Source organism: Vicia villosa, unplaced genomic scaffold (genome assembly GCF_029867415.1).
Source record: "Vicia villosa cultivar HV-30 ecotype Madison, WI unplaced genomic scaffold, Vvil1.0 ctg.000775F_1_1, whole genome shotgun sequence".
Taxonomy (NCBI): Eukaryota; Viridiplantae; Streptophyta; class Magnoliopsida; order Fabales; family Fabaceae; genus Vicia; species Vicia villosa.
In genome coordinates this window covers 491,769-563,857 of record NW_026705347.1, presented here as the reverse complement: position 1 = coordinate 563,857, position 72,089 = coordinate 491,769, and the positions used below count along the sequence as shown (strand labels likewise).

General features: G+C 35.1%; 4 protein-coding genes and 1 pseudogene across 5 annotated transcripts; 3 read left to right on the top strand and 2 right to left on the bottom strand.

Annotated features, from left to right (window-relative positions):
* The first annotated feature begins 24,500 nt into the window (after window positions 1-24,500).
* On the top strand, window positions 24,501-28,360 carry LOC131631131 (uncharacterized). 2 transcript variants are annotated; one of them, XM_058901910.1, is made up of 9 exons: window positions 24,501-24,643; window positions 25,078-25,196; window positions 25,430-25,605; window positions 25,845-25,912; window positions 25,998-26,099; window positions 26,238-26,393; window positions 26,864-26,983; window positions 27,697-27,826; window positions 28,047-28,360. In XM_058901910.1, the coding sequence occupies exons 2-9, from the start codon at window positions 25,084-25,086 to the stop codon at window positions 28,166-28,168; spliced, it is 987 nt and encodes a 328-aa protein (XP_058757893.1). In that variant the 5' UTR covers window positions 24,501-24,643; window positions 25,078-25,083; the 3' UTR covers window positions 28,169-28,360. The 2 variants fall into 2 exon arrangements, with proteins under 2 accessions (XP_058757893.1, XP_058757894.1); XM_058901911.1 differs by lacking the exon at window positions 24,501-24,643 and having other exon boundaries at window positions 25,180-25,196; window positions 25,371-25,605.
* A 405-nt stretch (window positions 28,361-28,765) lies between these two features.
* LOC131631130 (putative pentatricopeptide repeat-containing protein At3g11460, mitochondrial) lies at window positions 28,766-31,891 on the bottom strand. Its single transcript, XM_058901909.1, has one exon. The coding sequence runs from the start codon at window positions 31,801-31,803 to the stop codon at window positions 29,899-29,901; it is 1,905 nt and encodes a 634-aa protein (XP_058757892.1). The 5' UTR covers window positions 31,804-31,891; the 3' UTR covers window positions 28,766-29,898.
* Window positions 31,892-34,859: 2,968 nt separating this feature from the next.
* On the top strand, window positions 34,860-35,981 carry LOC131631116 (zinc finger BED domain-containing protein RICESLEEPER 2-like). Its single transcript, XM_058901892.1, has one exon. It carries the CDS (start codon window positions 34,860-34,862, stop codon window positions 35,979-35,981), a length of 1,122 nt encoding a protein of 373 aa, XP_058757875.1.
* A 2,728-nt stretch (window positions 35,982-38,709) lies between these two features.
* On the top strand, window positions 38,710-56,367 carry LOC131631115 (probable fructokinase-6, chloroplastic; annotated as a pseudogene).
* A 1,505-nt stretch (window positions 56,368-57,872) lies between these two features.
* On the bottom strand, window positions 57,873-63,883 carry LOC131631129 (ABC transporter B family member 29, chloroplastic-like). The gene is made up of 10 exons (XM_058901908.1): window positions 63,189-63,883; window positions 61,809-61,895; window positions 61,606-61,713; window positions 61,215-61,481; window positions 61,063-61,146; window positions 60,601-60,817; window positions 60,383-60,468; window positions 58,690-58,877; window positions 58,383-58,512; window positions 57,873-58,278 (listed from the first exon to the last, which is right to left on the bottom strand). Exons 1-10 carry the CDS (start codon window positions 63,837-63,839, stop codon window positions 58,132-58,134), a joined length of 1,965 nt encoding a protein of 654 aa, XP_058757891.1. The 5' UTR covers window positions 63,840-63,883; the 3' UTR covers window positions 57,873-58,131.
* Window positions 63,884-72,089: the final 8,206 nt, after the last annotated feature.

The window sequence follows — 72,089 nt, the reverse complement described above, 5'->3', positions numbered from 1 at the left end:
ATATTCATGTAATCGATAACATGATGATAATTTTTTTTTAACAATAAAGACATGTAATCAATTATCATGTGCTTGTAATTGACCACATCCCGCTGGAATAGACTTTTTCATGCATTGTTCAAGTTGTGAAATGGTTCTTGATACATTTTGAAAGTGTTGTAATGATTTATGGTGTCTTCTTAGATTCTATAAATACTTGTTTCATTTTAAAAAAAACATTGAAGAACTTTTACACAACAAATTTTTAGAGTTAAAATTGGTTTTTTTTAATAGTTTCAAGTTTTGAAATGTTATTTGAATTTTGAAAATAAAAAAGTTCTGAGAAATAAGTGATATAATGTGAAAAGTGAAATTGATAAGGATTCTATTCTCCTATTTTAGGTTTGGGATTCTCCAACTTACAAAATTTGTCTTCATCTTATTAGAATTAGTGTGATTCTTAATTCATCATAGTGTTTGGTGAAAGTTGATGGAAAATAGAAAGTGGTGTTCATTTTTAGTTGGGTATTAAGTGTTCATTGAGAAGAGTCTTGGTGTGAGGCTTGTAATTTAAAATCTTGATGCATTGTGGAAGATCCTCTAATCAGAAAGAGGGACTTGACGTACCGTTCAGTCAGAGTAGGCAAATCAGGATAAATATCATTTTTGTTTCTCTTCTTCTTTACCTTTTACATTCTGCATTTTAATTTTTTAGCATTTTACTTATTATTATTTTTGAATTAAATTTCTAAACTTGCTTCTGGTAAAATAAAATTTCAAAATAAATTCTTAAATTCAAAAAAGTCCAACAATCTTAATTCACCCCCTCTTAGATTGCTATCTGGTGTTTACGATTGACATCATAGCAAGAGTTGGATAAATGATTCCTAGATCTAGTATAGATGATTTACTCTAAGCTCTTTTTAGTTGAAGGTTCCAATATAAATAGACCACCCAATTTCATTGGTGAATGTTATAATTTCTGAAAAATAAGAATGAATTCATTATGTCTCATGACGTAAAAGTTTGGAATGCGATTGAAGAAAGTCCATTCATACCTAGTGTTCCTGTTGGACACATTTGGAAAACCTTCCTGAAGTGAATCAAGCAAGGTTGAAGCTGTTCTTGTACTCTTAAAGCTATTAGATGTGTTTGTATGTTCTGCGTCACCTACATTAAGTGAATCCTACATTAATTCCGAGGTTCTGAGCTATAACTATAACACAGTGGGCAATAACGATATCTCCAAACTCCGATCCAACATAAGCCTCTCGTCCACTAGGAACGAAGAGAACGTCGGTAAACAAGTTTGTACCTACCGGTGTTATACCTCAATTTTTTACTCTAAGATCCCACCTCATTTTGGGAATAGTGTGATCATCATCATCATCATTACCATTATTCATACACCATTTGCTAACCAAAATATACAAAAAGATTGTGCTTGCTTGTTGCTTGTTTCTCAAGGTAGGTGATTGAGCAAGAGACTCGGACAAATTAGGGTTTTGTGGCTCACAAGGAGCCTCAAGCTTTCTAATATGCTCAAGTGATTCCCCTCATCAAAATTCAAGTCCAAGTGTAGCTCAATTCAAAGTCAACAACTTTCATTTTCATCTGGTGCACATATTAGGGTTTTGACCTAATTCATCTGGGAAGTTGACTTTTAATTAAGACATGACTCCATATCTCAAATCATGATTCAAGGATCTTCAATGCCTCATTATAATCCACTAGGTTCATCCTTATCTGGTTATATCCCATATATGCATCCATAAAACTAAGCATTCGGAATCCTGACGACCCATCTATGAGTTGTCGATGTGAGGCAATGGGTAAGTATCTTTTAAGCAGGCCTTGTTGAGATCAGTGAAGTCCATACACATGTGCCATTTTTTATCTTCTTTTAACCATGAACATATTAGTTAACCAAGTGGGGTACTTTATCTCTCAAATAAATCCAACATTCAACAATTTCTTAACTTCCTCTAAGATGACTTGCCTTTTTTTCCTTCCCATCCTTGCGCTTTCAGTGTGCCACCGATTTGAGTGTTGGATCAATGGATAGTTGGTGGCACACTATATCTGGGTTGATCCCCAACATGTCATAAGGCTTTCATGCGAAGAGGTCGACGTTATCTCTCAACATTTAAATGATGTCTACCTCTTCTTGCTGAGTCAGGTCAAAACTAATCTGTGTAGTCTGAGATTTATCGGCTCCTATCTGCAATTTTTTAAGGTCCCCCATGGGTGTTAAACTGTCAGGTGCGAGATCCTTATATGGAGCAAGGTTGACCAAATTGACTTTTAACGGGTCTGCTTCTCTTGGCCATTCTATAGGCAACTTATTTTTCAACTTCAAGCTATTCTTGTAGCATTTGCGCGCCAGTCCTTGATTGCCTTTGATTACTCCAACCCATTTGTCATCTAGAAGATACTTCATGGTGAGATATATAATGGGCAAGGCAGCTTCCAACGCATTGAAAGTTGGTCTACCGATTATGATATTATACGGTGATGTGGCATTCACAATAAGGTACCTGACCGTAATAGACTTGGTGTTGTACCCCAATTTTTTACCATTAGATCCCACCCCACTTTTGAAAATAGTGGGATCATCATTATCATCATCATTATCATCATCATCATTATCATCACCATCATTGTTCATATATCATTTGCTAACCAAAAAAAGATTTGTGTTTGCTTGTTGCTTGTTGCTTGTTCCTCAATGTAGGTGATTGATCAAGAGACTAAGGAAAATTAAGGTTTTGAGGCCCACAAAGGAGCTCAAACATTATCATATGCTCAAGTGATTCCCCTCATCAAAATCCAAGTCCAAGTGTGGCTCAATTCAAAGACAACAACTTTCAATTTCATCTGGTGCACAAATTAGGGTTTTTTTGACCTAATTCATCTGGAAGGTTGACTTTTAATCAGGACATGACCCTATGGCTCAAATAATGATTCAAGGATCTCTAATGCTTAATTATAATCCACTCATATCATCCATTTGATTGGAAGATCTTGATTCAATTGACATGTGCAAGAATGCAATTCATTTGGAAAAAGTCAACTGTCCAAGACTACCTTTGACTTTTGAGAAATTTGGCCAACCATGGACTTTTAAGGGTAAAAATCATGAATAAATGTTTATTGAAGTCATTTGATCAAGAAAAATCAAGAAAATCAATCAAAAATTCAACAAAAGTCAAAGTTGGAAGATTTAAACACTTGGAAAAATTTTAAAGTGTTTTAGGCTTAAAAGTGCCAAACTTCATGCACAAGTTACACCAAGATCCAAGTTGAATTTGAAAAAACTTCCACCATGAAAGTTGTAGATCTCAATCCAAACTACAAGTTTGGTAATGACAGTTTTTTTCCAAAAGATCAACCATTTGAAAGTTACGGGCTCATGAAGTTTCATCCAAACACTTAGAAAATTTTCAAAGTGTTTAAACCTAATTGTCTTCCAACTTCATGGGCATTTTTCACCAAGATTCAAGATCAATCTGAAGAAATACCAAACAAGGAAGTTGAAGAGCATTGTTATAGATTTCCAAAGAGTACTAGAACTCTTCCATAGGATATGTGAATTGAAAGTTTCGAAGGATAAAAGTTAGGGCCCAAACTTGAAATTATGAGCCATGAACATGAAGAACTAAGTTGCAAAACCAATTCCAACTCACCAAATCTGCAAGATTATTGTTCTACAGATCCTATAACTTGTTTAAACCACCATTATTAGAGGATTACACTTGCTTTTGAGTTATAATCCAAGTGTTTCAAGCATTGTCCAAGTGATCATTCCATTTTAAGGCTAAAGTTAACACTTCCATTTTGAAAAAGAAGCTTTAATCACCAAGATAACTTGTCTTGAGCCTCTAATTCGTTCCCTCTGTATCAAAAGTGAATCAAAGCCAACAAGCAACCCCCTAAGATGCAGAGAAGCCTCCCTAAGTTCTGATTAAAGCATGGCAAAGGCATTGAAACCACAGAAATCAAAATTTCTTAACAAAGAAGCAAAAGTACACAATTTGAAATTCACACAGCCAAATGATCTGAAATTTCCCCCCACAAGTCACATTTTTGCCAATAAATAGAGGCTTTTGCCTCAGAGATCAAACACACCTCAATTCTCAAAGTCACCCTCTCACCCAAAATCTCCAAAATTCTCACTTGCATAAATTTGTGGAATTTTAGTTCTAAACTTGTTCAGTGTCAAACAAGTGTTCAAACACTCTCCATATACCTCATATAAGCTATCCACGCCCTTACATTGAGCCTGTAACCACAAAATCACTATCCTATATTTTCACTTCAAAGCTTTGCACTTAGATTCAAGTAGAGCAATACATGCTAATTTGAATCAAGCTAAGAATCCAAACACATCATATATCACCTACAGAAGCTATCCAAACCATAAAATAGCCTCTGTAACACCTCCATCAACATCCACCATTGTTACTTGAAGCATTTGCAGTTGGACTCGAGTAGGGAGATTCAAAACATTTCAAAAGCTTGTGAGCATTCAATTAGCATCCTTGAGGTCTAAGGAAGCTATCCAGATCATCCAAACACTTCTGGAAGCCCCCCATTACAAGTTTTGATTTCCAGCTTCAAGAGGTAAATTTCAAACTTTGACTTTTTGATTCTTGTACTTATTTTGATATATCTCGATACCAGTTTGTTCAACGTCATGTGAGGAATAAAAACCCTCAATCCATTGCCATTTATTCATTGTATATATCATTTAATTTGATTTTGAATAATTAGGGTTCATGTAGTCTTCTGAGAAATTCGTGAGCTACAGTTTGAATAAATTTATGAATGATACATGGTTGAGTTCGTATTTAAATTCTGAACATATTTGGTCTTTACTTCATTAAGAATAGATGCCTAAATCATGAATACGATTTTCTGAAATCCCTTTGGACCAAGAATGAAGATGAAGTCAGTCTGATTTTATAACACATTTTATATTATATATTTATGCGTGTACATGGTTTACACTTGAAGCGGTTTGGCTCAGTGGCTAAGTTTTGAGCTGGTAACATTAGGGCGTGGGTGCAAGCCTCTCTAGGGCCAAACTAATTTTTTATCACTTATTTCTTTTATTTTTTCTTAACAACTTTAATATTTTATTAAAAATAGTAAAATTAGTTACTTCGACTTGGCTTTTTGTACACCCTTTATTTATCTTGTCTATTTTAAGAATATGTTTTAAAATCACAAAAATATTTATTATTTAATCATTTAGAAATTAAATAAAAATAAGTCTTTTTATGCTTTTAATAGCTTTTAAAAATTATTTTCTTTTAATATTTTCACCAAGTAATTTATACATATTTTGTGTGAACCAATTAGGGCTATGTTAAAATCAATCTTGATGATAACATATTCCCTTATATCAATCCTTTTTAGGGTTTGGCTTTTTAGTCAACTTTGTTCACTCAATTATGTTTAGGTGCATCAAAACCCTAAAACCCTAATTTATGATCCTTTGAGCTTCACCATGTTAATATAACTTGTTCTTACGATCCATCATTGTTGATATACTTATACATATACTTGTTGGCTTACATCCTTGTACATTTATACTTTGTTCATATTATTATCTTTGTGTATATATACATTTTTTACTAACCCACATGCATGAGATATTTATCCATCCATCATCACATCATATTCATTCATACATGAAATGATATTTAGGTATGTCATCCTTTTATCCATTCAACTTTTATCTTTGAGTTTATACCTTGATGTATTGTTGAAACTCACCCTCTATTATATCCATGATACACATGATATCACACACATCACTTGAGATATTCACCATGAATGATTTCTTAAGATGTTGCCTAAACTCCAAAGGAATGGGAATGATATTGACTAAAATTGTCAAGGTACTCACTCTCTTTTCCAAACTCTTTTACTTTATGCTTAGTATTGTTAAAGCTTTGCACCTCACTTGTTTTAAAAATGGTTTTGTATTGTTAAAGCTCAACCTTTTTAAATCAACCCTTGGTTTTGTATTGTTAAAGCTCAACGAACCTCTTTTATTAAACATTTGCCTTGTATTGTTAAAACTTGGCGCCTTTTAAAAATTGTTAAGTACTGTTAAAGCTTAAAATTTTAAAAACCCGTTGAGTATTGTTAAAGCTCAACACCCAAAAAGATTTTTCCACTAGGCTCTTTTATTTTCCTTTTAAGTACAAAAGCTCTGACTTCCCTATTGCACTTAAGGGGTATATAGGCTTAAGATGCGATGTCTTATCGAGCTCACTTTTAAAATCTTCTTTTCTCATCCGCTCACTCTATATAAACAAAAAACACAAAGGCATTTTATGACAATAACAACAATAAAAAGGTTGCTACGGAGTACTGTAGATGTGAGGGGTTCTAATACCTCCCCTTGCATAACAAACCCCCCGTACCTAAATCTCTGATAAGTTTATTAGTTTTGATTTTAAAAACTTCTGTGGGTTTTATTTCTCTCTTTCTCTCATTTCCTTTGGAAACAATAAAGCGCGATGGTGACTCTGTTAAAATATATGAGCTAAGTCAATCAATGGCTCTAGTCTCAAAAATTTCACCGCTACACTTGACATTGTCTCCACTCCCAAAAATGGTTAGTACGGGTAAGTGGCCCAGAACCTGGACCTGCTCTCCAGAACCGACCAAGGTGCCTTTGAAAGGAAGCATCTCTGACATATCCATACCCATACCCTTGAAGGCATCCCAATACAGGACGTGAGTTGCGTTTCCCGAGTCTATTATCACATGCTTGACGCTCAAATCACGTATCTACACCTTTATGGCCATCGAGTCATTTTCATGGGCCAGTATGTCCCTCGAATCTCATTTTGAGAAACTAAATGTCACTTACTTATCTTCTCCTGATCTTGATCTAGGTGATGTTTTTTGTGAAACAGTCATTATTTCTCGGGTATACCTCTTCCTTGCCGAGTTGATTTTGTTACTTAAAGATTGACCCACTTACTTCTAAACTTAAAGTGGAAGAAGTTAAGAATAATTTGTATAATCTCTTTGAGAATTATTCTTCCATTCTTAGTCCATCTACAAGAACTTCCACAAGTACTTCATCTTCTTCTACTTCGTCTACCCCCAAATTGACTTCCAGCTTGTTTAATGCAAGTAACTTAATTATATTATGTTTATTTTCCTTATTTGGATTACATGATAAATGAATATGTGAAGCAATTAATTATATTCTTTTGAATCTCATGTTACTATTTTGTGTAGGTATATTTGTTATTTGTTGTGGGCTTGGTTTTTAACTTTGAATAATTTAATATGCATTAAAAGAACACAATCAACAACTTGCAACTTTAAATAAAGTATCAACTTGATGTTTATTTGGAGGAGCCTGGCTTGGATTCTACTTATCAAAACTATGATGCCTTGAATGTTCTTCAATGGTGGAAGGAGAATAGGTATCGGTTTAAAGATTTATCTTAAATGGTTCAGGATTTGTTAGGGATTCCGATCACTATTGTTGCGTTTGAATCGACTTTTAGCATTGGTTCTATCATTCTTAACAAGTATAGAAGCCGTTCAGAAAATGTGGAGGCTTTGATTTATACTTGCATTTGGCTTCACGATTTTAATAGTTTAGATATATAATCATATTTAATCGTGTTTTTTGATTGATTTATTTCATTAATATGAATTTTGTTTGACTTCATAAAATACATGGTTGTGACTTTCTTCCATTTTATTTTATGTAGCTGTAGTGGGTGATGATGAAGAGAGGGATGGTGAGAGGTTCCAGTCAATTGCTATAACATCAACCGAAACTTCATACATTTACGATATAGATGATGATTGGTGAAGTATTTGTCATGGAGCTTTTGGGATTGGTATTTTACTACTAGTTCTTGGTCGTCTTTGTTTAGCTTGTACTGGTTTGTTGTGCTGTTTTGTATTCTTGGATGTCCTTAACTAGGACGTGCTTGTTGATTTTTTTATTGTGATGTTACTTTATAGCATGGTTGAACCAAGTATATTATTTTGTTGTTTTAGTATGTTGGTTTTCAATTTTAGGTGTTATAGTTATGGTGCTTTGTTTATGATCAAGAATAAGACATTGACATTAAGACTTGTTGAAGTTCTATTAAGCGTTGTTAACAAATATCTTTCAAAATCATACTTGAATTAAACTGAATCTGTTTCTTAAATTTACTATGAACTAAAATCCTCTATAGTTAAGGACCTATTAGCAGTGGCGGATCTAGAAATTTTTGTTGGTGGGGGCAAAAAATAGTGCAAGTATTTTGGCTAAAAAAAAAAATACAAATTTTAAAATAATTATAATAACATATAAATTCAAATTATATAAAAATTTATATAAATTATATTTATTTCTTATGAATTTCTTTGTTCTAAAAAATTTTAATGATTTTTTTACTATTAATACTATAAAATATGACACTATAAATATATTCTTGAGTTTTGAAGCCTACTATATCTCCCATGAATTCTCGAAAATGACACTTTATTATACATAAAATTATATAACCGTTCAATCGCTTATCCTTCATATATGAGTGCATATTTTATTCTCTTTAAAATTTATGGTCGAAAAAAATTTATTTTCTAACAAAACTAACTACACATCTAACACTTTTTAAATAAAATATCAAATTAAAGACAAACTATTTTTATAAAGAGTGGAAGAATTTATAATAAGAATTTAAAAAACAACAATTGAAATAGTTAAAGTTAAAAGATAAAATTATAATGTGTAACTAAATATAAATTAATGTGATGTGACTACTTAAATTTTATGGAGGCTCTAAATAATATATATGTTAATAGTATTGAAAAAAAATTGTTCTTGGGGGGGCTTAAGCCCCCAATGCCATTAACATGCATCCGCCCCTGCCTATTAGGTTTTAAATGTCACTTCTCATAATCAAATTATTTTAACTTTAATTAAAACTTAACTCGACCATTTTAAATCTAAATTTTAATTTTTAAACTTGAAAAAATATAAAGATATAATTTATGAAATATCAATACATCTTTAAATATGTAAATAAATATTACACAAAGTTAAAAATACTTGATTTTTTTGGACAAATCATTTTTTTAATCAAAGTTCCTTACATATTAATTCAAAAACACAAGGTAATACACGGCGGTCGCTCTCGATCCAACCACCAAAACAAAAACAAGAGGATCAAGAAAAAATTAAACCATATAACATGTTATATGGGGCCTAAGTTTCTTAGACATCCTGTCATACCCTAATTTTGACACCCCTGAGATGTCACATCTCCAAATATTTCATCAACTCAATACAAGTACCCAGAGCAGTCACTTATTCACCAAGTGCTCAAACTAGGGTTTTCAAAAGGACAAAGAAAATTAGACAGAGGATCTGTAACACCCCAAATCTACCCGGTAATTATACCAAAAAATCAGAGTATACATTCCAAAGAAGTTCATTTGAGGTATCACATATTCGTCATCTCAAAAACATTTACGGATTACTTGCCTTCATATGGATACATAGCACATGAATTTAAAACGATAATCAAATCATCACTAAAAATCACTTTGTAAAAATTCAATAATTAACTCGCAGCGGAATCATCAAAATTCATAAATATTCAAATCAAGTCGTAGCATCTTTGCACGGTAACTTTAAGTTACAATTTAAACCAAAACAATATAAAATTCAGCAAAAGAAATAATTATTAAAACAATTGTTTTATTCCCCCCGAGTGCTACGTATCAGAGCAAGACACCAACTCGAATAACAACAACTAAAGACTTCATAAAATCACTTCAAACTTCCACCGCTATCTTGAGTAGCTGTCCATTTCCCATGCTAGGGAAACATCATTCAGAAGGGGTGAGATATCGAAAGATATATGTAACACCCCAATTCTACCCGCGGAATTTAAATAAAATCAGACTATAAAAATTCATAAACAAACAATTGAGGTATCACATAATCATCCTCAAAAACAATTCACCTCGTCGCATAAAGCGGATACATAGCATTCACAAATACAGAAGGACTGAAAACATCAAATAATAGTCTTTAACATGAATTAACTTCCATAGAAGTGCAACGGAAACTCAACAATTAGTTCAAGATTTCATAGCATCTTAATTCAACAATTAAAGTACTTTAAAGCGACAATCTCAAACAAATAACTCAAGTGTATGCCAAAACATAAAAATCCAAAAGCAAGTAAATCAACTCGTTCGTCCCCCCCGAGTGCTACGTATCAGAGCGACAACGACTCAAAACCAACTCGGCTAACCTCCTCTCAATGCGAATCACCTGCACGTTACCAATATAAAGGCAACGGCGAAACAAAGAAAGGGTGAGATATCAATTCATATAATTGAGCGCATGATAAATTATATATTAGAAATTAGACATATTCGGTTAATCGCATTCACAAGTATTGATATTCTCATATTATTCACCAAGTCATTAATTCACAATTCAAATACTTCTGTCATATAACAAGTCACAAAATTACAATCACAATATAGTCACAAAACGTCACAATGTATAAATCACATAAGACACATGGGACACGACTCATGTATATGCATGTGGTACCAATCGGAGCTTCAGCCCCCGTCACCAATTGCCCAATTCAGAGGCGCAAGGCATAAGCCTTCGTCACTAATTTGCCAATCCAGGCCGTCACAATAAATATGCATATGTATGAGACTCGATGAACCAAACATCACACAACATCATCATCATCATTTACTTCACAAAATATTCGTCACAAGGCACACGCCCATATCACAATTATCACCGATTATTAAAGGTAATACACTTCACACATAGTACAACAACTTCGTACAACAACGGAACAATTCCGACAACTCATCAAATCAACGGAAGATATCATTAGCAAAAGAATCACAAAGATATTCACAACAATCACATTCACGGTCAAATTCACAAGATACCGTAATTTACCGCTAAACCGAATAGTTAATCTAAGTTCAATTTATTCTAATTAGATAGGCTTAATAAAAATTTATTCAACTATTAATTTAATCGACTGATTACTATCACAATTTCGACAAAAGAACACCACCACGTTAATGTACGAATTAAATTTAACTACCACGTAAATTTTCATCAAATTCCGAGCAACTAATTATACCGCTTAATTCGACTATTTCAATCAAACGGGACTGTTTGGAATACATTGTTCTAAATTTCTAATGGTTCACCATTTTCAATTATATAATATCTTACTGATTTTCAATAATATCAATCCTATATGCTACTGTTCACAATCCATATCTTACTATTTTCTAATGTTTATCTCATTACAAAATCATGTATTATGTCACAGTAGCTATCATGGTAAACAAGGCATGTGAGATAACATGAAACAAAACAAGGTGGAAACGAAACGTGTGATATGCCGTCATCCATTTCATAGTGACGTTTGTCACTTGTTACAAGGAAGGCAAGGTAATTCAGTTCAGCAACATAAACAGCAACGGCAGCAACACACGGTAACAATCAACAACGAAATGCGACAACCAGAATTTAAGTTTTGGTACAAATCAACATAGCAAAACACTAACCTAAATCCCTAATCCCAACATACAATATTTCATAAGCCTTATTATAGGAGAAGAACCCCACCCTTACCTCTTGTTTGGATTGAAGAAAACTCTACAATCTTGGCACTTGAATTGGGACCTCTCTAAGCTTGCTTCTCCTCTTTAAGACCTAGCCCCCTTTCCTCCAAATGATTCTATTTTTTTTTTCTGGTTTTCTCTACTCTTTCTTAAACCCTTACTAACACAAAAATCTATTCTTTCTACAATATTGGGCCTAGAAGTTAACACCCCTTTCTCCAATCTTTACTAAATCAAAAATAGGCCCAAAAAAAAAACTCATTAATTCAAAATAAATTAAAATACTATTTTTAATAATATTCCACTATCATTCCTTAAAAAAATAATATCTGATTATTTAATATATCAGTTTAATACTCAATAACTCATATTTACGGTTTAATCTCAATTACTCAGAAAATTCCCAAAACGCTACATATTAGCTTATTAATATTTCTAATACTAAAAATATTAAAATTTTAGATTAAATGTCGATCCGCTATCCCGAACTAATACCGACTAAATCGCTTCAAAACGCAAAAATTCAATAAACATCACAAACGTCTAAATTAAGCGAATAAATAAATTTCCGGGCGTTACAATATAAACAAAAGTATGATAATTAATATATTAGATCAGATCATACAATTATCATCACTTTCAAACAGCAATTATATTAACAAATAGCAACAACAGTTATAACAACAACTTTAGCAACAATTTATAACAACAATTATAACAACAACTTTAGCAACAATTTATAACAATAATTATGACAACCATCAGCAACAACAATCATCACAATAATTACAAAGATTATTTCGCAGCTCAAACCAACACAACTTATATCAACAGCAACTCATAACAACATTAACTTCACAATGACTCAAAATGCGACACAACTATGCATATGTATGTGGTACCCAGGGCTTCAGCCCCCATCGCCAATTGCCAGTTAAATCGAGGCATCAAGGCATAAGCCTCCGTCACTAATTTGCCAATCCAGACCATCTCCAAAAATGCATATGTATATGAATGCAACAAACACATCATCGCCACAAAGGAATAAGCCTATACCGTCGCTATACCAATAAATATACATCGTCACTGAAACATCTGCAACTTCGCATAAAACAACAATAATATACACATCGCTGAGAAATCACAAAGGAAATAAAAACACAACGTACTCATCATAATTCACAAAACAAGTAAATCACGATCACCTACTAACATATACGAACCACCTCTACAATTTTCAATTAATTCCGGATAACTAAATTTACCGCTAAATCTACTAATTCAGTACTATTTTTATCAACTGTTATTAATACTAGTCAATTATTCTGCTACCAAACACTTCAATTTATTCCCTGTTATTCACTCCTAAAATACACTAATTGGCAATATATCTTCTTCTGCTTATTATTAAGTCGGCCCTGCTATTTCCATTAAACCTGCTAAGTAAATACTGGGTCCGTAATTTACTTGTACAAATCCTTAAACTATACTTTAAATTAAATAAAATAAATTATTATTATTATTATTATTATTATTATTATTATTATTATTAATGTAATGGCTATTATTATTGTACTAACGGAATATACATATATTTATATACAGTATGGATGAAGCATACCGTATTTCTAATGACCATCCTTTTATCAATGTTACTAATAACGACACACATATATAATAATAATTGTAATGTATATGTAATAATAATTGTAATGTATGACGCATAATATATATACACATGGAAGGATCATGCCCCTTGGCATATTGGTGTTGTGCCACTCGGCACAAGAGGTGCTTACAAAGGGTGCCGATCGGCACCCCCTTGTCGGCCGTCACAGCTTGTTCCTTCTGTCAACAATTTTCTGCTACTTCCAGATTCTTCCGATCACAATTTTAGATCAACACAATTTAATTGCAGCAACAACACAATAAAATTTACAGAGACAACAATCCCACGGTTTCATAAACCCAAACTAATACCACACAACAACATAACAACTAAATCAACATCAACAATTTTCACTAACAAATTTTTTGACAGAACCAATTTTCTCCGACTCAAATATCACAGGGACAACAAACAATTCCATGGCACAATTTATACAATCCCAATCTTACATACTAATCATCATGTTCCCGCTTATATAATTTGAACCCCACCCTTACCTTATATTTTAATGGCCGCTCTAACTCCGATCGAACTCCAATCCGGTTCCGGTTTGCACTTCTCGTATCCTCTCCTTCCAAACCCTTGTGCTCTAACTTTTGTTCTTCTTTTCTTTTCTACGTAAAAACCTAATTAGTTTCACTATTACTACTTATATAGCACCTAATATTCTGTTAATAGATCAAATAATTCCACTTTGGGCCAACTAATTCACACGGGCAACACAACATTCAGCCCAATTAAATTTTATTTTATTAAAACTCCCTATTTACTTATCACCTCATATTTTACGGTCTAATTTAATTACTCGGAAAATTCCCAAAATAATACACGACACTCTAATAATATTTCTAATACTTAGAATATTAAAAATCTTAATTAATTGTTGATCCGCTATCCCGAACTAATACCGACTAAATTTTCCAATTCCTCGTCTTATAATATCACTAATAAATCCAACTTCGATCGAATTTCCATAATAAATCCGTGAATAATTTATTTAAATAATTAAATAAATTTCCGGGTGTTACAACTCTCCCCCACTTAGAATATTTTCGTCCTCGAAAATCTATACGACATCGCCATACTTAACACATCCTTCACATCTAATCCTTCGATCAAACGACAACCCGCGATTTATATCCAATACTTATACCTCAATCTTCCAATACGATTGCAACATAATCCCTACTAACTTGCCAACCATTTTAGCAATATCTTGAATCAACATCTTACAACGTAGCAACAGCTACTACTCGCTTACATCAGGTTATACAATCTAACCTCATCATCAACCAACAACTTACAACCAAAGCATAACTGAGGAGCACTCCTTCTCCACCACTTAGTTTCAAACCAACTCCTGCAACAAGAAATCATAAAATAACAAGTATCGACAGTGTTGTACACACTTGTCGCGTACTAAGGGGTAAACAACAATTAGACGACTCTGGCCGGACGAACCGACCTGCTCTGATACCACTAATGTAACACCCCAAATCTACCCGGTAATTATACAGAAAAATCAGAGTATAAATTCCAAACAAGTTCATTTAAGGTATCACATATTCGTCATCTCAAAAACATTTACGACTTACTTGCCTTCATATAGATACATAGCACATGAATTTAAAACGATAATCAAATCATTACTAAAAATCACTTTGTAAAAATTCAATAATTAACTCGCAGCAGAATCATCAAACTTCATAAATATTCAAATCAAGTCGTAGCATCTTTGCACGGTAACTTTAAGTTACAATTTAAACCAAAACAATATAAAATTCAGCAAAAGAAATAATAATTAAAACAATTGTTTTATTCCCCCCGAGTGCTACGTATCAGAGCAAGACACCAACTCGAATAACAGCAACTAAAGACTTCATAAAATCACTTCAAACTTCCACCGCTATCTTGAGTATGATAATTAATATATTAGATCAGATCATACAATTATCCCCACTTTCAAACAACAATTACATTAACAAATAGCAACAGCAGTTATAACAACAACTTTAGCAACAATTTATAACAACGATTATAACAACAACTTTAGCAACAATTTATGACAACAATTATGACAACCATCAGCAACAACAATCATCACAATAATTACAATAATTATTTCGCAACTCAAACCAACACAAATTATATCAACAACAACGCATAACAACATTAACTTCACAACGACTCAAAATGCGACACAACTATGCACATGTATGTGGTACCCAGGGCTTCAGCCCCCATCGCCAATTGCCACTTAAATCGAGGCATCAAGGGATAAGCCTTTGTCACTAATTTTCCAATCCATGCCATCGCCAAAAATGCATATGTATATGAATGCAACAAACACATACAACAACAACATCATCGCCACAAAGGCATAAGCCTATAACGTCGCTATACCAATAAATATACATCGTCACTGAAACATCCTGCAACTTCGCATAAAGTAACAATAATATACACATCGCTGAGAAATCACAAAGGAAATAAAAACACAACGTACTCATCATAATTCACAAAACAAGCCAATCACGATCACCTACTAACATATACGAACCACCTCTACAATTTTCAATTAATTCCGGATAACTAAATTTACCGCTAGATCTACTAATTCGGTACTATTTTTATCAACTGTTATAAATACTAGTCAATTATTCTGCTACCAAACACTTCAATTTTTCCCTGCTATTCACTCCTAAAATACACAAATTGGCAATATATCTTCTTCTGCTTTTTATTAAGTCGGCCCTGCTATTTCGAATAAACCTGCTAAGTAAATACTGAGTCTGTAATTTACTTGTACAAATCCTTAAACTATACTTTAAATTAAATAAACTAAATTATTATTATTATTATTAATGTAATGGCTATTATTATTGTACTAACGGAATATACATATATTTATATACAGTATGGATGAAGCATACCATATTTCTAATGACCATCCTTTTATCAATGTTACTAATAACGACACATATATATATATATATATATATATATATATATATATATATATATATATATATATAATAATAATAATTGTAATGTATATATAATAGTAATTGTACTGTGTGAAGCATAATATATATATACACATGGAAGGATCATGCCCCTCGGCATATTGGTGTGGTGCCACTCGGCACAAGAGGTGCTTACAAAGGGTGCCGATCGGCACCCCCTTGCCGGCCGTCACAATTTATTTCTTCTGTTAACAATTTTCTGCTACTTCCAGATTCTTCCGATCACAATTTTAGATCAACACAACTTAATTGCAGCAACGACACAATAAAATTTACAGAGACAACAATCCCACGGTTTCATAAATCCAAACTAATACCACACAACAACATAACAACTAAATCAACATCAACAATTTTCACTAACAAATTTATTGACAGAACCAATTTTCTCCGACTTAAATATCACAAGGCCAACAAACAATTCCATGGCACAATTTATACAATCCCAATCCTACATAATAATCATCATATTCCCGGTTATATAATTCGAACCCCACCCTTACCTTAGATTTTAATGGTAGCTCTAACTCCGATCGAACTCCAATCCGGTTCCAGTTTGCACTTCTCGTATCCTCTCCTTTCAAACCCTTGTGCTCTAACTTTTGTTCTTCTTTTCTTTTCTACGTAAAAACCTAATTTGTTTCACTACTACTACTTATATAGCACCTAATATTCTGTTAATAGATCAAATAATTCCATTTTGGGCCAACTAATTCACACGGGCAACACAACATTCAGCCCAATTAAATTTTATTTTATTAAAACTCCCTATTTACTTATCACCTCATATTTTACGGTCTAATTTAATTACTCGGAAAATTCTTAAAATAATACACAACACTCTAATAATATTTCTAATACTTAAAATATTAAAAATCTCAATAAATTAATGATCTGCTATCCCGAACTAATACCGACTAAATTTTCCAATTCCTCGTCTTATAATATCACTAATAAATCCAACTTCGATCAAATTTCCATAATAAATCCGTGAATAATTTATTTAAATAATTAAATAAATTTCCGGGTGTTACAGGATCAATCAGTGAGAAAATGATTTTCAAAACAATCATAGGACTCAGGGTGATTCATCCACCCACCTATAATGTTCAAACATCAGACATCAGGACTCAGAATTTCTCATGATAACAATCTAGGGTTTTATGCCTACCAGGGACTGGAATCTCACATTTGGGAAACCCTGAAAAGCTCCAGGACATTATTCAAAGGGCCTAATCATCTTCAAATGATCCCTATGTCAATATCCAATGGAAATTGCACTTCAATCTAGGAGCCACAGTCATCAATTTCATCTGGCCCACAATTAGGGTTTTTAGACCTAATTCACCATGACAGTTGACTTTTAATCAAGACATGGTTCCACAATTCAAACCATGGCTCAAGGTCCTCTATTACCTCAATATGTTCCACTCATATCATTCATTTGATGAGGATAGCTTGATTCACCTGAAATCTCCAGAAATTGCAATTCATTTGAAAAAGTCAACTATATAACACCACCTTTGACTTTTTGGATTTTTAGTCAACCATGGACCTTTGAAGATTGAAATCATCAATATATGGTTATTGAAGTAATTTGACCAAGAGAAATCAAGAAAATCAATCAAAATAAAAATTCAAAGTTTGACTTTTCAAAACTTTGGAAGGGAATATCTCAAAATTTCAAGTACAAACTGAAAAAAACTTCCAACATCAAAGTTGTAGATTTTGGTCCAATGCACAACCTTGTCTCATATAATTTTTTTGCAAAAAATAACCATTGAAGAGATATGGAGCTTCAAAGTTGCTGCATAGCCAAGAATGTTGAAAAAACCCTAGTTTTCTCCAAATTTTATGGGTCATTTTCACTAACTTCCTTAAGGATTTTGAGAAAACACAAAAAATATGGATTGAAGTACATGTCAAGGGCTTTCCAAATTATTCTCAACCTCCTCCAAATTCATTTTGAGCTAAGAGTTATGCTTGAGCAAAGTAAGGCACATGAAACGAATTTTCAAGGCATGACCAACTTTGGTTTTGGTCATTTTTGTGCAAAGGCCTACACTAATTGGTGCATCTACACTTCAAATATATCATAAGAGATTGGAGAGAATCGTTTGAATCATTTGCATCAAGATTCCAAAACATCCAAAAATCAAAGCCATGTGATTATGTAATCATTACATTTAGGAATTTATGGCATATGATGATTCATCAATTGGGAATCTTTTCTAAGCCAATTAGAGAGATCTACACATCAGAATTGTCCCCTAAGATCAAAAAGATCAATGGTTAGGGAGCTTGCTCGAAAATACCATCATTACATGTTGATACTCTTTGAAATTTCTTCATGGCCAAGAAACCAAAATTACTTCACTAAGCAAGCTCACTCTCTCCAATTACTCTGAGCTCTTTGCCTATAAATAGAAGTGCCTTCATCAGTATTCAACACACCAAAGCAACATAAAATTCTTGCTTTCTCCTTCTCTCCCTCATGCTTATGTTTTTCAAAGGTTCTTTGGCAAGAAGATTCAAATTCTTTAAACCAGAGCTCTTCCTTTGAAAGTAAGCTTTCAAACACATCAAAGGGGTTATTTAGAAGTGATCCAAGCACCTGGAACACTTATGTATGTGGAGGATCATCATCATCGCCTCTCACTCAGAGCCATATTAGTTGAGGTCGAGCAAGAAGTTCTAGGGAGTTCCAACTCAAGCTAAGCATCTCAACACCTTCCTAGAGGATCATTGAAGCTATTTGGATCGTTGGAGTAGCTCTGTAACACACTTTGATAAAGGCTCGATCTCCATTTCAGAGGTAAGTTTCATAAGCTTCAAACTCTATGAGTCATGCTTCATAAATAAAAACTTGTTATACCAACAAGTTTTTGCACCTGAGGGGATCATTAACCCTCAGTCATTTGCATCATATCATGCATATAGAGTATTTCATGTTGATTTTCAGTTTTAGGGTTCTTAGTGTTCATGCGTGTGAATTTTGAATTACACTGAAAATAAATGAAATCAAAGGATACCATCATGATCCTTGTTCAAAAACAAGCAAAATCCATGTTTACATCTTTGAGTTTGGTTGAGAAACGAGTGAGATAGAAAATTCAAAAGTTATGGAAGCTCGAGGTTGAAGATGAAGATGGTGGCGCCATTTTTCAAATTTCTCAGAATTAGTTTATTTTATTTTGAATGGTAGGCGTGTTATCTACGAATTCATCGTAGTGTCCAAATGGTTACAGCGCGCGTCCAAAAGCCTTGCCTTGCCTTAGGTCTGGGGTTCGATCCCCCCTCAGACCTTTTGTCCATTTTATTTTTCAAACCATTTTCAGAATAACATTTTAATATATTATCACATGATTGCCATATGCTATCCGCCCACGCGCGTGGCTCAGTTGGTATTGTTTTGTGATGAGAATCATAAGGGCGTGAGTTCAACCCTTGGTGAAGACAAACCTTATTTTTATCACTATTTTACTTCATTTTTTTTACAACTTCACACACTTAGAGACAAAACCTTATTCCCGGTGAAACCTCTTACCCATTTGTTTAGAGCCAAACTAAGTTCAAAGCCAACATAGCTTTCTCTTGTGCTATAACAAGGACCCTCGATTAGCCTCCTCTTGGGCTTACAATACAAGGACCCATGGGCTTCTTAAAAGAATATTCACAGCTTTCTCTTGAGCTTGTATACAAGGAACCATCAGGTTTCTTATAAACATAGGAACATGTCTTTAGTCACCTTTTAGCCTACCCTGGTGAGATTCTTCTATTCTTCAAACTAGACTTCAAATAAGCTAAGAATGTCTCAATCTCAGTATTGAGTTCACCTTTAGGAATGAGAGACATGGATAGTCTCTATCACCCATATCTTCAATCTCCAGTAAGTCTTCTCCTTAGTAGAGTCAAGATTCCACATCTGGAATTTCCTCAGCCAAGTCAGCCTTAATCTTGGGCTTTAAACAAGAAGTACAAATCATTCATTTCAATGGAGTGCTACCCAATCATTCATTTCATAAAATCCCCTAGAAAGAGTTAGCTTCCAAATCAATCTTTCATAAGTCAAATTCCCCTGGAAAGGGTTAGCCTCTATCATCCATCAAAACTCCCCGGTAGAGTCAATCCTGGGTCAGTCTCAATCACTCAAACAAATTCCCCAGTAAGGTCAACCTTCAACTCTGAGCTTTCATTCATCAATCCCTGCTTAATAAAAGCAAATTCCCCAGTAGGGTCAACATTCAATCTCTGCACAACAGAGTAACCCTCAGTAAAGTTAGCCACAACCTTGGGCTTTGTACAAGGCAAATATTTTCCTTTGAGCCAAAAGATCCCAAACTATTGGATCTTTCCCCATTTAGAGTCAGCCACAACCTTAGGCTTTGTACAAGGCAGATAATAGAGTCTCCACAGTGAGTATTTCCTCATCAAGAGTAGCCACAACCTTGGGCTTTGTACAAGGCATATAAACATCATTCCCTGTGTCAAAAGATTCATAACCCTTGGGATCTTTTCCCCACTGAGTCAACCGCAACCTTGGGCTTTGTACAACACAGAAAACAATGTCTCCCTAGATAAAGTTAGCCACAATTCTGGGCTTTGTATAGAACACCAAATAAATCTTTCAAAGTAAAACAAACACTCTCCAACTAGAGTCAGCCACAATTTCGGGCTTCATATAGAACACAAAATTTCTTCAGTCAAAGTCAATCCCTAGTGGAGTCATCTCCCAGGTTCAATCAAAACTCTTTTAAGCCTCAAGCTTAGGCCTCATACAAGCCAGTCAAATTCAGATCTTTCTTACAGTAGATAGACGTGATTTATCTCTACAAAGAGATATTTCTCCTATTTCACCATATTCAAAAAATTCTCCCATTTAGGATTTTGAAAGGCATGCTCTGAGGAACACACACCCAGACTTGTTTCCTTTCCCTAAACTGGTTGAGAATCGTTCTTTCATTCAAGAGACTGTGACTGGCATACTTGCACACACACACAAGTAAGGTCCTTTTCTTATAAAATGAACCCTGCTTTTCTGTCACTTCAAATGTTTGTGGTGGAATAGTAGAAATACCTCTTTGTAAAGATGACTTCATGTCTCTTTCCTGTAAACAGAGATTTAATTCAAGCTTCAACCTTGAGCTTCAAACAAGGTACCCAAAATCAATTCATTTCCCTAATTAGTTCCTCGAACTACAAAAAGCTCTGCTTCCATTAGGGATATGTAGGCATGAGATTCACAAGGAATCTCAGCGAGCTAATCAAAAACCAAAAACAATCAGTTCATTTGTCTTTCAATTTAATTCTTTCTCTTAACACAAAGGAGAAACTTTCCCAATTAAGCAGCAACACAAACACATAGACACAGAGAAGGTTCCCGTAGAGTACTACAGATATGTAGGGTGCTTAAAACCTTCCCTATGTATAAGCGACCTCCCGGACTCCAGAACATCTGATTAGGTGAAATCCCAACACCTAGAAAACTCCTAGGGTTTATTTGAGATCTTTTTCCCCTTCCTCCTCGTAGGATAATTAAAAAGTTCGTGGGATATCGTAGGAAGAACTGAAATAAAATTCATCTCACAAGTGCACCTCTCTCCTTCCAAATTTCGCGTGAAGGGTCCGGCGTGCCGTCCTCCCAAGTGAAACGGGGAGGTAAAAAAAAGACACCACACATCCAACCTCTATACATAGTCTTCTCAAGTATACCCTCAGTAATATTATTTGTATTTGCCTTTTGAAAAACGATACTGTTTCTATACAACCATATCCCATGCATAGTTTCAGCTAAAGCTAGTTTCAAAATGCTGGCTTTCCAATCCTTCTTCTTAGTACAGTCAATTGCCCACAGTTGCTCAAGGGACCATTCCTCAAGAGTATGATCCACTTCCAACCAACAGAGAATAGCACTCCAAATGTTCCTGGTGATACGACAGCCAAAGAAAAGGTGATTAATCGTTTCATCCACTTCATTACACAAGTTGCAAACACTATCGTGGATTATGCCAAACCGTTTAAGTCGCTCCTTAGTAGCTAGTTTACCATGGCAAATCAACCACAAGGTGACCAGAGCGTGAGGCCTAGCTATGTTCTTCGTGAGCATAAACCTCCAAGGCACCCTGATATTGTCATCAATCAAGACTCTGTACATCTCCTTCATGCTAAATTTCTTGCTCTACAACATCTTGTTCCATATATTATGTATACTAGGAATAAGGGCAACCTGCTGCATAATACTAGTCATCATCCAAGACCAACTTTGTCTGCACACAATAGTCATAATGTCAGCAGTTTTCAAATAGTAATTATGGATCCACTTGACCCAAAGATTGTCTGGTTTCTTGCAGATATTCCATAAGCACTTCATCATGTAAACTTTATTCCAAACAGCCAGGTTGATAATATCAAAACCCCCTGATGGGCAGGCTTACAAACAGAGTTCCAAGCCACAGGGCTCTTCTTCTTGATGTCCTGACTGCCAGCCCACACATAGGATCTACAAATAACCTCAATTTTGTGGATGACAAATTTAGGTAAAGGAAAGCACTGCATCCAATACTGAACAATTGCAAAAGTGGACAAAAGTTGCAACTCCTGTTTGGCTCTCTCATCCATGCCACCATAATAAGTCTAACATTTTTTAGGGTTGATGATTAGTCCTGTGGATTCTGAAAAAGTTTGGACAATTTGAAGAAGCATTTCAACAGACATGTAATCACCTCTGTAAATTAAAAGGACATCATCTGCAAAAATTAAGTCATGAATGGCCAGCCTCTCACATTTTGAGTGATGATTAAAATTGGGATTCAATTGCATTTTGACAAGTAGTCGATGAAGGTACTCCATCAGAAGAACAAAAAGCAATGGGGAGATAGGGTCCCCTTGCCTAATTCCTCTGCAAGCTTGAAGGGGTTTGGACATCTCACCATTAATGTTGAACACATCGGACACATTAGTGACCACAGTCATAACCCATTGAGTAAATAAATGAGGAATACCAATCTCAAGCATAATGTTCTCAAGAGCACTCCAGCTAACCATATCATATGCCTTCTGTAAGTCAAGTTGAAGCATAACTCTAGGGGTCCCTCCTTTTCTAGTATATCCTTTAATAATCTCATAGGCTAGCATGATGTGATTGTGAATAATTTGGCCTGACACAAATGCAGCTTGGCTCAAATTGATAATGCCGGGTAAAACACTACCCAATCTAGCAGTCGTGATCCTAGATATGATTTTATAAAAAGTGGTACACCCTGCAATGGGTTTGTAGTCCTTAATAGATAAGGCTTGGTCTATTTTAGGGATAAGAGTAACCACGACTTTGTTGAAGTCATTAAGTATTCTACCATGTGTGAAGAATTCTCTCACTACTGCTGTAGCATCATCTTTAATAATAGGCCAACAACTCTTGTAAAATTAGCCCCATACCCATCTATTCATGGTGCTTTTAGATCCCCCACGCCTTTAAGGGCTTCTTCAATTTCCTTAGTAGTGACATGACTAACAAGGAAATCCCTCTGCTCCATATTTAATTGGGTTCCCCTCCTCTTAGCTTCAAGGTTAATGTGATGGAGGTTATGGTTGGCTTTTCCCATGAGGTTGCTATAAAACTCCATAACTTCAATCTCAATATCATGCTGCTCAGTGATGCACATCCCGTCAGTTCTCTTTAGGATTTTCATACTCTTAGTATCCTATTTAGATTTGAGGTAGGCATGGAAAAAAAAACACTATTACCATCTTCTTTTCTCACCTAATCAATTTTAGTCCTTTGAAGCATAATTTTTTCCTCCATATCATTCCAATGTATAACCTCTTCGGTCAATCTTTTAGCCTCCTCAATCAGACCAGCATCAAATCTTATATGAAAAATGATTTCAGTTTGGACTTTCTTGAGGTCCTGCCTAGCCTTAGCCAATTTCAACTTTACATTGGATATAGGATTGGACAAATCATTTTATTATTACAAGATTTAACATTTATATGATTTTAAAATTTTATTAATTGTTTTTTATTTTCTTATAAAAAATTTATTGAATCATACTATAAAATATTAAAAATCCGTATCGGATTTAAAAATCTTAAATATTTTTATTATAGAAAATCTAAAAAATTATTATAATTTTACAAAAATGTTAAAGTTAAAGTGTTTAAAAACTTAATTTATTAAAATAATCTTGGTTTGTGTTACCCCTATCTCCGCCAGACGAACCTCCTCGCCGGCTCTTTCCGTTCACGCCACTTTTGTAACGTCGAATACAGCAAAATTCGCAGCCGCCACTGTAATTCAAGCACGCCACTGGTTCGTATTGTGATTCTTCAGGCTTCTCTGTCTATATTTTTATTTTTTTCTTCAAAAAAAAAAAAATCACTGTAGCGACAGTTATGCGCGCCTCCTAGGCACCGCCGCGATCTGCCGAATTTGGCCGCGACTAACTATCTAGTCTAGTGATACGACCGAGACATCCGGTTTAATCCGATTCAATCAGGCAGTTTCGCCGGTGACCTTACCGAGGCGACGACTGAATTTGTTTTTAGAAGAATGATTAACAGCTAACTTCCTCTAGAAATCTAAAAGTGATGCATATTGAGAAACACATTCATCTATCGTAGTTCAATTGAACCTTGTTTTTGAATTAATCGCTAGTTTTGTTTGTTTTTGTTCTGTGTAATAACTGTGCCATTATTGAAAATTGTTGTTATGAGGTTGAACTGATTTTGAAGATAATATGCTAGGTATGCATGAGTTCAATGCTTTACAACAAACTAAGATTAACAATGAACATACATTGCTTTGGAAGGAATCTTGCCACTGCATCATGCTCTTTGTCTCCCGTGCAACTTCCAGCACAAAAGTATGTGATCGTTATTCAATTTTTAACTCTTTGTTATGCAGCACTCTACAATCTATTCAACAATATCGTGTTCATATTTGAATCTGTAATTGTATAATTCAGTTTTTGATTAAAATAAAGATACTATTAGCCTTGTTGGTGCCATTTCTGGTTTCGATTTGAATCTTATGCCAGGTTGTCACTTTGATATATTGGTTGCTGACTGAGTGACTATCTTGAATGTTGCAATATAGAGAAGCACATTTTTGGTATGTTTTACCGGATGAGGTAAAGTGCACAAACCTATTGAACCGATATTTTGAACTATTATCCCCTTGTGAGAAAGAAAATGTACTCCGTATGCGTGGGGAGGAGCTGAAGAAAAGTGCACTTCTAGCTCGTGCATTGGTCCGCACTACATTAGCAAGATGTAAGTTTTGATGGTCTGCTACTCAGTTTCTTAATTAAGTTTTTATGTAACTTTTTAACCTTTACAACTGCTGACATAATTTAATTAAGTTTCATCTGAATAGATATATATCCTACTTGTTTGGTGGAAAATCTGCTACCTTTATATTGTTCATCTTCCTGTATCATTTAGTTTTGATTTTTTTCTTTAAATTTCACGACAGAGGTGTCATGTATCTAAACAATTTATTTTACTGCTAGACCAGACAAATTGTCATATTGATCCAAAATCCTTGAAGTTTAGAAAGAACAATTATGGCAAGCCTGAGGTGTGTGTTTTTATTGTTAATCTATTACCTGTTAATTGGATTTTTCTTGCAAACACTCAAAGTCTTAAGTAGCATATTTGATTAGGTAGACTGGCAATATGCTGATGATTGGAACCTACCGCCACTACATTTTAATATCTCGCACACTTCTTCTTTGATAGCATGTGGAGTAACTGTGGGCTCACCGGTATGCATTTAGTATGGTTATAGAAATGTTATTTTTATTTATTATTGTCATTATATTCTGTTCTAGTTTTAAGACTCACCATTTGTCCTGCTCTAGACTGTTAGCTTTGAACATATTTAATTTGTGTTCTCGTTGTAGATTGGTATTGATGTGGAAGAGAAGCAAAGGAGGTTAAAGAATGACATTTTAGCCTTTGCACGTCGATACTTTTCTCCCCATGAAGTAGAAATGCTGGCTCACATTGTAGATCCTGAGCTACGACGTCACGAGTTTATAAAATTATGGACTCTGAAGGTTAGTCACATTATTGAATTTCACTACTCAGATAGAAGTCGATTGAGAAACAAACGTGACTCTTTGAACTATTATCTGTAGAATATTTGAGTATTTCTTTTGTTTAGCTTCGTATCAATAATTTTCCTTTTTGAGTATTACTTATTTTGAAAGCAATGAAACACCTTATTTTATTTTTATGAAGGTTTTACCATTTGTAGGCTTTGAATATATTGATAATAGATTTTCTAATTGTTTTTCTTGTCGTTGTGAGCTCTAGTCTTAGTAGTTCTGTGTTTATGTTTGAGTTTTTTTATTTTTGTGCAACCAATCAAACGTATTGTGCTTAGCATATGCCTTTCCTTTGACACATGATAATAACTAAATAAGCGTAATATAATGAGGGAACACAAGTAGGTTGAGAATTCAACTTTTTTTTGTTGTTGTTGCTATTATGCAGCTTCACTTACAAAGACATGTCCCATTTACAGGAGGCATATGTTAAAGCACTCGGAAGAGGCTTCTCAGCATCACCTTTTAATACTTTCACTATTCAATTAAGAGACCATATGAAAGAAGGCATCCAAGTTCTACGTCATGTAATTTCTAAGGTATGTTTCTTAAGAAGCTATGATGTTAATCTCAGACAGCGTTACGTAACACAATCCCCCTAAAATGCTACGGCGGATAGCAGGATACACACTATTGCATACTCAAAAATAGATTAATACACAAAATTAAAGAGATCATCTTCCTTAATAGTTAAAAAGCCTAAAATATAGAGTAATTAAACTTTAGATAAGAAGAATAAAACAGAACTGAACTAAAAGTAGGATGAAGAGTAGATTGATTATTTGCGAGCAAATAGCGATAGCAGTTTGCGGACGCTACAACTGCTAGCTAGTGTTGATAGCAGCTCACGAACCAATAGCGTTGTGTTGAACCCTACCACCGCTGCTATATTCCGCCATAGCTGAGAAGTTTGTTAGATATTATCGTTGTTATAAAAACTGAACTGGAAATCGACCGGCGAGACCTCTGGGTCATACGTCAATCATCTTAAACTGGGAAGAAGCGTGATAAAAGCTGTCTTAAAGTTCAACCAGTTTTCAACTGTCTAGTTCGGTTTTTAAAACACTGAATGTTATATTACAATAATTACATGTTGGTTAACTGCTGTAGTCAACTAGTCTACCGTCATACGGGCATGCCCTGCTGATATTTGGCCAGAAATTACATTAGTATTTAGTATTGACATATTTGCATGTGAATTAGTAATTTTTTCTGCTTCAACTATTTATGAAGCAATTTATTTTGCTGACAGGAAGATGAAATTTTTGCTGAGCCTTCTGGTGACCTTGAGAATCTCTCAAGCAATTGGCATTTTGTGCTTCTAGAGTTACTTGGTTCTCATTATGCTGCCATTTGCATAGAAAAGGACAGCACAAATGAAGGTAGCTAATAAATCTTTTTGTCATGATGAGCATATTGCAGTAATTGCACCTGGTGCCACCTACTGAACTATTTTCCGTTGTACCTAAATGCAAATGCTGCAACCGTTGTTGTGTTGTGGTCATTTGTAGATCCATGAATTGTATGACTAGCATTATAGTAACTAGTATTTTGAGCTGTTTTGAGTTGCTGGTAGTAATTGCTAATGTTTGTGATTTGCAGAGGACGGGAGCATTCCAGTAAATTTGACAATACGAAAGACAATTCCATTTGTTGAAGATGAATGTATTTCTGGAACCGATACTGTGGCAGTGATGGGGGGCTTGAGTAAACTGCTAGTGTAATAGTGATTCTATAATAAAATGGAACTTTGCCAACAATATTAACTTTAAGTATCAAGGTTCTAATTTATTTTAGTGCTCAAGAGATGCTATCTACTGAAATTTTTGAGTATGATGCTTTTCCCGGCCGTGCATGTTGCACTTGTAGGAAATAACTAATTTTTAATGTAATAGATCATGTAAAATTTTATACATTGTTTGAATAATTTAGGCATCTTGGTTAGAGTAAGATCAAGTATTTTGTTTATAACAAGTTGAAAAATTAAGCTTTTCTGCAATTCACACCCCCTTCTATAATTTGAAAGAAATTCATAAACATCCATGATCCTTCTATTTCCTTTTCTGTGACTTTAAAAATGTCGCAAAACACACCGTTTGATTTATCTTAACTTGTGGTTAATATCATTCTCTATTGACGTGATAGAGAAACACAAAAAGTGGACTAGGTAGAATGGCACAAAGGGACAAATTAGTTCATCTGGTGGATGATGTATACTTCCAATCCGTATATTCATTCCTTGTCAAAAGTTATTAGAACAAGTTTAGTCCTTGACAAACTAAAAAAAGACTTTAGAGTTTAAGTCAATACAAGGATTAAATGCACAATTTCCACCAGTTAAATGAAGGTAAATGCCATAAACCGATTAAGCCGAGTACACCGCTACAAGAACCAGCCGTATCAAAATCTGTTTGATCAAATGAAGGTAAGTCTTTTGCTCGACATAAAATGTTCAGCTAGTGTAGAAATGGCATTTAACACAATATCCATGATCCTGTTAGGAACTTAGGATGTATTACAAGAGGAATTAGAACGAGATGCCCTAGTGGATAAAAAATCTATAGGCCAAACATTAACTCTCAAGGCCTATAAGAAGAATACTTGCAATAAATTGCTACATGCTCTACTGCAAAATGCTCGTCTGCATTGAAAAATTGTCCCATCTCAATCTTCATTTCTCAACCCTTGATGTACAACCATAAGAAACGGGTAATACTTTTGGCTCCTAACTTCCTATATCTATCACTTGCATTAGATATGTATAAGAAAGTCCTAAAATGGCTAAAGAAAAATTACTCACTGCTGACTGAAAAATTAGCATGCATACAATACAACTATTGCTGGCAAGCTTACCAAAGCCGATAACTAGTACTAGTAAGCAGTCTTAAGTCAAAATCAATTGGTTTGATTAAATTATTTGTGTGGTAAAGAAAATCAGAAGAAATATTGCAGGTACCAACACAATAAATAAGGTTGGGCAAGGGACTGGGGCAACTTGTGAAATGTAAGGGAAGGGAAGAAAGGTTGCTCACCCTCTCCTTTGGAAGATACTTACAAAGGAATGATTTGGATGGGAATGAACACTAATGAGAATGAATTTTCTCCCTAAGAGTTTCCACAAACTGAATCCTGTTTTTCTAAAGTATCATAACCAACTCTACAGACACAGCATTGTTGCACTATATCTACGTCAGCAAATGATGAATGACATCCATACACCTTTCAGCAAAAATTGCAAATCCTGTGTTATAATTCAACTTTTCCTTTCCCATGTTGAGAGTATTCAAACATTTTTCTCTAAGGGGCTGAGTTATTTATATTCTCGAGACTTTCTCAACATATCCCCTCTGAGTCCTCCTCTTTTATCAACAGCTACAATCAACTTTGTGGGTGGGGTGTCACATCATTGTTGTCCATCAAAATATAAATCACAGTTTGTCCTGCCGTAATGATTTTACCAGTAGTCCTTGCAAGAACAGACTCCATTTTTGAACCGGTGAAAGCGAGTGGCATCTCTAACAATAAATTGGCGATTGACAATCTTACTAACCAACTTAAAAAACACATGACAATCCACACACACTCTCAGGTTCTTCATGACAGTAATATCTGTTCCAGGCTTAGTGTTCAAGAGACCAAAAGCAAGTGCTAATTTTTCACTGTGCACCCCGGCACCCATTAACGGTTCTTCACTCTTTCCCTGACACTTGTGATCCAGTTGATGAATCTCCTTCACAAGATTTTCCAATTCATCCAGCATTCTATATATTTCCTTAATCTGAGGATGACTCTTATCTCCAGAGTAAAAAAGATGCATTTTTCCTTTATATTCCACGTAGCTACACCCAGGATCCTTTCTAAGCTTTCGATCCCTCATCATGACTCTAACTTTCAAAACCCCATCTAAGTTCTTAGCATCAGAGTACACATTTGACAGTAAAACATAGTAACCTATATTTGTAGGTTCAAGCTCAATGACCCGTTGAAAAGCCTCTTCAGCTAGTTCTACATTTCTATGAATCTTGCAAGCACCAAGAAGTGCTCCCCAAACAGCACCATCCGGTTTCACCTTCATCGAATCTATGAGATCCACTGCTTCCTTCAATCTACCAGCCCTACCCAAAAGATCAACCAAGCAAGAATAATGCTCAGGACCTGGCTGCAAACCATACTCCCTCACCATCTCATCAAAATACTTCAATCCTTTCTCAGTCAATCCAGCATGACTACAAGCCGAAAGAACACTTACAAAAACCGTTCTATCAGGCCTCACACCTGATCTAACCATTGCATCAAAAAGCTCCACCGCAATCTCACCTTCTCCGTGAATCCCATACCCACCTATAATAGCAGTCCAAGACACAACACTCTTGTTCCTCTCATCCATACAATCAAAAACCTCTCTCGCACGAACCAAATTCCCACACCTAGCATACATATTAATCAATGCATTCGTCAAAAAAGAATTCGACCGAAATCCAAGTTGCTCAATTTTCCTTTCCACCTCACGCCCAATTCCTTGTGCACCAAGGTTCGCACAAGAACACAAAACACCAAGAAGCGTAACCGGATCAGGATTCACCCCATTCACTTTCTTCATCTCAAAATAAAGCTCCAAAACACTTCTCGCGTGACCGTTCTGCGCGTAACCAGAAATCATTGCATTCCATGTAATCAAATCCTTCACAGGAATTTCATCAAACAGTTGGCGCGCTTGTTCCACTTCGCCACATTTAACATACATTGTCAGAAAACTGTTACCAACGGACAAATCAGAATCAAAACCGAACTTAAAACTACACGCGTGTAAGCACGCACCAAGTTTTAAGTGACTAGGGAGAGTGAAACCCGAAACTAAACCTAGCATTGTAACTGAATTAACAGAAAAGCTAACTTCGCGCCGCATTTTACGGAAGACGTTAACGGCTTCTGAGATAATTGAATTAGAAGAGTAACCGGAGATCATGGCGTTGTAAGAGATGGTGAGGTTTATGGCTTCTTCGTCGAAGACTTTACGAGCGAGGTGAGGGAGGGAAGATTTGGAGTACATGTTGATGAGTGAGGAGCGGGTGTACGGGTCGGGTTGTGACCCGGTTTTGATGACGTGGGAGTGGAGCTGGGATCCGGTGAGGGGGAGAGAGAGGAGGGCGCATGATTTAAGGAGGACGGGGAAGGTGAAGGTGTTGGGGAAGAAGGATGAACGGAGCATGTGACGGTATACCGTTAGTGCTTCTTGGTATTTTTTTTGCTTTGATAATTCTCTTAGGTAGCAGTTCCATGGTGTTGTTGGGTTGTGTTTTGACTCGCCGGTGACTGGTGGCGGCGTCACTGTGAAGTGACGGCGGGATTCGATGTTCATCTGATGGGGTTAACTGTTAGACAAACCATTCGGTTCGTGTTCATCTGCGGTCTTCATAACCCATGTAGTATCTATCATTTTAGTTTGATTTTTAAAAGTTACACCTCCTCGTTAGTTTTTATCACAGGCTCTTTGTCAGTTTTTTAAATTGTTAAAATGGCTAAAATAACCCTGAACTTGTTAAACCGTACTCTTTATTTTATCATTAGAAAATCTATTGAAGGCTATAAAGGTCAAAGCTAGAGTTACGAATAGTGATGGTCGAAGCATACCAACCATCCAGAGAATAGTGCAATGTCATTAAATAGGCGCATCTCACGGTGAGCAGCGTAAACGTCGTACCGGGTGTCCTCAGCAACCATGCGATTTAGATAAACTCTGTAAGGGTCCACCGCCTGGTTCCATCTCATGGGGATGAAGACACCAGCACATGGCCATGCCTTGATGTACTCCTGCACAGATCCCCAGCCAATTATCATCGGAAAATGTTGTAATATCTGCCCCTGAAATGAAAATAAAAAACATTGGGATCAAACATTATCATGAATATAGAATGAAAAGTAGTGAAAAAAATTAGAAGGATATAAGATTGTTACCACTAATAGTGAACACCTGTCTGCGACAATCTTGGTCTTCCACAAGCATCCCTTTTCATGTCTCGAATAGGTGTACGCCAGCGTTGTCTCCCCCCAATTGTACTCATTAATCCGTGCTGGATCCAAAAAGTACCTGAGGTAAGCGACATCCGTATACGTGGAGCTCGTGTCCACAAACAGCTGAGTGTCGAACAAAAATAGAAAGAAACACCTCAACATCCGCTGTCTGTGTATCTCCACCTCAACTAGATCACCATCAGCCTGTCGTGCCTCAGCTAGCGCCTCAGTAAATCTCCGAATCAACAAGGAAAACCTCACGTGAGTGTCGTGGGTCTTATCCACCTCCTCAAGCGCATCTAGTGGATCAACCATAAGATCCTCAACCAGAAGCTCTCTTGCTTCCTCCTTCGTCATCCTACCGTGACGGAGGAGGGCACCCCTGATAGTTATATGCAATAGACATGAGACATCCTCCAATGTAACAGTGATCTCACAATGAGGGAAATGGAAGGAGGACGTCTCAAAGTGTCATCTCTCCGCAAAAGCCATGAGCATTCCGTTGTGGATCACGGTGTACCCGATCTCACAAAGGTCTTTCCGACCAGAGGCTGTGAGGATATAATGGAACCACGCCTCTTGTGGTTTCTACAGAGATAATATCTTCCGTCCATGGTTATAGAACCTCTGGGCCGACCTCTCTTGAAAATTTTCAATGAAAACAATGTTAATAATAACAATCAATGTTACAAATAATAAATTTCCAATGAAAAAATAAAGAATTAATCTAAGCAGTGTTACCTCTGGAGGTGACACAAAAGATCCATCATCGGCTAGAGGTGGCACAGGAGAAGCAACACCCTTTGGAGGTGGAAGAGACATACCTCGACGAGGTGGCACAAGGATGGCGCCTGTGATGTACCCTCACCATCATCCCGACGCCTCCGTGATGAAGAAGTAGAAGTGGACTGGGCATGTGCACTAGGTTGTGGCATAGCCTCAATTGTGGCCTCTGCTGGAACAGGGGCGTCGGCTCCCTCTGGCATTATCTGGCTCCGTACACGTCGCACGGGATGCATGCTTTGCAACCCTCCCATGTATGAGTCGGTCCGTCCCATTAGCTATAATGTCTGCAAGCTATAAAAAATAAATTTGAATTAGATACAATTAAGTTATAAAAACAAAAGAAAAAAATTTAACTCCGGATATGTACATGTGAAAAGCTTCCGTAGATGTATCTACGGAAGCCCCTACCATTCATAACAACTAGAATAATATACGAAAAAAACAAAAATACGAAGAAGAAAAAAACAAAAATAATAGAAACATAAACAATTTACAATTTTAATAGAAATTCAACTTAAAAACTAAATTGAATTAAAATTAAAATTATAAATCAAAAGTGTTAGTAAAAATGATCAAAAATATTATGAATTAAAAAGGTGCACAAGATGAACGTATGCATTTTTTAAAAATGAATGCATAGTTATGTAAATGGAAGTATGCAAATGATATGCAAAGCCTAAACCGGTTAAAAGTAAAATCAGGAGGGTAAATTTTGGGTTACAACAGGATGCTGACTGCGTAGGTTGTCATGATTTAAGAAGATCCACTACAGGTACGGCTGTATTTGGGAATGCGGATCCGAGAACCGGACCGGGATCCGAACCGCTGGAACTGGTCCAATGGACCGACCGAAACAGTGAACGGGACAGTAATGGATAAAAAAAATATCCGAATCCAAAATGAAGAACCGGACCAAATATCCAATGAGTAACCGAAAGTAAAAATATAAATATCTTTGGTACATCATTTCCTCACTTTTTCCCACTCCCTCTCTCTCATTCACTCTCAGACTCCTCTGGTCCTCTCCTCCCTCTCTCACTCACGTGTCTCTCTTCCTCTCCTCCTCCCATGTCTCTACCTCAGCCACCTCCGACGGCCTCCTCTTCCCCTCCTTGTCTCCGATGATAACTCCTCATCCTCACACACTAGTTATTGTTTTTACTTCTTCTTGAATCGTGATTTCGTGTATCTGTTTCAGAGAGATATCTTGGAGTATCTTCTTCGTATAACTGTAATGTATTCAATCTTTTTGTATTGTTATATTTCACATAAATTTCATGCTATTTACCATGTTTGCATGTTAAGTTTGATGCTTCGTTCCATAGTATGTTGGTGTTTTGCCCTATTTTGTTTTGCCCTAATTTGTTTTGACCTAAATTTTTTATAAATGAAATGCATGTTACAATTTTGACCTAAGTTTTGCCTATTTCAATTTTCATGTTTGATTAAGATTAATAAATCGTTAGGGTTTTCTTATACTGAGTTTTTTTGATTTGTAAATGATAATAAAGCTCGATTAGGTTTTCTTATACTGTTCTAAATAAAGTTGGGCTTCTGTTGTTGGGTTTTGTTACAGTTTACTATTATATTATTGTTTAATTCTTTGTATTTTCTTCCATGTCGTTTCAAGATTCATCATTGACTCCTCCAACAATGGTGGATGATCTTATTGATATTGAGTTGTTGCTTGGTGACATCGGGGAAGAGGAGACAACGGATGGAGGTAATTTAGAGATTGGTGAGTTGATGGATATGGAGGTTCCAGTTCCGAGTGATACAACTACTCAAACCAACCCCACTGATAATACTACTACTCAGATCCCTACTCAAAATACTACAAACACAAACACTGATGCTTCAACCCCTCAAGTTGCCCAAGCTCAGAGTTCCCAGAGTCAGAGAAATGCTGATGGTAGAGCTCCTCGTCCCAAAAAATCTGCTGTTCATTCTGAAATGGTGCTGATTGTAGGTCCAGATGGCATTAAGAAGTGGAAGTGCAGATGGTGTGGAAAGCTTTACACATATGATTCAAAGTGGAAGAATACCTCTAATGGTAAGAAACATTTAGATGCTTGTATTCAGAGAAGGTTAAGGTTGAAAGGAAATAATGAGAAAGAGTTTGCTCAGTCTAGATTAAACATAGGTGATAATACTCCTACTTTAGCTACTTGGACATATAATCATGCTAGGGTTAGAGAAATTGCAGCACACATGATTCTAGGTCATGAATTTCCTTTTTCTGTTATGGAAGGTGTTATTTTTAATGAGTTTCTAAAAGAGATTTATCCATGGTACAAAAAGATTACTAGGCAACAGGTTAAGTTTGATTGTGAGACATTTTATGAGGCTGAGAGAATTAAAATGAAAAGGTCTATGGCTTTGATTAATAGGGTCAGTCTCACCACTGACTTGTGGTGGTCTGGTGAACAGAGGATAGGCTATATGACTGTGACTGGTCATTTCATTGATTCAAAATGGCAGCTTCATAAAAGAGTTTTATCTTTTAAGAATGTGCCACCACCACATTCTGGAGAGGTTTTGTGCAGGGAATTGATAAAGGTAATGGATGATTGGGGAATAAGGGATAAGGTAGCATCTATTTCTGTTGATAATGCCAGTGCCAATGATAATTGCATTGCTAGGTTGAAGAGGGATTATTCTGGTAGGAGAAATTTACCCTTAGGTGGTAAGTTATTTCATGTAAGGTGTTGTGCACACATCTTAAATCTGTTGGTGTAGGATGGGCTTGATATGATTAAGGTGTCTGTTGATAAGATAAGAAATGGTGTCAAATACTTGCTCAATTCTGAAACAAGATGCAAATCATTCAAAAAGATTGTTGATGAGTTGCAACTTGAAGGCAGAATGCAAGTGTTGGATACAAAGACTAGGTGGAACTCAACTTGGTTGATGTTGTCTACTGCATACCATTACAGAGAAGTGTGGCCTAGATATGCTGAGGAAAATGGTGCATTTCTCAGTTTTTTGCATGATGCAAATGATTGGGAAGATGTTCATGATATTTGCAAGTTTTTGGAGGTTTTTGCTGATGTGACATCAATTATTAGTGGCACATCTTACCCTACTGCTAATCTGTTTTTGTCTGAGCTTTACAGAGTGAAGGTTTTACTTGATAATCCTTCAAGAATCTCACATAATCCTCAGTTGCAGGCCCTTGCTAGTGAAATGAAGTTGAAATATGACAAGTATTGGTCAGAGTCCAATACATTGATTTCTATTGGTGCAGTTCTTGATCCAAGGTATGAACATCTTAGCATATGATGTATGATTATTATCTGAGGCATGATTAAAATTCTCTGATCTTTATATGAATGATTGGTATCCTGTTATTGATATGTATAGTAGTGAGTTGTGACTTAATTGTGTCTTATTAAGTTGTATTGCTGCTGGTTGTGGTTTAATAGTGCCTACTGCCTGCCTATGATGTAATCTTTTCTGGAATTGTATGAATTATTTATGATTAGCTGAGGCATATGATGGATCCTGTAATCCTGTTCTTGATAGGCTCATTTAAGTTGCCTTGCTAGTTGTGGACTTGTGGTTTAATAGTGCCTATGATGAAATCTTTTCTTGAATTGTATGAATTATGAATTATGATTACCTGAGGCCTATGATGGATTGTTTTGTTGATATGCATATTAGTGAGTTGTGACTTAATAGTGCCTATTTTCTCATTTAAGTTGCCTTGCTAGTTGTGGTTTAATAGTGCCTATGATGACATGTTTTCTTGATCTGTATTATTAGAATTCAAGATTCCGAGGCCTATTCTGTTACCTCTTGGTGACTTTAGTTGGGTTTGTGGCCTATTCTGTTACCTCATTAGTTGTTAATGCTGCCAATGATGAACAATAATTCTGAGATCATTAATTGTTAATGTTGCCTTTCCTAATGAATTATTCTGAGGCCATTGTTGTTACCTTATACTTTATTTTATGCAATAGGTATAAGATGATCTTCATCAAATGGGTATACCCCTTTTTGTATCCAAATCCCACTCAATCAGATACATATCGACAACAGTTGTCTGAAAATTTAAGTACCCTCTTCCAATTGTATCAAGATTCCTATGGAACCAATGATGCAACTACCCCTACTGCTGCATCTGAATCTCCAGAAGTAGGATCTACTTCTGGATTGGGAAGGAGGAACTTTGAAATGTTTTTAGAAACTGTTGTGGGTAATAATTCCAAATCTGACCTTGAATTATATTTTGAGGAGCCTCCTTTGAAAGTTCCCCCTAATGCTAAATTTGATGTTTTAACTTGGTGGATGGGAAATGAGGCCAAATATCCTGTTCTTAGTAAATTGGCAAAGGATATCCTAACTGTTCCAGTTACTACTGTTGCTTCAGAAGCAACTTTTAGTGCTGGGAAAAGGATTATTGATCCGAAAAGATCTTCTATGAAAACTAAGACAGTTGAAATGGTGGTTTGTGGAGGTGATTGGGTGAAGGAGAAATATGGAATAAAGAAGGGGTGCACTGCTTCTATTGTAAGTTTATTTTTCATGTCTTCTTTCAATTCTAACTAATAGATGTTTATTATTATTCTATCTTAACTAATACTTTTCAAATTTGTGTTGTAGCTTGAGGAGCCACAAGATGAACCTTTGACATATCATTTTGGTGAAGATTTGTGTGTTTCATTTACTGCTGCTGCAACTTGAAGTTGAATACAATGCCAATGATGAGATTGTTCTGAGGCATTATGAAATGTAATGATCTTTTGAGTTTCTTTTGACTTATCATTTTGAAATGCTGCTGCTGGTTGTCATTTTGAAACCTCATGTATTTTTGATACAATTATCTTTGGTAGCCTGTTACCAAAACATCAATATTTGTCTTGGTATATTATATAAGTTGGAATATTATATGAGTGATTATGAAATGCTGCTGCTTGTTAATTTCACATGTAAAATTATTAGTTTCATTTCATGTACAGTTTGGAAACCCATAAATAAACATGAAATTTCATTAATTTTTTTTTTGTGTATCGGGTGGTCCGGTTACCCGATCAACAACAACGGTCCGATTTCGGTTATTTTATTAAAAAAGATCTAATTCGGTTCGGTCTTCGGTTACCCGAAATTGTTGGATCGGTTTCGGTCCAAAAATTTAACCATCACTGTGCTGGACCGGTCCCGGTTTACCCGGATAAGTTTTCGGTCCATGAAGCGGGATATCATTTATTTGGACCGAACCGGACCGATAACAGCCCCAACTACAGGCTTCATATTCTTTTTAGGAGATTCTCTTGTATCATAGTGTGCGAAGAAGCAAGCTACCATTTCAAGATCTTCTTCAGAAGTAAAATATCGAGCCTTATCTACAGCTGCTTGTGAACTACAATGGCTCCTTTATCTCTTGAAGGATTTAGACATCACATGTGACAAACAACCAGCATTGTATTGTGACTCTCGAAGTGCTATTCACATAGCATCCAATCCGATGTTTCATGAGAGGACAAAACATCTAGAAATAGACTGCCATTTTGTTCGAGAGAAGGTACAAAAGAATGTCTTCAAACTTTTGCCAATATCCATTCAAGAACAGCTTGCTGATTTTCTAACAAAGGCTCCTGCTCTATCAAAATTCAGAGATTCCATTGGCAAACTTGGTATGATTGATATATATCATAGTCATGCTTGTGGGAGGGTGTTAAGAGAAGATATATTGAAGAATGGAGAACAAGTTTCAGATATAGCTTGCCACACAAGTTACTATAGTTAGTTAGTTAGTTTGGGAGATTCAATTATGCACATTGCATGCATGCTAGCATTGGTTAACTATGGTACACCTCCTTTGTATATAAGTTGCATTGTATAGCTGTTATTCCTTAAGTGATTTAATAACAGTTTTTCACTTCTTCTCTTTCCTTTCCTTCTTCTCCATGATGAATATATGGAGATTCAATTTTCTCAACACATTAAGCTAGTTAGGTTCCACGATGTTAACTATGTTGAGTACAGAATAGAAAGAAAAAACATTACTGGAAGTTGTCAATTCCTTGTTGAAAATATCATCTTTTGGAAAAGTAAAAGGCAAATGAAAATTGTATTATCCATATTATAAGTTGAATACATATCAGTTGCAAGTGGCACCACTCAACTTCTCTAGATGAAACACCAACTTAGAGATTATCATATAAAGGAAAATAAGATTCATATCTATTGTGATAATGCTTCTTCCATTTTCTTATCCAAGAATCCAATTTTTCACTCTTGATTAAAATATATTGAGATTAAGAATCACTTCATTAATGACTATGTTTAGAAAGGAGTTTTAAATATAAAAATGTGGTGGTACAGACTATTAAATAGCTGATATCTTTAAAAATAATGAGTTAAAAATAATTTTAGATTTATAAAGAAGAATTTTATTTAAAATCATATAGGTAATTTGCTAGATAAAAAGTCCTTTTAATTTGAAAAAGAAAATTTCTTATTTCACCTATGGTGAAAAGAAAAATTCTACGCAATTTCTAAATTGTTCTTCTAAAATCAAAAATATATTTTTGGTATAAATCAGAAATGGATTTCCAGTTCCTAAACAATACGATGCACTCATTTTTGGAAGTAATTGAGTGATAATACAATACGAATTTTTAATTTGAGTTCAGGCAACAGCAATAGATCAAAAGAATAGATAAGTCACCGTATTAAAAACCCAAAATTTATTTTCAATTTATATCGGAAGTGCCTTTCGATATCAAGTTTACCGTAAAATGGAGTCAATTTAAAAAACAAATGAATTAGGTGTGGGGATGCGCACCGAAAATATATTTATAGTTTTTAAGGCTATTTTTAGAATTTTGCGTGATGAGTTAGAAAAACACAGGTGAAATAAGAAATTCTTTTGAAAAATAACCCTTTGGTAAAAATAACTCTTTGAAATATTTTCAACCTCTAATTTTAACCCTCTAGGTCATTTTTTTGTAAGCTAGGATATATTAAAAGGAGTATTAGGGGTACTCCAACCCAGGTACAAAAGGAGGGAAAAAAACGGCTAAAAAGAAAATTACAAACCAATAAGAACTTAGACTAAAAAATGAAAAGGGTCTTTCCAAAAATTATAAAAGTTGATATTGGTATGTGTAATATCCCCCACCATAGACCATTTCCAAGCCGTAATCTTGATTTTCCAAACCAAATCTGACAAATTACAGACTTCATTCTTGAAAATCACTGCATTACGGGTACTCCAAATGCTCCAACAAACAACCCGCCAGATAAACATTTCCTTACCATTTTCTTGCGTTTTCTCAAAAACACTTTAATGCTTCGATTCTTGGCAAAAAAATTGAAACTCTTTTCACCTACTTTCACATGCTTTTTTCACAATCCCCTGCACCTTCTCTTCTAAAAAAGTTAAAATATTTTCTTCATCATTACTTGCATTTTATCAATTTTGTATCTTTTCATTGTTTTATTTTCATTATAAATTCATGTTACTTTAGTCGGGAAACTCATCTTTTATCTCAATCTCAAACACCTAAACAACTCATCACAATCATTGTCTACTAGACTAACTATGAAGTTTTTCCAATACCTCCTCCACCACCACCTAGCCCAAACACTCCATTAGAGTGAAATAAAGATTCTCCAACAAGTGCACAACCATCAAATATGAAGACACTTCTTCATCTTCTCCATCCTCTATTGACTTTAACTATACTGATTGGGGTTCAATTTTTTTGTATGGAGAAATCACTCCTGCTAATGACACTAAATACAAATGGAAGATGAGTTTATGATAGGAAGCAATTCCTACCAAAGATATGAATTAGGGTTTGTAATAGAAAAGGGGAAGAATAATAAAAAAAAACTATCTAGGAGAATTAAAATAAGAAAATTTCTTTACCCACCTCCCTATGGGGGTCACCCCCAGCGAAATCCCAAAACTACCCCTGCTTCGGAGATGCATCTCCGAAGTTTTTTTTTTTTTGAATTTTTTTTTACTTCGGAAATGCATCTCCGAAAACACCAAAAAAGTGGTGTTTTCAGAGATGCATTTCCGAAGTAAAAAAAATTCAAAACCGTGAATATTTCGGAAGTTCATTTCCGAAAATATTGCTGCATATACAATTTTCCCTCCTTCACTATTTCATCATTTTTCTCCAAAACTTCTCCAAACCCTCTCCAAAAACCAATCAATCTCCTGAAGGATAGAAAAACACTTAGAAAGGGGGGGTTTGAATAAGTGTAGCTTTAAAAACTTGACAGATAAAAATAAATTGCACAGTTATTTTTATCCTGGTTCGTTGTTAACTAAACTACTCCAGTCCACCCCCGCAGAGATGATTTACCTCAACTGAGGATTTAATCCACTAATCGCACGGATTACAATGGTTTTCCACTTAGTCAGCAACTAAGTCTTCCAGAGTCTTCTGATCACACACTGATCACTCCAGGAACAACTGCTTAGATACCCTCTAAGACTTTTCTAGAGTATTCTGATCCACACGATCACTCTAGTTACAACCTGCTTAGATAACCTCTAAGACTTCCTAGAGTATACTGATCCACACGATCACTCTAGTTCCTTACAACTTAATGTAATCAATTCTAAGAGTATTACAAATGCTTCTTGAAAGCTATAATCACAAACTGTGATATTTCTCTTAACGTTTAAGCTTAATCTCACTAATATATTACAACAACAATGTAGTGAGCTTTGATGAAGATGAAGATTCTGAGCTTTGAGTTTAACAGCGTTTCAGCAAGTCTTTTTGAATAATCTTGTTCAGGATCGTTAACCTTGCTTCTCATCAGAACTTCATATTTATAGGCGTTGGAGAAGATGACCGTTGGGAGCATTTAATGCTTTGCGTGTTCCGTACAGCATCGCATTTAATGTTATACGCTTTTGTCAACTACCTCGAGCCTTGTTCACGCTGTGTCTACTGACGTAGCCTTTAATAGCTTTTAACGTTCCTTTTGTCAGTCAGCGTAGCCTGCCACTTGTACTTCCTTCTGATCTGATGTTTGTGAATACAACGTTTGAATATCATCAGAGTCAAACAGCTTGGTGCATAGCATCTTCTGATCTTCTGACCTTGAAGTGCTTCTGAGCGTGATACCATCAGAACTTCAGTGCTTCTGATCTCATGTTCTTCTGATGCTTCCATAGACCCATGTTCTGATTCTGCTTCGACCATCTTCTGATGTCTTGCCAGACCATGTTCTGATGTTGCATGCTGAACCCTTTGAGACAAAGCTTCTGAGCGCTGAATTATGCATACTCTTTATATATATATTTCCTGAAAAGGAAATTGCATTGGATTAGAGTACCATATTATCTTAAGCAAAATTCATATTATTGTTATCATCAAAACTAAGATAATTGATCAGAACAAATCTTGTTCTAACAATCTCCCCCTTTTTGATGATGACAAAAACATATATAAATGATATGAATTTGCGATCAGAAAGAGCAGACGGCAAAAGACAAATTACACAGCTATAGCATAAGCATATGAATATGTCTCCCCCTGAGATTAACAATCTCCCCCTGAGATAAATAATCTCCCCCTGAAATAAATACTCGAAGAACTTTAATAAAAGACTTCCCTGATTATTTCGGTAGAGACGATCACATAAGCTTCTGTCTTTAGAGAATTCATAGCTTCTGACTTCTGCTTCCATTGGACAGCTTCAGAACTAGAATTTCTTTAGATCCTTAGAACACTCACAGCTTCTGATTCCTGCTTCCATCTAGGACAGCTTCAGAACTTGAATTTCTTTGATCTTTAGAACATTCACAGCTTCTGATTTCTGCTTCCATCTAGGACAGCTTCAGAACTTGAATTTTCTGGATCTTTAGAACAATCACAGCTTCTGATTTCTGCTTCCCTCGGATAGCTTCAGAGCTTGAATTTCTACCAACATCACTTCATGCTAGATTTGTATCAGAACATTGTTGAATGTACCAGAGCATCATCAGAGCATCTCTACATCCTGAAATGTTACAGAACAAAAACTAAACGACAAAAGTCAGCATGAACGAGTCAGAACATAAAATGTATATTAAAACACATGATATGTATCAGAGCCATATATATCAGAGCCATATAGGCTAAAATAATGTATCAGAGCAAATAGAATTTTGTCAGAGCACATAGACAAATATGGATCAAATTCTATTATCAGTGCTTCTGATTCATTCTTCTTTCTTGCTTCTGATTTCTGAAGCTTGACTGCACTCAGCTTGCTTCAGTTTCCATGAGTTTATTCTTTTCAGAATAACACTTCTTATGGTTTTGCTTCTTGTGTTTGCTTTGAAGATTCTCTTCACTTCTTTATACCTGCAAAACACTTAAACCATATAGAACTTGCAGTTCTTGTTAGAAAATGTGTGGGAGCTTTACCCAGCAACTGATAGATTAATCAAATCATTTATCATTTATCTTCTCCCCCTTTTTGTCATAACATCAAAAAGAATATTTCAAATGATTCAGATGAATAAAACGACAAATAAAACCACTGGAATGGAAAACAAAGAAACTTTTCATTGATAATCAAAAGATATTACATGAGAAGATGTTTAACAAGCAGATGCAACAAGGAAAGAAAACTACTAAGACTCAAGACTACGACCCTAGCTAAGACAAAATCTGCGCCAGCATGTCATGAAGGAGTGAAACGCATCATTGACTGCTTCTTGGGCTTCCAGGCGAGGGGTCAGGGAGACTTGATTCTGATGCAGATCTTCCACAATCTCTATCAGAAACAACATTCTTAGCAGGTGAAGATGAAGAGATTTCTTTGGAATGGGTTGAGGGAGAGGAAAGGTCAGATGAAGAGGAAGTTGAGTCGTGAAGGTAAAAAGATGATGAAGAAGATGGAGATGATGGAGGGCTTTCACCAGGGGGTTGAAACACACGTCTAGAATAGTTTCCAGACAACTTTGCTTCGAATGGATTCACCTTGAGAGGGTCATAGGTGATCTTTATCTTTTTGGGTTTAGTCGAAGATGTTTCAACAGCTTTTCTCTTTTTGTTTTGATCTTTTCCATGGTTTCCTGGGCTTGATGAAGAGTTCATGATGGATTTGCAGATAATGAACAGCTAGGGTTTGATATGAATGCAAAAAGATAGAGAAGGAAAACAAAGATAGAGTGTAATAGAGGAAATGTGAGAGGGAAGGAGAAGCGTTTGAAGAGTATTTAAAAGAAAATAAAATGAAACAAATGATGGATAGCATTTAATGTTACGTGACATGAGGAGAGATAATAAAGACAAATGAGGTGACTAGCACAGTTACCTATGGTCGCCGTCCCTTCAACTGCACGCGCGCTTATCTATGAACAGTAACGACAAGTTTACCATCCCGAGATAAAACGTAACAACTGTTTTGCTTTAATAGAGGTTCTGAATCAACTTAGACACTTTTATTTCAGAAGATACTCATACATAAGAACTTCTCATCTTCTCATTCTGGGCATAAATCCATACTGATGTTCTTCAGAATGAACTTAAACCTATCTTCAGCCAGGGGTTTTGTAAAGATATCAGCCCATTGATGGTCTGTATCCACAAAGTTTAAAGATATAACACCCTTCTGAACATAGTCCCTTATGAAATGATGTTTAATCTCAATATGTTTAGCTTTTGAATGAAGAATAGGATTCTTAGATAAACATATAGCAGAAGTATTATCACAGAATATAGGAATGTTACTCTCATATATCTGATAATCTTCTAGCTGACTCTTCATCCAGAGCATCTGTGTACTGCAACCAGCAGCAGCGACATATTCTGCTTCTGTTGTTGATAGAGCAATAGTTGCTTGCTTCTTGCTGTACCAGGAGATCAAATGACTTCCAAGAAATTGACAACTTCCTGAAGTACTCTTTCTTTCAATTCTGTCTCCAGCATAGTCAGCATCGCAGAATCCTACTAAGTTGTATTCTTTAGATTTTCTGTAAACTAAGCCAACATTAGTAGTACCTTTCAGATACCTTAGAATTCTCTTAACAGCAGTTAAATGAGATTCTCTAGGATCTGATTGGAATCTAGCACACAAACAAACACTGAACAGAATGTCAGGTCTAGAAGCAGTCAAATATAGAAGAGATCCAATCATACCTCTGTATAACTTCTGATCTACCTTCTTACTTACCTCATCCTTACCTAGGATGCATGTTGGATGCATAGGAGTTTTGGCTTCTTTGCAGTCTAGAAGATTAAACTTCTTCAGAAGTTCCTTCACATACTTGGTTTGGTGAACATACGTTCCTTCTTATGTTTGATTTATTTGTATTCCAAGGAAATACTTGAGTTCTCCCATCATGCTCATTTCAAACTCAGCCTGCATAGACTCAGCAAACTCCTTTCCAAGTGTAGCATTAGATGTTCCAAAAATAATATCATCTACATATATTTGACAAATTAAAATATCCCTTTTAAAGGTTTTACAAAAGAGAGTAGTGTCCACTTTTCCTCTAGTGAAACCATTATCTAGAAGGAAAGAACTTAAGCGTTCGTACCAAGCTCTGGGAGCTTGTTTCAATCCATACAACGATTTCTTTAGTTTAAAAACATGATTAGGAGACATAGAGTCTTCAAAACCAGGAGGTTGATGGACATTAACTTCTTCATCTATATAACCGTTTAAGAAGGCACTCTTAACATCCATCTGATAGAGAGTGATGTTATGTTGAGTGGCAAATGAAATTAATAGACGAATAGATTCTAACCTGGCCACTGGTGCAAAGGTTTCTGTATAGTCAATCCCTTCTTGCTGACTATAACCCTGAGCCACCAGTCTGGCTTTGTTCCTTATCACTTCACCTTTCTCACTGAGCTTGTTTCTGAAGACCCATTTTGTACCGATTATATTGAATCCATCTGGTCTAGGAACAAGATCCCAAACATCATTCCTTGTAAACTGATTCAGTTCTTCTTGCATAGCAATTATCCAGTCTGGATCTTCTAGAGCATGATCAACAGAAGTTGGCTCGATCAAAGATACAAGACCTAATTGACAGTCTGCATTGTTCTTAAGGAATGCTCTTGTTCTGATTGGATCATCCTTCTTTCCAAGAATGACATCTTCTGAATGACCAGAGATGAGTCTGGATGATCTTCTGACAGATGGTTCTTCAGAAATGCTTAGATTGTCAAGAGAAGCTGATACTTGATCTTCAGATTCTTTGCTTCTGAGAAGTTCTGCTTCTGATGCGTTGCTTCTTGGCTCAACAACTTCTGATATGTCAATATCACAATCTGCAAAATTATCAAACTGCTTTGGTTTTTCAGAACCAAGCTTATCATCAAACCTGATATTGATTGATTCTTCCACAATCAAAGTTTCAGTATTGTATACTCTGTAGCCTTTTGAGCGTTCAGAATATCCAAGAAGGAAACATTTTTGTGCTTTGGAATCAAACTTACCAAGATGATCTTTAGTGTTCAGAATAAAGCATACACATCCAAAAGGATGGAAATATGAAATGTTGGGCTTTTTATTCTTCCACAATTCATAGGGAGTCTTATTTAGAATAGGTCTGATAGAGATTCTATTCTGAATATAGCATGCAGTGTTTATTGCTTCTGCCCAGAAATGCTTAGCCATATTGGTTTCATTGATCATGGTTCTGGCCATTTCTTGCAGAGTCCTATTCTTTCGTTCTACAACTCCATTTTGCTGTGGAGTTCTAGGACAAGAGAAATCATGGGCAATACCATTTTCTTTGAAGAATTCTTCAAAGGATCTGTTCTCAAATTCACCACCATGATCACTTCAGACCTTTATGATTTTACACTCTTTTTCAGATTGAATCTGAATGCAGAAATCAAAGAACACTGAATGAGTCTCATCCTTGTGTTTCAAGAATTTTACCCACGTCCAGCGGCTATAATCATCTACGATGACTAATCCATATTTCTTCCCTCTGACAGATGCTGTTTTGACTGGGCCAAACAGATCAATATGCAAGAGTTCTAATGGCCTTGAGGTAGAAACAACATTCTTGGACTTGAATGCAGGTTTGGAGAACTTGCCCTTCTGACATGCTTCACAAAGAGCATCTGATTTGAATTTCAGATTAGGGAGTCCTCTGACAAGATCCAGTTTGTTAATCTGAGAAATCTTTCTCAAACTAGCATGACCTAATCTTCTGTGCCAGACCCACTGCTCTTCAGAAACAGACATAAGACAAGTCACCTTCTGACTCATAAGATCTTGCAGATCTGTCTTATAAATGTTATTCTTCCTCTTGCCTGTAAATAGGATTGAGCCATCCTTCTGATTTACAGCCTTGCAAGACTTTTGATTAAAGATTATATCATAACCATTGTCACTCAATTGACTGATAGATAAGAGGTTATGTGTTAATCCTTCTACAAGAAGTACATTAGAAATGGAGGGAGAGTTACCAGACTTTATAGTTCCAGAGCCAATTATCTTGCCCTTCTGATCTCCTCCAAACTTGACTTCTCCTCCAGACTTAAGCACCAGGTCTTGGAACATAGACCTTCTTCCTGTCATGTGTCGTGAGCATCCAGAGTCCAGGTACCATGACATGTTGTGCTTTGTCCTGTTTGCAGCCAAGGATATCTGCAATAGGAATAATCTTATCCTTAGGTACCCACATCTTCTTGGGTCCTTTCTTGTTAGTTCTCCTCAAGTTCTGATTGAACTTGGATTTAACATTGTAAGCAATAGGAGGAACATCATGATAATTTTTAATGTGAGTTTCATGATATTTCCTAGGTTGTGTCACATGCTTTTTGGTGTGTGTTATGTGAAAACTTTGAGCATGTGAAGTGTGCCTAATATCATGGGAGTGGCCATACTTGAACTGATCATACAATGGCTTGTATGTGAATTTCATTTCATCAACAGGTTCAAGTTTGTATGGGGTTTCACCCTCAAAACCAATGCCAACTCTTTTGTTTCCAGACACAGCATATATCATAGAAGCTAGCTGACTTCTGCCAATACTTCTAGATAAAAACTTTCTGAAACTTAAATCATATTCTTTCAGAATATGGTTTAGACTAGGAGTGGATTTTTCTGAATCAGAAGGAGATCCAACATTATTGGATAATTTTAAAAGTTTTTCTTTTAATTCAGAATTTTCCAACTCAAGCTTCTTTGTTTCAAATTCAAATAGCTTTTTCAGCTTTTTGTATTTGAGACTAATCTGAGACTTGAATTCCAGAAGTTCTGTTAGACCGGAAACTAACTCATCTCTAGTAAGTTCAGAAAATACCTCTTCAGAATCTGATTCTGATGTAGATTCTGATCCGTCATCTTCTGTCGCCATCAGCGCACAGTTAGCCTGCTCATCTTCAGAGTCTGAATCATCTTCTGACTCATCCCAGGTTGCCATAAGACCTTTCTTCTTATGAAACTTCTTCTTGGGATTTTCCTTCTGAAGTTTTGGACATTCATTCTTGAAGTGTCATGGCTCATTGCATTCATAGCACATGATCTTCTTCTTGTCAAATCTTCTTTCATCAGAAGATTCTCCACGTTCAAATTTCTTTGAACTTCTGAAGCCTCTGAACTTCCTTTGCTTGCTCTTCCAGAGTTGGTTTACCCTTCTGGAGATCATGGATAGTTCATCTTCTTCTTCAGATTCTGATTCTTCAGGATCTTCTTCTCTAGCCTGAAAAGCGTTAGTGCATTTCTTGATATTGGATTTTAATGCAATAGACTTACCTTTCTTTTGAGGCTCATTTGCGTCCAGCTCTATTTCATGGCTTCTCAAGGCACTGATAAGCTCTTCCAGAGAAACTTCATTCAGATTCTTTGCAATCTTGAATGCAGTCACCATAGGGCCCCATCTTCTGGGTAAGCTTCTGATGATCTTCTTTACATGATCAGCCTTGGTGTATCCCTTGTCAAGAACTCTCAATCCAGCAGTAAGAGTTTGAAATCTTGAAAACATCTTTTCAATGTCTTCATCATCCTCCATCTTGAAGGCTTCATACTTCTGGATTAAAGCGAGAGCTTTAGTCTCCTTGACTTGAGCATTTCCTTCATGAGTCATTTTCAAGGACTCATATATGTCATAGGCCGTTTCCCTGTTAGATATCTTCTCATACTCAGCATGAGAGATAGCATTCAGCAAAACAGTTCTGCATTTATGATGATTCCTGAAAAGCTTCTTCTGATCATCATTCATTTCTTGCCTTGTCAGCTTTACGCCACTGGCATTTACTGGATGTTTGTAACCATCCATCAGAAGATCCCATAGATCACCATCTAGACCAAGAAAGTAACTTTCCAGTTTATCTTTCCAGTATTCAAAGTTTTCACCATCAAATACCGGCGGTCTAGTATAACCATTGTTACCGTTGTGTTGCTCAGTAGAGCCAGATGTAGATGCAGGTGTAGACTTTGCAATTTCATCAGTCATCTTTTACTGAAGCGTTTTTCTCTTCCTGAATCTTTTCTAAACACGGTTAAGTGCTTGCACCTTAGAACCGGCGCTCTGATGCCAATTGAAGGATAGAAAAACACTTAGAAAGGGGGGGTTTGAATAAGTGTAGCTTTAAAAACTTGACAGATAAAAATAAATTGCACAGTTATTTTTATCCTGGTTCGTTGTTAACTAAACTACTCCAGTCCACCCCCGCAGAGATGATTTACCTCAACTGAGGATTTAATCCACTAATCGCACGGATTACAATGGTTTTCCACTTAGTCAGCAACTAAGTCTTCCAGAGTCTTCTGATCACACACTGATCACTCCAGGAACAACTGCTTAGATACCCTCTAAGACTTTTCTAGAGTATTCTGATCCACACGATCACTCTAGTTACAACCTGCTTAGATAACCTCTAAGACTTCCTAGAGTATACTGATCCACACGATCACTCTAGTTCCTTACAACTTAATGTAATCAATTCTAAGAGTATTACAAATGCTTCTTGAAAGCTATAATCACAAACTGTGATATTTCTCTTAACGTTTAAGCTTAATCTCACTAATATATTACAACAGCAATGTAGTGAGCTTTGATGAAGATGAAGATTCTGAGCTTTGAGTTTAACAGCGTTTCAGCAAGTCTTTTTGAATAATCTTGTTCAGGATCGTTAACCTTGCTTCTCATCAGAACTTCATATTTATAGGCGTTGGAGAAGATGACCGTTGGGAGCATTTAATGCTTTGCGTGTTCCGTACAGCATCGCATTTAATGTTATACGCTTTTGTCAACTACCTCGAGCCTTGTTCACGCTGTGTCTACTGACGTAGCCTTTAATAGCTTTTAACGTTCCTTTTGTCAGTCAGCGTAGCCTGCCACTTGTACTTCCTTCTGATCTGATGTTTGTGAATACAACGTTTGAATATCATCAGAGTCAAACAGCTTGGTGCATAGCATCTTCTGATCTTCTGACCTTGAAGTGCTTCTGAGCGTGATACCATCAGAACTTCAGTGCTTCTGATCTCATGTTCTTCTGATGCTTCCATAGACCCATGTTCTGATTCTGCTTCGACCATCTTCTGATGTCTTGCCAGACCATGTTCTGATGTTGCATGCTGAACCCTTTGAGACAAAGCTTCTGAGCGCTGAATTATGCATACTCTTTATATATATATTTCCTGAAAAGGAAATTGCATTGGATTAGAGTACCATATTATCTTAAGCAAAATTCATATTATTGTTATCATCAAAACTAAGATAATTGATCAGAACAAATCTTGTTCTAACATCTCCATCCATTTTTCGTCCTAAAATCAAGTTTCAAACCGTTGATCACGTTAAAGGGAGCATAGAAAGCTACAATTTCAGGTAAACATCTCTCATTTCATCCCCTATTTCACTACATTAATTGATGAATTTTATGCTGAACCTGCAATGGTTCGGAAGTTCATTTCCGAAATATATTACCTAACAAATTTTGGAAATGAACTTCCGAAATATGCCCTGGCAGTTAAAAAAACAGTTTTGGCCAATTTTGATAATTTTTGCATATTTTAGGTATGGTGCATCCGGACAACAATGTGCAAGACAATGAAGCAGTAGTTCCGGCAGTTGTCAACGTTAATAACGATCCGGTTATCGACGTTAATCCTATGATCAATGCGATCGATGTTCGACAACAATTTACAAATGATCGGAGCTTCGGTAGTCGCGAACAATTGATTGATTGGGTTCGGAACGAAGCTAGTAAACTTGGATTTGGTATTGTTATTTTAAGGTCCGGCAATGGAAATAGTAGGCGGAAAGCTTTCGTTGTTTTGAATTGCGAACGGGGTGGGAGTTATGCACAATCAAACCGGGTTCTAAAACACGAAGACACGGGATCGAGAAAGTGTGGGTGTCCGTTTAAGTTGCGCGCGACTCGAAGGGTCGATGATTTGTGGCATTTAACCGTAATTTGTGGAATTCATAATCATGCCTTGGAGGCCAAGTTACACGGACATCCAATGGCGTGTCGTTTGTCCCGCGAAGAGAAGAATGTGATTTCGGATTTAACGATAGTCAAAGTGGCGCCTCGCAACATACTTGCCGATTTGAAGCGTAAAAAACCGGATAGCGTTTCAAATATCAAGCAAGTTTACAATGAACGGCACAATCTCAAAGTTTTGAAAATGGGCCCTCGGTCGGAAATGCAACAACTTTTGAAGCTATTGAGTGATAACAAATATGTGTCAAGCTTCCGAACGTCCGAGGACAAAGTTACGGTGCGTAATATTTTTTGGACTCATCCCGAAAGTATCAAATTATTCAACACATTTCCAACCGTTCTTATCATGGATTCGACGTACAAGACAAACAAATATAGGCTTCCTCTTCTAGAGATAGTGGGTGTGACCTCAACGGACAAGACTTATTCGGTCGGGTTTGCTTTTTTGGAGTGTGAAAAAGAAGAAAACTTTACATGGGCTTTAGGCATATGCAAGTCTTTGTTAGTTGATCAAAAGTGTATGCCAAACGTCATTGTCACGGACCGGGACAATGCTTTGATGAATGCGGTCGACACCGTCTTCCCGACATCGACCGTGTTACTTTGCTGGTATCACATAACTTGCAACGTGAGAAGTAAGTTGAAACCCGCGGTTGGGACAAAAGATAGGCCGGATGAAAATGGTAAAGTAATCAAAGCCGGTGTTGTGGTTGATAGGATAATGGCGGCATGGAGGGAAATTTTGGATGCATACTCCGAAGAGGTGTATACCGAGAAATTGGTACACTTTAGGTCTTTGTGTGGTTCCATTAAGATTTTTTGTCATTACGTCGAATCCACCATTCTTGACAAAGTTAGAGAAAAAGTCGTGTGCGCTTGGACAAATCGAGTTAGACATCTTGGTTGCACCACGACTAACCGAGTTGAATCCGCACATGCGGTCTTCAAGAGGTGGTTGGGTGATAGCAAGGGAGATTTGTGTCGGGGATGGGACACCGTGAACCAAATGCTTGAAAATCAACACAATGAAATTCAAACATCGTTCGGTCGGAGCAAGACGGTTATGGAACACCGGTATAAGGGCCAAATTTTATTCTCCCAATTGATTTACAACATATCCCGATCGGGTTTGAATTTTTTGTTTCATGAAGCGAAGCGGTCGGAGACCACGGGGCCGGATAGTTCTTTATGTGGGTGTACCATTAGAAAGACATACGGCCTTCCATGTGCTTGTATACTTGCAAAAAAGAAGAAGTTGAATTCACCAATACGCATGGATGAGGTAGCCGACCATTGGAAGAAGCTTCGTTTTGATGATTTTGACCCGCCGAAAGAAAATGACTCCAAAATCACCATCTCCGACGAGTTGGAAGTGATAATGGAGAAGTTTGCTAATGCGGATGACACAACGAAAATGCACATTAAAGAACAATTACGAAAAATTGCATATCCGGAGACCACCGACTTGAAACCGCCATCTCAACCGGTTAAAACGAAAGGTGCACCAAAAAAGTCCAAAATTACACAAGATGACACGTCAACAAAACGATCTCCTTCCTACTTTGAACATGTTGATGCATCGTTCCCGGATTCATCGACACCGAAGTCCAAGTGTAGTGGTAACAAAGGAGCCCGTATTTCGAAGCCACCTCGCACACCGCCGATAAAAAAATCACCCATTGTCTACATTGATGAGATGCCACTTTTTATGCACAAATATATCGATAACATCGTTGATGTCGGAGGCGACGACAATTGTGGATATCGGGCCATTGTAGGTTTGCTCGGTAAAGGGGAAAATAATAACACTTTAGTCCGACGGGAACTTATTGCGGAGTTGACTTCGTATCGGGACATCTACGACCGACTATATGAAAATCAAGAAAAGTTTGCGAAAATGCATGATTCACTTGTTCCATCACTTATCGGTATCGCTCCGGTTTCGAAGTGGATTTCATTCCCCGATATGGGTCATCTAATAGCAAGTGCATATGATATGGTATGTATCGATTGGACGAGGTTTGGACTAAGTGAGACTTTCTTTCCACTTTATAGTCGACCGCCATTGGACGCGTCGAGCCGGATCATATGCATCGGGTATCTACGATCGCGGCACTTCGTCCAAGTGTTTTTGAAACCGGGGTGTCCTATACCGGCTACTTCTTGTCAATGGACGGCGCATCATTCAAATGAGGCGGAGACTTGGCCGGATCCTTTCGTTTCAAGAATGGCAGAGTTTGAAGAATTGATGAGCCAAGAGCGCGAGCAAAATAGAGAGCGGTCGAAGAACATACCTATTTTGGACTTAGGATCCACCGATTGGTTCGGTGAATTTTAGTTTGTTCCGAATCGTTTTTTGTTTGTAATCACCATTTTTGTATGTATTGTTGATTATCATGTAAAATCGGACCGATTCAATACATATATAATATAAGTATGTTTTATGTCATCAATGGCTAATTTATGTGTATTTTGAATTCCTTTTGTAATTTTTACACAAAACACTAAGCAATCAACAAAATGCAAAATTTAGTTCTGTTTTCTGCATAATTCGGAAATGAACTTCTGAAATATGCTAGTCTGCCTCCAATTTTCGAAAGTTCATTTCTGAAATGTCCACTGAAGCAGGATAAGGTTTGTTGGGCCATCATTGCTCCAATAAGTCTATAAATACAACACACTCTTCTTCATCCTCTTCACACCACAAAACACAAATGACACAAACCTACCCCCACCTAGCATTCGTCTACTTTGAAACCGGCTACCCGATGCCGTTCCAATTTCGCTTCTCGCGCGACACGCCGTTTGCGGAGTTGATAACGTCGCTCAACACGCTTTTGCACTATCCCGAGAATCGAAAGGTTGTCAAGCTCGAGTACCGCTCGCCATCGCTTAACGACGAGGGAGACATTAAGTTCACACCTTTTGAGATCAAGAACAACGAAGATTTAGCGGTTTTGTGGACAACGTTCGACCGATTTTCTTCGAAGGGCCCGATCGAGTTGGACGCGAAACTTCAAAGATCGGCGGACGACGTTATCAAAATGTTGACTCATCCCCACCTACCCGTGTTTAACAATATGTAACTTTAATCTTGTGTAATGTGATCGATGTAATCTTCATCCGATTAAATAAAGCAAATCGTTCTTGTTTGATATTTTTCTTCTGTCCAGACCTAATTTCGGAAGTACATTTCCGAATTCATCCAAGGGGGTGAATTCGGAGATGAACAGACACCAATTTTCTGAAAAACAACTTTATTTCGGAGATGCATCTCCGAAATCAATATTTTATATTAAAAAAAAACACCTTTTCGGAGATACATTTCCAAAAACACCTTTTTTTTCACAAAAAGTACGTTTTTGGAAATGAACTTCCGAAACTAGGGGTATTTTGGTAAATTCACCAGAGGTGGCCAAGAAGGTTAGGAGGTGGGTGAAGAAATTTCCTAAAATAAAGATAACATTTTCATTTCATTCATAATTTTCTCATCTCTCAGTGAGTACATTGATAAGCCGGATAGCATCACGTACAATCAAATTATTTTCGGTCTTTGTAAGACAAGGAGGTTCGAAGAAGCGCATAAGGTTTCTTTTACAGATTCAAAGTTTATTGCTGGAAAGGCAAAGGCAATACCTGGTGATGGGAGATATGAAACAAAGGAATTGCCTCTAGTTGTTTGTTTTGGGAAAATGCTTATTAATTTTGTCCCAACTGTTAGTGATCTTTCTTTGGTTGATGCCCCTGCTTTTAAAAAGGCTCTAGGAGGAGCTCCTGCTAATGTTGCTGTAGGCATAGCTCGATTAGGAGGTTCATTGGCTTTTATTGGAAAGGTTGGTGAGGACGAATTTGGATATATGCTTGCTGGTATACTCAAGGAAAATAATGGAAACAACCAAGGGATGTGTTTTGACCCTGGTGCACGTACTGCCTTAGCATTTGTTATACGGAGAACGAGAGTTCATGTTTTATCGTAATCCCAGTGTTGATATGCTACTCCAAGAAGATGAACTAGACTTGGACTTAATCAGAAAGGCCAAAATCTTTATTATGGTTCGTTCAGTCTTATAACAGAACCATGCAAATGGGCACATATATCTGCGACAAAGTCAGTAAAAGACGTCGGTGTATTTCTGCCTTATGACCCTAATTTGAGGCTTCCTTTATGGCTTTCTACAGACAGCGCTAGAGAAGGAATTTTAAGTATATGGGATACTGCAGATATCATTAAGATAAGTGAAGAAGAGATTTCTTTTCTTACAAATGGTGAGAATCCATATGCTGATGTCGTTGTATGAAAACTTTTCCATCCAAACCTCAAGCTACTTCTTGAAACTGAAGGTTCAGAAGGCTGCAGATATTACACCAAGGAGTTTAGTGGTAAAGTGAAGGGAATGAAGATGGATGCAGTTGATACAACCAGAGCTGGTGACGCATTTGTGGCCGGAGTATTATCATAATTAGCTACAGATCTTTCATTACTTCAGAAAGAAGAACAATTGAGATATTCTCTCAAATTTGCCAATGCTTGTGGTGCATTGACTATGACTAGAAAGAGGGAATTTCTGCAGCTGATAGCAACATTCATTGGTGATTGTGTGATAGAATTTAACAAAGGGTGGCTTCTTACTCTTGTTACTCAATGGGACCCGAGAACAATATCCCCACTCTCATATTTATTTTCGAACCTTGAGGACAAGGTTCATGTGAACCCTGTGGCAATGATAGAGGGTGGTTATTAAATATTAGTTAGATATTTAGTTAGTATTTTAATATATTAATTAGTATTATTTAAGTTAGTTTATTAGTGGTACTTTTATTATATTTTAGTTGGACTTTTCGATTATCATTTAAGTGGACTTTTGTTAGATTATCCATTAATGACATTATATAATGTAGTGTCTTTGATAAATTTGGGATATGAAAGAAATCAATGAAGTTTATTTTTAATAGTTTAGTTTATCTTTTCTCTAATATAGAATTTTAAAACTTTCTTAGAGTTTTGATAGTGTTCTCTTTTAGATCCTATCAGTTTATACCTTTCTGAGATAAAGGACCCGAATTTTGAGTTCATTCTCAACCTTCTTCAATGTCATTTTCACTAATACAAAACCTTTGGATGTTTGGCTATCGTAGTCTTTATTTTGTCCTTTGTTATTTTTTTTCCTTTTGAGACTTTTTGAAATGTAATGCTCTGTTGAATCAATGAAAAATGGTTCTTTTTTTCACTCAACTTTGTTACTTATTTATCCTTGTTAAATTTTGTTTTTTAATTTCAAATTATGTTAAATTGTGTGTTTTCTCTCTTTCAAACTTTTTGTTGATGAGAAAAGGAAATAAAATGTATAATATTATAATGTGCATGCAGAGAGATAAACATGAGATAAAACAGTGTGTATTTATCTGTCAAGATCTTAACCGGGAACTAATTGAAACATGCTTGAGTATTTACTAATATTTAAACCAACAGATTTTATGTTATGAATCTAATCAACAAAATTTGCCACACACTAAAATTAATTTAAATTGTTTATTTTTTAATATGACTTAGATTTAGGATAGCTTACAAACCTCACTCTCTAAATTTATTTTTGACAAATTATTCATTGTCATTATAAAAAATGAGAAGATTGTTGAACTAAAAATAATTTGAAGAACAATAATTTATAGATGTGGAGTTTTGATGATAAGAATATAATTTTGAACAAATTTGATACTATTATGAGTTTGTTTTCATGGGTAAAATATTTTTTGTTATCATCTACAAGAAAAAGGAAAATGATCATGAATATCAAAGTCAACGAGTTTAATCACTTAGACATCAAATTTAAATAATCATCTGCATCTCAATAGAGATATGATTATCTACCACAAAAAAAAATAATCATCTATATAGAAGCAACAGAATTGAATATCTATCCTTTAAGAAAAACATGATCATCTATACTTAGATAGACATGATTATATGTAATCAAATGGAAAACTTGACTGCTAAAGTTTGTTTTTTTACACAATATTCAAAGGGACTTTTCCCAAGGTCATTTATCATGCCAACAACTTTAGACCTCTATTGATTCTGTCTAAAAGTGTAACCCAAAAAAAGAGAAAAAAAAATGTTACCTTGATTTTAGAAGGAAACTAAGCTTTCAAACCTAAATAATTTTCCATCAATTTCTTGGGATGAATTTAAGGACAACATAAGCACTTGGAAAGTATAAGAGGGCTTAAGTTAAAAGACAATGACATCTCAATTAAATTAATATATTATTAAAAGAATATAGTAAAGTGAGTAGTATCAACCATTGATAATTAAATCAGTGGTTATAATATAATGTTTTTTCTCATTTTACTAGCTATTCACTTTAAAGAAGCCAAAGGACGTACATTTACATAATCACATGCGCTCATAGAGAAGGGGAGTCCATTGTTTTGAACCTATATGTAATTATATATAATCACCCAGATGGAATATATACAAACAAACGAATCCAATGGCATACATATATTCAAATAATACGCCCAGATGATAGCAATGAATCCATATGACCGTTCAACATTGTTGATCTAGGCAGCTCTTCTAGCTTTTCATTATCCAAAAGGAATATTCGTTTCGCCATCATAACTGTTTCCAAGCGATGCGAAATCACAAGCACCTATGAACATAGGAAGAATGTTAGAAGCTTCGTAGTCAAGAAAAGGGTATACCAAACATACATAGCTGATCATGCCAAAGAATAGAAAACGCTAGTTTCCATACCGTGCGATTCTCCATTAAACGCTCCACAGCTTGCCTCACTAATAACTCAGATTTACTATCTAAGGCAGAAGTTGCCTCGTCGAGAATTAAAATAGAAGAGTTTTGATAGAAAGCCCTTGCAATAGCCAGCCTGTAACAGATAAAAACAGATCCAAGAAACAAGCTAAGATCATCGATGATTCATAAATATCCAATGCATCAAATTTGGTTTTTACACTATTCATGACTTCCAAATGCTCTTACCAAACAGAACAAAATTAGCTGTTCATTCATAGTTATAGGACATAATTTTCAAACTGAAGATTACCTTTGCCTCTGGCCTCCACTTAAAGTTGAGCCCCTTGGTCCAATATTGGTTTTGTAACCTTCTGGAAGTTTTCTAATAAACTCATCTGCATAAGCAGTTTGAGCTACCCGTTTTACTCTCTCCATGTCGATTTTTGTTGTCAGGTCCCTATAACCAATGTTTTCAGCAACTGTACCTGAAAAAAGTGTCTATAACAGTACATATAACATCAGTATTTTGAGATTTGATGTAGAGTTTTCATATAAATCATAATCTATTTTCAATCCATATGTTGGATATCATCAAAAGCAGAATTAAAAGAACTCAACAAATAAGTAGAACCTAGTTAGCAGCTGCAAGGGTATTTGATGTGTTGGGGTGTGGGTTCGAGCCCGAAATTGTCCATTTCTCCACACTTAAGGTGCACACAATTTCTCATAGGGCCCGTTTGATTCATCGGTGTTGGGTCATCAAGAGGAGCACCAACATTAAATCAAGTCTAAGCAATGTGGGACTTCCAACTCCCACTTGTACATAACAAACGGAGGGAGGGGAAGGGGAGGAAATTTAATAGAGGGGAGGGAAAGGGAATGGAGGAAAGGTATTTTAACTAAATATATGTTTGGTTTAATGAAGGAAAGGGGAGGGATTTTAAAACTAAAATACCTTTTTATCCTTACAAATATCATCACTCTTATTTGATAAAAACAATTCTAAATAAAAATAGTTTTGAATAAATTTCACTAAATAAAAACTTGTTCATTCATAAACAACATAAATTTAAACAAGATAGTAAAAATATATTAAAATGTAAAAAAATATTCAGAAACATATTAAATTGTAAACAAAATATTCATAAAAGTCATAAGACTATTATAAGATGATCAATTAGATAAGCCAAAGATGCAAAACAATGATAATGCAAATGGTCTTTGACTCATCTGATTGATCATCTTATAATAGTCCTATAACTTTTATAAATATTTTATTTACAATTTAATATGTTTTTGAATATTATGTTTACATTTTAATATGTTTCTGACTATTTTGTTTAAATTTGTGTTGTTTATGAATGAACAATTTTTATTTGATGAAATTTACTCAAAACTATTTTTATTTAGAATTGTTTTTACTAAATACGAGTGACAATATTTGTAAGGATAAAAAAAGTAATTTAGTTTTAAAATCCCGCCCTTCCCCTTGTGAACCAAACATATATGTAGTTAAAAATCCCTCCCATCTCCCCCCTTCTTTACAAAACATATATTTAGTTAAAATGCATCCCCCCTTCCTTCCTCTCCCTTCCCCTCCACTCTATTAAATTTTCTTCCCTTCCCCTCCCTCCGTTGAACCAAACGGACCCTTGGGTAGATAAATGATGAGGATACTTTTAGGAACTATTCGTTAAGCCAATATAGTCAATAAGCATGTTATGTATCTCGAATTTAAATATAAACTAGAGTTAAATAAGTTTTAAATGTAGTTAAAACTTGCAAGATAACCTGAATTTAAATATAAACTAGAGTTAAATAAGTTTTAAATGTAGTTAAAACTTGCAAGATAACCTGAATTTACATAACCAGTTAATCTTACACAATATCAGACCAGTTGTGGGAGTTGCCAAACTGCCCCTATAAGCTTGTTAAAAAATAGTGCTAAAATTCAAGTGGACAAGAAGAAGAAGAAATGAGAGGCTTGAGTGATGAACACTTACTATATCTTGAGAAACTACACCGACGTGTTTTCTTAAACTCCGCAAACGAATGTCTTGGATGTTTTGGTTATCAATCAGTATAGAACCTGCAGGTATAACAATATATAATAGAATCTAATGATAAGAAAGATGACAAGTGAGTATAAAACTAAAACCAGTTGGTATAAGAAATGTATTTGATAAATCACTCTCCCCATACTTAACCACATATGACTCACCAGATATAGGATCATAAAGCCGAAGCAACAGTTTCGCGAGTGTTGTTTTCCCTCCCCCCGACGGACCTACGATAGCAACTATTTCTCCTGTCCGAACGTGAAGATTCAATCCATTTAAGATTACGGGCAAGCCATCATTATACTTAAAGGATACATCACAAAATTTCAGGTCCCCTGTAACATGGTCCAAATCAACAGCATCTGGTTTCTCAACTACCTATTATTGAGAAACAAAATTGATCTATTATAACAGTTCAACTAATTACCTAACCAGAAATTTTTAAAATAGCAGAACAGGATACTATATGCTTAACAGCCAACCTAGATTTTTTTTCCTATTATCAAAACTTCATCAATTTCAAACAAAAACAATTGGTCAAATATAATAGTAAATATAAAAAAAATGGAAAAGAAAGATGAAAACTAAACAATCATGCAACTCTTAAGCATGTGGTGATTTACCTTATTTTTGAACTTGGTCATAGCAAACAGGCGTTCAATAGCTGGTTCTCCCTGCCTCCATTCATTGTAAGCTTTTCCTACATCCTGCGTGATTACTTTTCAGATTGATAACCAAAGACAGCTTCTCAAAAGCTTAACCATGACAACAATACCTGAATAGGCTCGATCAAGAAAAGCAATGAAGTCACGAATGAAACCAAGCTACGGCGATCAAATGAACCTTTTGAAATAACCACCGAACCTGCGCAAAGTATGGAAAGAACTCCAAAGTAAATAGCCTGTATAACCTGGGGAATGACTGCTTTCATCCTTTTTTTGTTCAGCTTTGCAGAACTGTCCGCCAGGGCCAGTCTCCTAAACCTGGCACTCTCAAGCAACTCTGCATTGTTTGCTTTCACAAAGAGAATCGCGGGCAGCATCTAAATATTTTTTGGGGAAGAAAACAACAAATAACATTGAACACAAGGTAGATAATAAAACAATGCAAGGCTTCCAGATTTGTTCTAAAACTACAATGAAGGAGTGTGTGACGGTCACATTTACCTCATTTAGATATGCTGAGAGAGCAGCAACGCTAAGATGTGACTTTTTAGATATCTTGCGAAGTTCTTGACCAAGAAAGGCAACCACTAGAACCATACAAGGAATAACCTGCAATTTGCAAAAGCTTAACGTGTGATTAAATCTAGTCTCGCTGCAAGAACAATCAAACAGTAATTGAAAAAGAGTATAATCTCCTGACTCACCATGGCTGAAATCAAAGAAAGGACAGGACTTATAGCCAACATATGCATTATCATTGCAGACAATTGCAGAGAACTAGGTACTATGGTCTGTCAGAAACATAAACAAAGACCAATCATCAAAATATAAGCAGAAATTAATGTAACATGAATGAAATCATTGTGCAATGTTCTCAAAACGGCAAGCAAAAACATGAAGGGGTCATGTTTGTAATCCCCACCATTCAACCCTTTAGTTCTCATTTTTAAACCCTCAATCTATCATTCAACATCTGAAATAAACCGTTAGGATTTTAACATGAAAAATGAACATAAACCACAAAGTACAATAAGTTTGCGTTTTAGCAGTCTTCAGTCTACACTTACAAAATAAATTCTCAACTCACAGTTGTGTCTAGTGAAGGAAAAAAAATTATATAATAAACACAAAAAATTGTTACTAGAAACTTTTAATGGCGGATCACATTAATATTTTGAAAAATACTAATAGAATTTTTATATAAATTTTGAGGAATAATTATATTTGCAATTTATAAATAGTTATTTTATAAATTTTGACTAATATATTTATTCCTCAAAATTTATAAATAATAATTTTGTTAGTATTTTTCAATAAAAAAAATGCTATTGTTTCTAACAACATAGTAAGTTAGTAACCATTGAATTTCATTGGAGTTTAAAAACTATAAGATCTTAAAAAATAATTGAGATGAAAATCAAGAATGGAATGTGTGAGTTCAATAAAAATTAGAGAGTTGTGTCTCATCATTAAATATAGTACCACATTATCAAAAATAATGAAAACAAATAAATTTTCAAAAATTGTAAATTAAGAGATAAAAAATCTGATTTTGTAAATAAAGAGACTAAAAATTAATTTTAATTAAAAATGATTTTTATAGTATTATATATTTTTGTTTATAAGAAATTTATAAAGAATTTTTGAAAAATAAACTTCAAATGAAAATATTATTTAAATAATTATTCTTATAATATTATTTTAAATATTTATCAAATGAAAATATTTTTATACAGTCAACCAATCACCATCATGTATCTAATTAAAACATTCTTTTATTTAAAAAAAATAATGACATGGCATATTAATGATTCTCTATTAGATGAGAGTGTAGTGCACTGCCTTTTAACTCTTATCATATTATTATAATTTTTTAATATTAAAATTTTCTTAAGTATCATTTAAACTAAAATAATAATGAGAGATTGAAGAAAAAGATTCCTTTACTAATTATTTTTTTGGTCTAGTAAATAATATGATAAATTCAATTTACAATAGAAAAATTCAAAAAGAATAACAAAATTTATGAGTTTTGTTACGAAACAATTAAAAAGAAAGGAAACAGAGAACAATACAAAACTCACATTAAGAAGAGCGTATAACGTGAGGCCAAGATCGGAAGCTTCAGCAGTAATCCTATACGCAACATCCCCACTCGAAACGGCGTCGTTAGCTTCAAAAAAACCAAGTTCCCTCTGAAGCACACGATCAAAAACGTGAACGCGAACATCGTAAACCGCATTAAGCGAAGCTTCCCAAAGAAGCGCGTGCTGCGCATACGTGGCAATCAACCGAACAAGAACCAAACCGCCGAGCGCGAGTCCCTGTGTGACATCGACGGCGGTTGTGGCGGTGGTGATGGCGGAGAATTTCGAGAGGAGGTTGGAGAGTGAGTAGACGGAGATAGCGCTGCAGAGCCAGCCGTAGAGGATTGGTTTGTGCTGGGAGATTAGATGCGGTTTTAGGAAGTGGATTGTGTGGTTGGTTCGGAGGGAGGATTGGAGTTTTAGGTTCGGGAATTGGCGGTTATTTTGGGTTGGGTATTGGGTTTGGATTGGACGGAGGTTTGGGTTTAGCTTTGGATGAATGAATGATGATGAGAGTGAATGTGAATATGAATAAGAATATGAAATTGGCATTATGTTACTCGATGAGGAAATGGAAATTGGAATCTTGCGGTTTAAAAATTGCTCTATTGGAATGAGCATGTGAGTTAAATTGGGAGGATCATACATGCATACATGGTTAAATAATGTTGACCCAATATCTCTTCAATTCATATGAATTGTCACATTAACATTTCCCTTTTAAGTACGTTCTTTTCTTCATCAAAATTTAATGCGCCGTGTTCTGTTATTTAATTTTTTTGGGTTGAATTATTATCTACCCAACTTAAAAAGTTGGGTAAAGTTATATTCGGTGTAAATTATCTTAGAAATAACAAACAATTTTATTATTTTATAAATAATTAAATATGTTAAAATTAAATGGGATCTTGTGATTGGTTGAATGTATATTATTCAATTTTTTGTGATGGGTAGAGAAGTTGTCACCGAATTAAGCAGCTTTTTATTCCATATTTATCTATGCCGTTTTTTCTACCTCTTTCCTTATATTTGTTTTGCTCCGACACCTTTTAGGTGTACTTAAAAAAATCATTAACATGATGACGATGAATGAAAAAAGAAGTCGGAGTAAGTATTATGTTTTTGAAGACTCTGTCTAAGACACAAACTAATTAATTCAAATTAACATATGTTAATTGTTTCTGCAATGAACATTGTTTTGGATAATTTTTATGATATTGGCTAATCAAAGTAGTATTGATAATGTTCGTTTTCCCCTCAACATTCACCTCGTTGTTCCTTATATAGTCATTCCTATGGATCATCAACTTTCTTCAATAAAGAGTAATAAAGTTCTGCGGACCGTTTCTTAAGATTCAATGTCCAAAGTAATGTTTACCTCAATCATAATTACTATTGATTTTGAGTTATAATGGATCACCCAATTCATTCGGAACCTCCATATAACGCTTGGCTTTCCTTTTGAGAGTTAATGACGGGTTGTATATGTCTGTTTCGGGTACCTTCATGACCCTAACATCTAGGCAATCGATCCGGGCTAGGATGGACTGACTTATATGTTGAACTCGTGCACATAAGTAGACCACCTGGATTCCAACTAGTCACAAAGGTTCTTAAATTATGAGTCATTACCTTACTTTAGACCTAAAAGATATATCGACTAAAAAAATCAAAATTATGGGATGTACACTTAATCAAAAACTTGTTTTATGGATGTAAAAGACACTTTTAGGAGATGTGCAACGAAATTTATTTTGAGTGACTCAATTAATAAATTAATAAATATAATGACAAGCAACAAGAAATGGAGGCAACAACGTCCAAGATCGCACCAAAGATCTTCGATCAACCTTCCAATTTCACATATTTTCAATTGTTTGTCATCGATGAGGTCCAGACCGTAATGACTTCAATTGTAGATCTGCTATCAGAGTACTTTCTCCATGTGGCAAAAAACCTCCAAACAATAAGCGAATATTGTATAGCGGCAGAATTCCTATATCACAATGAAGTAATACGGGACTCCAAAAGCAGAAATACCAACGAGTGACATAATTACTGCCGTGTATCGCATGATACGTTGCTGCGACTTGAAGCGTTAAGTATTATGATCTTACTCTACCATATTAATTACCACCACGGAGATCCACGAAAATGTCATAATCAATGGTGATCCATCATTAGAACACCTCTTCCATCCGACAAGTGGACATTGAATCAAGAAACAAAGATCAGAGTGCACTAAGATATTCAATAGGCGGGGAAATGTCGAGAATCTTAAGTACGAAACTGTAGGTGGTTTCAGTAATCTCCATTACTAATGAAAGAGCTAGTGAGATACTGTTTACAGTTATTTCTGGTAAAACAACCGCTAGTCTTCCAAATTATTAAATATATTCTGGTTACTTACAGGATCGACTAGATTGATCATAGGACATGTATCTAAAAGTTTATAGTCTTTATGGTTGAGTTCATATTGTAAAGGTATACTTCGAATGTGTAACAGACTTAAAGGCAACGCAAATTGTAAGAACAGAATCTGAGTAAAAGACTTTAAAAGATTTTGATTGTAATGATAAAGGACAAAATAAAGGACGAAATAAAGGACAAGATTCAAAAGAAAAAGAGAAGTATACGTAAATGACGTAAATTTATAAAACTGAGACTGAATGTAAAAATGCAATTGGTGTTACACGTACATTCTCAATGAAACTCTTTCTCTTTCGCTTGGTACTTGAGTGATTTTTTGAGTAATTTGTACAAAATGAACACCTCTTGAATTCTACCACAAAGATCCTTATTTATACTAATTCGACCCTAACAGTCTTATGCTAATAAAACGCCACGTTGTCTCCTTGCATGCGTCTCGATTGTCTGATGTTTCCACTTGTCTTTCCAATCAAATCTAATATTTTGAAATTCAAAATGTTCCCGCTCGAAGCTTTAAAATATGAAACAACGTGACTTTGCCAACACGTATTTCTCAAAAATATCTCAAAATATTCTAATTCTTTTCAATTTTTTGCTTTCGAGAATATTATAACTTCCGTCTTACTTCGACTTAGGAAAGACTTTAATCTTTTAAATAAAATTTAAAATGGCCTTATAAAGCCATCCCTCTTCGAAGTACACAACTCATTTTTAAAACATTTCACTGTCGAAATCCTCAGCTAACAGATACCTCAAAGGCAATAAACCCCTTACGAATGATTTCTGATCCAGGATAATCGAACTACCAGGCCTCTATCAATCGGAGTCTGACGCACATGATAGCGGAGATCCTTTGACCTTTAGTAACTTGATAGTTCACTCTCGTAAAATATGAAAGACTGCACCCTCAGCAAGAAGAATAGCGGGAGGAAAGAACTACAGACTCCTAATAACATTGAAGCGAAACACCATCCAAGACTCCCCCGATTGAAATTCTTATCTAGCTTAATGCCTAACTTTGTCAATTCGTAGGAATACCGTATTGTTGAAAAGGTAACCATGCTTGGTCCGCACGGACCAAGAAATGACTTAAGGGATAGGCCCTTTAGAAACATGTCTCCATTCAAAAATGCTATCTGAGTAAGAAAAATCCAGTTAGACCTTGTCATACCCCAATTTTTGACCTAAGATACCACCTCATATCATTTGCATATGCATCATTTGCATCTCTAACAAATTGCATAGCTTGTGTTTGTTACCTGTGACTCAACAGGATTTAATCAAGAGATCACTCATCAGTGCAAGAAACAGTCAATTAGGGTTTTGTTCTCCCTTCATCTCAAATGAATCATCTTCATCAACAATCAACATTTGATCCTCAGAGATTCATTTCAACAAGCTCAAAGGCTCTGAATCAACCAAGTTAGGGTTTTGACTGAAGTTGGCATACCCCTGACTTTTGCTCAGGATTTGACCTAATGACTTGGGACATGACCTCAAGACCCCAAGTGCATCATTTTGACCTAATCCATTAGCTCAGAACATCTCCTACACAAGGATTGATCAACAGTGAAATTTCAAATCATCAGATTAGGGTTTTGAACTATCAGGGACCAAAATCAGGGATCACATTTGGGAAACCCTAAAAATCCCCAGGAAGTCAATCAAAGGTTTCAATCATATTCAAATAATCCCTATGACAACATCCAATGAAAATTGTGTCTCAATTCAAGATCCACAATCATCAATTTCACAAGGTCGACAATTAGGGTTTTTGACCTAATTCACTAAACCACTGACTTTTTAATCAGGACATGGTGCCACAACTCAAACCATGGCTCAATATCCTCTAATGCTTCAATATGATCCATTCATACCATTCATATGGTGAGGATAGCCTGTTTCATTTGAAATCTCCAGAAACGCGATTCGTCTGAAAAAGTCAACTGTACAAGATCACCATTGACTTTTGGGGAATTTTGGTCAACCATGACTTTTGAAGTTTTGAATCATCAATATATGATATATGAAGTCATTTGATCAAGAAAAATCAAGAAAATCAATCAAGAATCAAAAAGTCAAAAGTTTGACTTTTCATACTTAGAAAAATTTCTAAGTGTTTTTCATGGTTTTTTCCAAACTTTGGAAGGGAAATTCTCAAAATTTCACCTACAAACTGAAAAAAACTTCCAACATGAAAGTTGTAGATTTTGATCCAATAAACAACTTTGACACATATAATTTTTTTCCATAAGATCAACCATTTAAGAGATATGGAGCTTCAAAGTTGGAACTTTATGAAAATTTCACTTAAAATCTCATTTTCTTCAAAGTTCATGGATCTTTTTCACCCACTTCCTTAAAGGTCTTGAAGAAACTTTCAACTAGGGTTTTGAAGTGTGTAATATGAGCTTTCCAAAATGTCCAATAGCATGAAAAAACATGGAGCATAGCTATGGTTTTGAATTTTGTCATTAGAGGTCCTTATGCATGAAATTATAAGCCATTTTTACCAAACACTACAAGAAATAAGATATTTAGCAACGACTTTTTCTCAACGATTTTCAATTTGTTGGCAATAATATACATATACCAACGACTAATTTAAGTTGTTGTAATAGGTTATTCTTTTCTCAACAATCTCATTATCGTTGAGAAAAATGACTTATCGCAATAATAAATATTTTTGTTGAAAATAATACTACCTCCGTTCCTTTTTATAAGAGAAAATTCACTTTTTAGATTCATTGAATAATCAATGTATCTAGTCTATAAAGAGACCAAATACATTAGTTATTCAATGAACCTAAAAAATGACTTGTCTCTTATAAAAAGGAACGGAGGTAGTATTATTTTTTAAAATGCATATTTGCAACTACTGATATAAATCGCCATAATAACTTTTTGTCATTTTCAAATATCACATTATTAAGTTCTAGAGTTTCATTAAACATTATAATGAAACTATCTAAATTACTCTTTAAAATTAACAATTTTAATTATTGTTGGTGTTCTTCCAGGATAATTAATTAATTTAAAGTTATGGAATTAATTGATTTAATGGCTTTGTTGTGCTAGATGGATCAAATTCCGTGAAAATTACCACGGTAAATATAACTGTTATATTGCTGGTTTGTAAAATTATTTTTAATTTTTTTTTGTGTAAGCAAGAATTTCATTAATTGGGAGAACTAAGAGTTCTCCAACCTTGTTAAAATTATTTTTAATGTGATTGAAACTTTGTTTTAATTAGAGAACAAAAAATTAGATTTTTGCCATTCAACGGGTGACCAATTTTTCAGGCATTAAATCAGCATTTATTGTTTAATGGTTGCAAATTTTCTTCCAATGAATGTCTCTAAAATTAAAAAAAGAGTTAGTTAGAATGTTATTTTAAAGTTACAAATTTATATGATAACGATACATGTCAAAAAAACTAGAAATAAAAAATTTATGTTGAAAAAAAATAAAATATTTAATTATAAAATTTTAATAAAATTAAATATAATATTTTTAAACAAAATTTTTATATTTAGTTCATTTAAGACACTAACATTACTCATTTCTTTTATTTTAAATATTTAATATATATCATTCAAATAATTTGGTAAGCACAAAAAAATACATTAAGTACCATAATATAATTTTAAAATACAAAGGTGAATTTAACTTGTAAATAGTATTTTTTTTTTAAGCAAATTTCGGATTATATTTATTAATGAGATATACATGTTCTTTTTATTGAATTAAAAATAAAATAAGGAAAAAAAACTACTACTTCAAAGAAATGTGCTCCTTTTTTTTCTTAAATCCTACAATTTTTGTAACCGCTCTCTTATTCCAAAACCACTCACCATTTTCTACTATTTTTTCTCACCATCTCATTATGACCTTTGTGTTTATAAGTTCCCTTGATTAATTCCAGTAGATATATTAGATGCCACATCAAATAGGGAATTTCTTTCTACTTCTCCATCAACAAATCTATATGCATTGCGGTTTGTTTTTTTTTTTCATTCTTTTTCTGTTTTCACACTTATGTTACCATTCTTCAGACCGTCAATGTTTTTTATTTCAATTGACAGGTTTACGTTACCATCTTTATGTTATTATTGTAGATTATTTTCTATAAACAATATGTAATGATCCGTTTTAAAATTCAACAAAGTTTTGCGGTAAAAGAGTAACATTTTGAGGTTGAATTATTACGGTTCATTATATGGTATATGGCTAATTCATGGAGATCATTTCTCGGAACAAATTTTGGATTATATTATGAGTGGTGTTTGGATCATTTAAGTTGTATGAAAAGGTAAAAGATTTTTGTTTTGTGGATGGAATGGGATACAGTTATCAATTTGTATGTAGTATATCTGTTTAGTAGATTGAAGTTCTCTTGATTCATAGATTTTTTTTACTTTCATGGTTGGTCTTCTTCAAAATGTTACCAATAAAATTTATGTTGTAAATAAATTATTAAATATGTATATATTAAATCATGACCCCTTAATTGTGTTTAAATTGTAGATCCTTCCAATATTGCACAAAGAAAGATCCAGGGCAAAGTTTCGAAGAAAAATCAATACTCTTATGAAGAAGATACTCGAAGATACTATTGTTGGATGAAATAAATTTTATTTGTTAATTATGTAACTTTTAATTTTTATTTTTGTAAGGATAGAATCATTTTATTATTTTTTGATTTAAGATGTAGAAAGGACAAGTCAGGTACATTAATATAATGTTATTGTTTATATTTCTTATTAAAAATTTATACGAATTAATAATATAATGATTTTTGATTTTTATTTTAAAATGATTTATTTTTAATAATTATGATAAATAATAAAAAAAATTGATTCATACTAGTTTATAAAATGAAGTTAAAATATTTAGATTATTTTTAATGAAATAAAATTAATTAATAGAAAATATAAATAAAATCAATTATTTTAGTTGTAGAGAAATAAATAATATAGGTTTTATGCTAAAGAAAAATTATTTATTACAACCACTTTAGTTGTTGAAAAATATATTTTTTGCAGCGACTATAGTCATTGTGTTATGCCTAATAAAGCAACAATATTTTTTGTTGCAAAAATATTAGTTACGACAGCGACATCACATGTTACAAAACTTTTCGCAACAGCACTTATACCGACGACATGCAACGACAAATTTTTTGCTGCTAAAAATACATTTTACAACAACTTTGTGTCTTTCTCAACAAGTTTTGTCGTTGCAAAACCTCGTTTTTCTTGTAGTGAAAGTTATGCACTATTCTACTAAATGATCCAAGTAATGATGCATAGATGCAATAATTGGTAGATATTTTCTGATTTGAGATCAGAATGGAAGAGGATAAGAAGCTTGGCCAAAATAACCATGGTTTAGTTACTTTAACCATTTGCATTAAATGTAAAGATTCCACTTTATCTCCAAATGCCAAATCACCAAAGAAGAAGCAAGTTGCAAGGCTCTGCATTCAGAACTCATGGCCTATAAATAGAGGTCATTTCCACTCTTCAATTCACACCAAAACCTCACAATTATAGGTTTTCTCTCTTCTTTCTTGAATTGCAAGTTTCATGAGTTTCAAAGAGGAGAAAGTGCAAGTTCCATCCCTTGCAAGTTCTGAGCAAAATGATGCTTCCCACAACTCATAAACATCATATGGGATGTGTTTGATCCATCCATACACCCCAAAAACACCTAAAACTCAAAATCACTACCTCACTTCTCAAATATGCATAACATGAGACTTATCATGCCAATTTTCATTCAGGCTCAATTCTGTCCAAACTATCACTTCTAACATCATCCATATATCACATATGAACTATCCAATCCATCACATATAGCCAATAACCTCAGAATCATCAAATTCGATTCACTCTTGAAGCTTATGCAGATCGGGTACCATGGCCATGCCCAGATGAATTCAGATGGTTCCAAGCATCCAGACACCTTCCATAAGGTCCATTGAAGCTATCCAGATCATCAAACAACTTCTGTAACACCTCCAAGCAAGAATTCGATTCTCAGGTGTGCCGTTTTTAAGGTAAGTGCTCATGAACTTCAAACTCATACTTGCACGCATCATAAATGAAATGTGAGAATACCATCTTGTTTCTGCACCTATGAGGATCATTAACCCTCAATCAATTGCTATTTATCTTGCACATACACGATTTCATGATTAATCTCAGAATTAGGGTTCTTCGTGTTCATCAGAAAATTGACCCCCTTAGAGTGAAAATAAATGAATTATGAGGGCATCATCATGTTCCTCGTGAAAAACCGAGTGAGATAGACCCTTTGATCGATCAAAACAACACAGTTTTGAAGATTTTTGAATTTCAGTTAGGGTGTGTTCTTGGCGCCAGATTTTTGTTCAAAGAATTCAAATAATTGTTTTAAAATATAATGTGTTGAACGCGTATCATAAACAAGCTGCACGCGCAGCTC

Bases quoted from the DNA above. Each gene is read 5' to 3' on its own strand.
- LOC131631131 (XM_058901910.1), top strand. From the start codon at position 25,084: ATGAGTTCAATGCTTTACAACAAACTAAGATTAACAATGAACATACAT. The intron at 25,197-25,429 runs GTATGTGATCGT...GTTGCAATATAG, and splicing joins GTGCAACTTCCAGCACAAAA to AGAAGCACATTTTTGGTATG. The intron at 26,394-26,863 runs GTTAGTCACATT...TCCCATTTACAG, and splicing joins TAAAATTATGGACTCTGAAG to GAGGCATATGTTAAAGCACT.
- LOC131631130 (XM_058901909.1), bottom strand. From the start codon at position 31,803: ATGAACATCGAATCCCGCCGTCACTTCACAGTGACGCCGCCACCAGTC.
- LOC131631116 (XM_058901892.1), top strand. From the start codon at position 34,860: ATGTCGTTTCAAGATTCATCATTGACTCCTCCAACAATGGTGGATGAT.
- LOC131631129 (XM_058901908.1), bottom strand. From the start codon at position 63,839: ATGTATGATCCTCCCAATTTAACTCACATGCTCATTCCAATAGAGCAA. The intron at 60,469-60,600 runs GTGAGTCATATG...TTATACCTGCAG, and splicing joins GCTTTATGATCCTATATCTG to GTTCTATACTGATTGATAAC. The intron at 58,878-60,382 runs GTAAGTGTTCAT...GTACTGTTATAG, and splicing joins GTGTAGTTTCTCAAGATATA to ACACTTTTTTCAGGTACAGT.